The 67402-nt window shown below is 38.6% G+C and overlaps 6 protein-coding genes, 1 long non-coding RNA gene and 3 pseudogenes across 8 annotated transcripts; 5 read left to right on the forward strand and 5 right to left on the reverse strand.

Annotated features, from left to right (window-relative positions):
• Positions 1 to 13230: 13230 nt before the first annotated feature.
• Positions 13231 to 15166, forward strand: LOC133726380 (expansin-A15-like). 2 transcript variants are annotated; one of them, XM_062153911.1, is made up of 4 exons: positions 13231 to 13387; positions 13506 to 13641; positions 13870 to 14158; positions 14425 to 15166. In XM_062153911.1, exons 2-4 carry the CDS (start codon positions 13512 to 13514, stop codon positions 14732 to 14734), a joined length of 729 nt encoding a protein of 242 aa, XP_062009895.1. In that variant the 5' UTR covers positions 13231 to 13387; positions 13506 to 13511; the 3' UTR covers positions 14735 to 15166. The 2 variants fall into 2 exon arrangements, with proteins under 2 accessions (XP_062009895.1, XP_062009896.1); XM_062153912.1 differs by lacking the exon at positions 13231 to 13387 and having other exon boundaries at positions 13489 to 13641.
• Positions 15167 to 16435: 1269 nt separating this feature from the next.
• On the reverse strand, positions 16436 to 19733 carry LOC133726379 (probable disease resistance protein At5g63020; annotated as a pseudogene).
• A 1135-nt stretch (positions 19734 to 20868) lies between these two features.
• On the reverse strand, positions 20869 to 22336 carry LOC133746053 (uncharacterized). The gene is made up of 2 exons (XR_009863922.1): positions 21704 to 22336; positions 20869 to 21549 (listed from the first exon to the last, which is right to left on the reverse strand). It is a non-coding gene; the product is annotated as an uncharacterized LOC133746053 (long non-coding RNA).
• Positions 22337 to 23055: 719 nt separating this feature from the next.
• On the forward strand, positions 23056 to 25783 carry LOC133726381 (pentatricopeptide repeat-containing protein At5g39680). The gene is made up of 2 exons (XM_062153913.1): positions 23056 to 25417; positions 25516 to 25783. The coding sequence occupies exon 1, from the start codon at positions 23144 to 23146 to the stop codon at positions 25259 to 25261; it is 2118 nt and encodes a 705-aa protein (XP_062009897.1). The 5' UTR covers positions 23056 to 23143; the 3' UTR covers positions 25262 to 25417; positions 25516 to 25783.
• A 151-nt stretch (positions 25784 to 25934) lies between these two features.
• On the reverse strand, positions 25935 to 27476 carry LOC133726382 (probable calcium-binding protein CML46). The gene has a single exon (XM_062153914.1). It carries the CDS (start codon positions 26543 to 26545, stop codon positions 25970 to 25972), a length of 576 nt encoding a protein of 191 aa, XP_062009898.1. The 5' UTR covers positions 26546 to 27476; the 3' UTR covers positions 25935 to 25969.
• Positions 27477 to 33685: 6209 nt separating this feature from the next.
• On the reverse strand, positions 33686 to 36949 carry LOC133726383 (cyclic dof factor 2-like). The gene is made up of 2 exons (XM_062153915.1): positions 36583 to 36949; positions 33686 to 35414 (listed from the first exon to the last, which is right to left on the reverse strand). The coding sequence occupies exons 1-2, from the start codon at positions 36817 to 36819 to the stop codon at positions 34110 to 34112; spliced, it is 1542 nt and encodes a 513-aa protein (XP_062009899.1). The 5' UTR covers positions 36820 to 36949; the 3' UTR covers positions 33686 to 34109.
• Positions 36950 to 40084: 3135 nt separating this feature from the next.
• LOC133726384 (uncharacterized protein At5g19025) lies at positions 40085 to 41424 on the forward strand. Its single transcript, XM_062153916.1, has one exon. The coding sequence runs from the start codon at positions 40489 to 40491 to the stop codon at positions 41182 to 41184; it is 696 nt and encodes a 231-aa protein (XP_062009900.1). The 5' UTR covers positions 40085 to 40488; the 3' UTR covers positions 41185 to 41424.
• Positions 41425 to 44329: 2905 nt separating this feature from the next.
• Positions 44330 to 46551, forward strand: LOC133746059 (pentatricopeptide repeat-containing protein At5g50390, chloroplastic-like; annotated as a pseudogene).
• A 5809-nt stretch (positions 46552 to 52360) lies between these two features.
• LOC133746068 (pentatricopeptide repeat-containing protein At5g50390, chloroplastic-like) lies at positions 52361 to 54285 on the forward strand (annotated as a pseudogene).
• A 422-nt stretch (positions 54286 to 54707) lies between these two features.
• On the reverse strand, positions 54708 to 57325 carry LOC133746078 (RING-H2 finger protein ATL3-like). Its single transcript, XM_062174245.1, has 3 exons — positions 56802 to 57325; positions 56497 to 56576; positions 54708 to 56419 (listed from the first exon to the last, which is right to left on the reverse strand). Exon 3 carries the CDS (start codon positions 55665 to 55667, stop codon positions 55059 to 55061), a length of 609 nt encoding a protein of 202 aa, XP_062030229.1. The 5' UTR covers positions 55668 to 56419; positions 56497 to 56576; positions 56802 to 57325; the 3' UTR covers positions 54708 to 55058.
• Positions 57326 to 67402: the final 10077 nt, after the last annotated feature.

Here is a 67402-nt window from a genome sequence, read left to right on the forward strand (position 1 = left end):
TCAAGTGCCTATTTATACATGATATAGACATTTATACTATGACTCATATATACTACAATATGATTCATGTATACTACAACAGAAGCTTTATTTTCTCCTTATACCCAGAACTTCAGCAAGGAATGACGCAAATGAAGGACTTCTGCAATGTAGGACCCAAATGATGACAGTTCAAGCCTTCTAGGGGGCGTCTGCAACTGCAAAAGCCTGAGATGTTGTGCTGTCGCAGGGTTCAACATTTAACTTCCTAGAGTGGGCATGTGCTACCATGTGAGACAGTGATTGTGGGGACTCAAATGTAGTGCCATATGTAATGTGTATAGCCAAAGCTGACCACACTCCGTTGGTTAGCTCTGGGATTTCGACATCTCAATGTTAACCCCCCTCATGCTAGCAACTAGATTCAAACTCCACCAAATTCTAGTTCTGCACTCCTCGAGGGCTTATTGCAACCATGCATCCAAGCCTTCGGAGCGTGCTTGGTTTGACTTTATCACCTGATAATGAAGAGACTAAGATCGTGTCACTTTCACCCACTCGGTTTGGATTTCATCACGCAACCAATCACTTCAGTGTCTGGCTTAATTCAACCCTTAACCCGGCTTAAACCCTAATAGTATTATTTGATTCTTACAATGATTTTAATATAGGAGACTTGAATTCTAGCAGCATTCCCATACGTGTTGATCTTCATGTGAGGGTTTACACCTCGAGATATGCCAACATTAATCAAACCCAAGTAGCATTAATTGGGGTCTGATATTAGCATTATAGTAATATGCCTCATTGAATCTGTTTTCTGCAAAGCTCAGTGAGAAAATGTCATTAAATTAACAAAAATGGGATCTCACTGATCGATCCTTCGGTTTCATACATTACAGTTTGCTTAATCTGTTTGATATTGTTGTTTTCTCATTGAATCTCTTATGTGCCAGTAAATTAACAAGAAAGGGATCTCACTGATCTTTCGGTTCATTCATTACAGTTTGCTTAATCTGTCTAATATATATTGTTGTTTTCTCTTTATAATTTGCTTAATAGATCTTCTGTCAGTCTTTGCCATATATTGAAGCTTCTCTGTGTTCATCACCTTCGTACATCACGAGTGGTACCAATCATAAAGAGTTGTACAAGTGTTGATCGACTGCTTCTAATCAATATCTGTCCATGAACGTCATTTTCTTTTATTGCATACTTGAGGAGAAGTGGGAAGATCGAAAACGTGTTTTTATTTTGTGTCGGTAGTAGATTTTTGTTCCTGAATTAATATGGCAGATTTCTACTAATATTGTATGGTTGAAAACCCATTAATCTTGCAAATATATGAACCTAGCTAGCTAGTTTACTGTACAGCAATAGTACCAATTGACACATATTGTTCATGCAATAAGTAACAGATGCATCCAATACTTTGCATAGTTTTTTCTGTGTACATGAAAACGAAAGAGAGAGAGAGAGAGAGCACTGTAATAAACTGTATAACGTTTATCACTCGATGATTAGTTCTAATTTGGAAAGAATTTAGTTGGCGAGTCTAACATTTTTGTACATGCACATATCTAAAACGGCGGACAATACTAATTGCCGAAAGGAATTTCAAAGATACATTCAGCTGTTTTAGGCTTTTAGCCGCAGTGAATAGAATCATTTTCATTATCCATGCCAGGATCCTAAATTTTATGCCAAAACTTGCATAGTCTAGAAATGCATGTGTTCTTGATGGAGCTAGACGTGTGTAATCTTAGCAATAATACAGCAAACAATTGCATGTGTTATTTAGTTAATTAGTTACAAGTAGCTCTTAGCTTACGACATTTTCTGGGCAACACACAGTCACAGTCTGCGGACACATGGGATATGAATTAGGCTTTACGTCACATTCGAAAGGAGCAGACGTTTAATGGCTATCACATTCACTTGCCCCTCTCAAAAACGCAGATGCATGTGGAGTGTGCACAGCAAAGAATGCTTCGGAGTACGGACACATATATATGCACTATCTGCATCAAGTTACTACGTATTTGATTCATCACGCTTAGTTCTAATTATGCGCGGTTAGTCAGGCCATTGTCAGTTAGGCTCACAATTAGTTGCTTAAATTGCCAAGATGCTTAGCAAGGGCTGAAAAACCAAGTGTCTACTTACCAGAAACTCAGAAAGAGAATACTCCTAGTGCAAAAACATGCAAAAAGCTAGTAATTAAGAACAAGTCTAACCGGGAAAAGAACCGAGATTACTTTTCGATCTAGTTGTTTCAAATGGCAGTTGATCATGTTTCAGCCGAAATGCTTTGTCCAAAATGTGAATAAAACAACCTAACTCTGGCCTCTTCTTTGAGATCTAGCAATGTCTGTAAAACCATAGTTACATGCTCACAACATATGCACAACAATCATAAAAGGATTAAGGTTTACCTTCAGCAATAACAGACATGGATTCCATCTTATGCAACTGCTTAACTCGATCACTGAATGTGGTCTTCTGTTACTTACCAACTTGCTTCTCAATGGACAGAACAATATGCAATAGTCGTGGTAGTAATCAGGGACCAATTCATCTGTATATATATATGAGACTTAAACCTCAAGAAGCTTCCCATTAAAGCATTCCTTGTCGGTTTAGGTTTCACTATTAGATTCCTAATGTATCACAACTTATAGCCTTTCTTGTCGACTAAGCAATGGATTACTATCCTTAATGAATTGATACACTACTTCATTAAGTCACTAGTATTGATTTACTGTTTGTATCCATGTTAAACTAGGATTGATATTAAGCTAATCATCAATTACTTTATGATGATATGTGTGTTATGTCCATATTTGATCTTACAACCTCCCCCTTGGACTCACACATATCATGCTCGATGATTTGCACCAGAGAACATCAAAACCTACTTAACTTACTGAAGTGCGCGCTAGATAACAAACTCAAATCGAAAATCCATTCCAACATGGTCAGATCACAGTTACTTATGCAGAGCAAGAAACAGTATACATTTTAACAAAAATGCAGAGTTTCAAAACCACTAACACAAGCTTCTGCAATCCACATATGTTCAACCAGAAGTGATACAATATATGTTAATGTGTATCAACAAGTAAACATATATTAGGTCCTACTTTATGTTTCTAAAACCAGAAACTCAAGCAAATTCACTGAACACTGATGGCTTAAAAATATTGCTTGAACCTTAACATCATGCTTCACATGATTTAAGCCATCTGATAGCAAGTATAACTTTAAACACAAAATCGATAATTTTCAGAACATTCAACAAAAACTGCAGCAATAACCAGAATCTGAAAATTCCTCAAAATTTATTAATAATAAAATCTGTCATTACAAATAAGTTGTGATAAATAAAGTCAAAAGATCACAACTAAAAAATACAAGAACTCAAAAACTTTAAAAATTTAAATTGCTCCAACTGGATTAACTCTCTACTGAACCTAAGCATCTAGATTAGCTAAAATTCCAATGCTGGCTGTATGCTTCTGGAATGCTGCTACTGACAATGCCTTGGTGAAGGGGTCTGCTAGCTGTGAATTCGTGTCAATGCTCAAAACAGCTATCTCACCATGCTTAACCCTTTCTCTAACACTGTAATACTTTAAATCAATGTGTTTAGAATTATTTGACCTTTTACTGTTCTTGCTAAAGAAAACTGCTGCTTCATTATCACAATAAATCACAAGTGTGCCTGCCACAATGTGACTTAACACTTTGGTCTGCATCAAGAAATTCCTGATCCAAAGTCATTCACACACAGTTTCATATACTGCAATAAATTCAGCTTGCATGGTGGAGGTTGAAACTAGTGTTTGCTTCATGGTTTTCCAAGCAACTGCACCTCCTGCTAGCATGTACACATATCCACAAGTTGACTTCTTGGAGTCTGGATAGTTCCCTGCGAAATCAGAATCTGAAAATCCAACGAGTTTCAGATCCTCCACTTGCCTATAAACTAGCATGTGATTCTTTGTTTTCTGCAGGTACCTCAACACTTTCTTCCCAGCTACCCAATGTTCATGGCCTGGATTAGATTGGAATCTCGATAAAATCCCTACTGCAAAAGACAAGTCTGGCCTAGTGCAGACTTGTGCATACATGAGACTTCCTACAAGTCTAGCATAAGGCTTTGACTCCATATTTTCTTTCTCAACATCACTTTTGGAACTTTGCTTCTTGGTTAGTTTATCACCCTTGGACCTGGGGACTTCTCCAGCTGCACACTTCTCCATACCAAATCTCTTCAAAACTTTGGTGATATAATTCTGTTGAGACAAACCAAGTAGTCTCTGTGCTCTATCTCTTTTAATCTCAATGCCTAGTACATAGGATGCTTCTCCTAAGTCTTTCATGTCAAAATTCTTTGATAGAAAGCTCTTGGTGTCTTTAAGCAGTTTAAAATTACTGCTAGCCAAAAGTATATCATCGACATAGAGTACTAGGAAAATAAAATTGTTCCCAATTGTCTTCAAGTAAACACACTCATCAACAAGATTCTCTGTAAATCCAAAAGTAGAAATCACAGAATCAAATTTCTTGTACCACTGTCTAGAAGCTTGTTTAAGGCCATAAATTGATTTTCTTAACCTGCATACTAAGTTTTCACTTCCAGCTTGCACAAAACCTTCTGGCTGCTTCATATAAATTACTTCATCTAGTTCACCATTCAAAAAGGCTGTCTTAACATCCATTTGGTGTAGCTCCATATCAAAGTGAGCCACTAAAGCCATGATTATCCTAAACGAGTCTTTTGTAGAAACTGGAGAAAAAGTCTCAGTAAAATCAATGCCCTCCTTCTGTGTAAAACCCTTGGCAACTAATCTTGCTTTATGTCTCTCTACATTGCCATTTGCATCTCTTTTGGTTTTGAAAACCCATTTACAACCTATAGGTTTCTGATTAGGGTCAGGTTCAACTAATTCCCAAACTGCATTTTGGCTCATGGAATCAATTTCTGCTTCCATTGCTAGCTGCCATTGGTGAGATTCATTACTTTCAATAGCCTGGTTAAATGTAGTTGGATCATTGTCCTCTGCACAGTCCATTTCAATTTCTGCTTCTTGCAAATAAACAATGTAGTCACTATCTTCCCCCCCCCCCCCCCCCATAAGTTGGTTTTCTTGCTCTCTGTGATCTTCTAGGCTGAGGGTTGACAGGGACTTGATCAGTTACAGGGTCAGTTACTTGACCAGTGACAGTTACTTGGTTAGTTACTTGACCAGTGACATGGTCAGTTACTTGTCCAGTGACAGTTACTTGGTCAGTGACTTGACCAGTGACAGGTACTTGACCAGTTACATGGTCAGTTACATGACCAGGTACAGTTACTTGGTCAGTTACATGGTCAGTGACATGACCAGTTACATGACCGGTTACTTGATCAGGGACAGTTACGTGGTCAGTTACTCGACCAGTGACTCGATCAGTTACATCTTGTTCTAAAGGCAATACAACACTTATATTCTCATCCGACACAATTTCCTCAAAATCTGAGGTTAAATCCTCAAGGTTTGTATTGTGAACTTTTTCACTTAGAAACTTTACTTGATGTGTTTGATAGGAGCATAAATGCGACGAATATAGTGTGAAATCCCTTACACTTTTCTTAGTTATTTCCTTTAAAAAGTCAGTTTTAACTTTGTTTTCTTTTTAGGTAGTTCGTGGAGTGATTCAAGAGAAATAAGAGCTGAAAGGGAGCAACGAAGCCATGAAACATGAAGTACTGATGCAGAGGACCAAGTTTGATCAACCATTTGGCCGGAAATTACAAGGGAAGTCCACGGAAATCGTTGTGCAAAACAGTTGCTGCAAACCAGAAAACTGCAGTTTCAGAATCAGCTTTCTGGGAACGGTTTTGAGGAGTAATTATTGCATTCTTCCAGCTGTAACTTTGCAGAAAGGGCCAGCTAACCTTAAATACATGATGTTATACTTGAACTAGAGCTAAAGAACTGGTCAGAAACATCAACGAGGCAGCAGGAAACCAAGCACAAACTAGGCTTCCCGATAAGGCAGAAACTGTCAGCTTTTCACGAAGCTTTTTGGGAGATCTTTTCCGGCGATTTTCTTGGAGTTTTTCGAGAAGGTTATTGATCATTCTAGATTATATGATGTCATAGAACACGTGGGAGTCAAGAACCATCCAGAAACCTGTCAAGATGAAGTCGTTCCTTGTCCAAGAAGGAAGCTTCAGAGTCAGAAATTGAATCCTAGTCAAAACAGGACGGTTTTGCAGAATTCTTCTTTGGACGGATTTCCAGGGCATTTTTGGAAGGTCATTGCTGCTGAAAATATGAAGGAGAGTCCTAGAATGATTCATCAAGAATTTGGGAAGATTATTAAGCCTTGAAAATCATTTAATTGTGCACCAATCAGAGTAATCCTCAAGCAACTAGGGGAGGCTTTCAAAGCAGAATTGGAAAAGGAAACTTGGGTTGTGTATTCCACATATATAGAGGCTCTGAACACGTTGAAAATAACCATCCTACAGCGCCATCTTCTGCTCCCAAACCCTAGCACACAAGTCTCAAAAATTCCCAAGTCTTCAAGAAGAAAAACCGTGCAATTCATCTTCCACCTTCCATCAAGCTTCTGCCGTGACCTATCTTGAAGGAGTGCTTGCATCTAAGGCTGCCTAAAAGTGAATTCGTGGCTCTCATACTCTCCCTTTTACGGTTTTTATCATCTTGTAATCTAATACTCATGCTTTTATTTGTTGAATTTAAGACGATGTGTGGCTAGTTAATTTTTGTTAGGGGCAAGGTTTGAAGCCCCAATTATGTAGAACATATGTTTGTTTAAATTTAGTTTCTTGATCTTTGGTGTGGATTGGTTGTTTATCTCTGATTGATTGAAAACTTTTGCATGTGTATGTTTTATGGTCGCGAACATAGGATTTATGCATGTAATTGGAGCTAGGTTTAGAAAATAATTCACCTAATCGTCTTGTTTTCTAATCCACAAGTATGCAAGGCTTTGGACAAAAGCTGATGTCTTAAACAATTGGAAGAGCATGCTAGGTAGGCGTTCCACACTAGACTGCAACTCTATAATCAATCGTTTCCATGAGATCTTAATGCTTCAAATATGTTGACACTATATGTGTTGTTGATAGGATAGCGTTCTATACCTTGATTGCATGTTTGATAGGCTTAGCTATTGTGCGTTCACGTAGACTAAGTATTTAGGGAAACATTAATAAGGGACATGATCTGCTCCGACTTGTTTCTTGGTTGATTTCTGTTCACACCTTAGTAATTGAAACTAGGTTAACTTAACATTGTTCGAAAGTAATTGGTGGTGGATTTCCGAGTCTCTAACATATTCTCCATCTTATTTTCTAAAAACCTAAAATCAAAATTGTTTTTCTTTTATATTATCTTTTATTTTCGTTAAAAACCAAAAACCCCAAAATATTGTTCTTGTTTAGGATTGCAGAGCCCCTTTCTATCCCCTTCTGTTTCCTGCCATATTTTTCTCTCTTTTCTAGTATTTGACGTTTTTGTTTTGTTTAGTTTCAGATTTTATTTGTTTGATTTTTTTTTTTAGTTAGTTTAAATTAGTTTGTTTTTATTTTGTGTGAATAATTTGTTACCCTCAATCCCCGGCTTGAACGATCCCTGCTTACTCTATATTGCTAACGACTACATCTTGCAGGGTTAAGTTGAGCGCTTGTTTTTAGCGTATCAGTGTTTCAAAAATTCTAGGTGAATGATGAGCAGAATATAATTTATAGCCTTTAGATTTATCTGGATAACCTATAAAATAGCAACTAACTGTCTTAGGATCAAGTTTATTCAAGCTTGGATTATAAATCCTAGCTTCTGCATGACATCCCCAAACATGGCAGTGATGAAGACTAGGTTTTCTGCCACACCAAAGCTCAAAAGCAGTATTTTCTATGGCTTTGCTAGGTGTTCTGTTGCAAATATAATTTGCAGTTTTTAAAGCCTCACCCCACAGAAATTTAGGCAAACCTGTTGTACACATCATACATCTAACCATGTTCAAAAGAGTCCTATTCTTTCTCTCTGCAACACCATTCTGTTGTGGGTTATAGGGTGTTGTATATTGAGCTTTAATTCCATTGTCTTGCAAAAACAAGGCAAATGGACCCTTTTGTTGGCCGGATTCAGTGTACTTGCCATAGAACTCACCCCCTCTATCTGATCTTACTGTTTTGATTTTCTTTTCTAGTTGATTTTCTACCTCAGACTTAAAGATTTGAAAAGCTTTCAATGCTTGTGCCTTTTCTGAAAGTAGATAAACATAACTTTATCTAGAAAAATCATCAATGAATGTGATAAAATACACATTCCCACAGATAGTTTGATGCCTAAATGGTCCACATATATCAGTGTGTATGAGTTCTAATAAATTTTGGCTTCTATATGCAGTCTTCTTTCTAGTATTAGTTATTTTTCCCTTAAAGCATTCAACACAATCTGTTAGATCAGAAAAATCAAGTTCATTTAGGATGTTGTTTTTCACCAAAATTTTCAGTCTCTCTTTTGAAACATGGCCGAGTCTTCTATGCCATAAAAATGCAGATTTTTCATTTAGTTTGGTTCTTTTAACACCTGTTAAAGTGCTAGTACTGTTGGTGTTATTTTCAACAAGTAAAATTTCTTGTTGAGCCATTGAACAATTTAACTGTAAATAATCATTCATAATAACACCAGAACCAATTTGAACAGAATTTTTAGAAATAAGAATTCCATTACTATCCATAACAAGTCTACAACCAGATTTTACTAAAAGAGAAACTGAAACCAAATTCCTTCTCATGGAAGGTGCATAAAAAACATTGTCCAGAACTAATAATTTTCCTAATCCTAAATCGAGCTTTAAGGTTCCAATAGCCTTGACTGCCACTCTCATGCCGTTGCCTACACACAGGTTCACTTCATCACTTTTTGGGATTCTCCTCCTTATGAATCCCTGCAAAGAATTAGTAATATGAATAGGTGAGCCTGAATCTATCCACCAAGACTGTGGTTCAACATTTATAAGATTAATTTCTAAGGAAAAAACTGTATTAGAAAAAATCTTACCCTTTTTGGCTAACCAATTCTTATAGCCAGTGCAGTCCTTTTTCATGTGTCCTACTCTTTTGCAAAAGTAGCACTTGAACCTGAATGGCCTGTTTTCCTTGGCCACTGCAGCTGTTGAACTCTTAGTTATGGCTTTGGTAGGCTTGAGCTTGTTCTGGGGCTTTTTCCTTTTAGGCTTCTCAATGAGGTTAATGGTTGTAGCAGGTTCCTTTTCTTCCTTGATCCTAGATTCCTCATCCACACAGATGGATATAAGTTCATCTAGAGTCCAGTTTCCCTTTTGAGAGTTGTAACTGGTCCTAAGATGACTAAAACTGTTAGGCAAGGAATGTAGTGCATAATGCACTACTTGCTCATCCCTAACCCCCATTAAGAGTTCCCTTTGTCTGTCATTTATATTGATCATCTTCATAATATGCTCTCTAACTCCCCCTGAACCCATGTACTTCAAATCATGAAACTCCTTAGTCAGCCTAGCTGCTTCTGCTTTTTCACTTTCTTTAAACTTAGCACCTATGAGTTCCAGAAAATCTGATGCTAGCTCAGGCTCTTCTATACTTCCCCTGACAGTCTTAGACATAGATGTTCTGATGAGGTTCTTAGCCATTCTATTGGATCTATGCCACTTCTTGTAAAGGTCAGTATCTTTCTTGGTGCTCTTTTCATTTAACTCTTCAGGCTTATTCTCAGTAAAGCAGTAGTCTATGTTCTCATGCATTCCCATATAATTTTCCACAGAGTCTAGCCAAGCTCTATAGTTGGTTCCAGTTAACATCAAGACACTGTTCAAGTTCATGTAAGAGTTACCTAAGGAGCAAAACAAAAATTTGAGTGAGTTCTCAGTTTGTAAAGAAAATATGTTTAAGTTTTCTGTGTTTTATTTAGCTTTAAGTAACCAAAACAAGAACATACAGAAAACCTAAACAACCATACTTGCATTCATGTCAGTCCATAACAAAAACAATATTAAGCATCACTTTTGAGCAGAAACTTAATATCCTGGAGTTCTTTATCAATATGCCATGTTCAATGAAAACAAGTTATCCAAAGAAATTTATCCACATCTTTAGACAGAAAAAAAATTTCTAAGTATCCGTATTTATTTTCATCAAGCATGCATACTGCTGTTTTGTATTCTAAAACCATACTTAACCACTTCTTTGGAAGATAAAACTGAAGCATAGTTTTAAAACACAAAACACAATTTCAGTTTTGTTACTCGATCAGGTACAGTTACTTGGTCAGTTGCTTGGTCAGTTACTTGACCAGTTACACGTACCTGATCAATGTTTTCTGCCAACATCAATGAAGGATGCTTTGTGCATCATAATCACTTATGCCAACAGAAAACCACAAAACATATGAGCTCTTTTACTTTACATTCTATCCAGATTCATCATTGTAAGAAAATTAAGCTCTTGTATCTGTCAACTTTAACGTGTAAACAAAATCTGGGAGATTTCTGTTCTTCATACAATTTTACACAATCACAGATACAATACCATATCATCAATCAATTCAACATGCATATTCAAGCATAACCAAAATTGATTCGATTCCAAGAAACCACAGAACAATCAAGAAATTGTAAATTTCATCCGGTCACCATCTACTCTAACCTAACGCACGCCGGGAATGCAACTAGGGTTCTTGGGCACAATCAAAAATTCAATTATCATGCTATGAATCAAAATCAATCTCACAGAAAAACCTGTTTTTGCTTTTTCCCCAATTTGCTGCTAAAAAATCATAGCGGAAGCGTGAATTTTATAATTAACCAGATGCAGCAGTCGACTTAAGTAACTTACCTTGATCAGGTACCTGACCAGTTACCTGGTCAGTTACTTACTTGGTCAGGTACCTGATCAGTTACATGACCAGTGACTCGGTCAGTAACCTGATCAGTTACTTGACCCGTAAAGCAAAAAAACCCTTAAAAAATTTTATGTTCGTTTTGCAAAACCCTAAAACGATTTTTCATATTTGTGAGCCTATGCTCTGATACCAATTGTAAAATCATAGTTACATGCTCACAACATATGCACAACAATCATAAAAGGATTAAGGTTTACCTTCAGCAATAACAGACATGGATTCCATCTTATGCAATTGCTTAACTCGATCACTGAATGTGGTCTTCTGTTACTTACCAACTTGCTTCTCAATGGACAGAACAATATGCAATAGTCGTGGTAGTAATCAGGGACCAATTCATCTGTATATATATATGAGACTTAAACCTCAAGAAGCTTCCCATTAAAGCATTCCTTGTCGGTTTAGGTTTCACTATTAGATTCCTAATGTATCACAACTTATAGCCTTTCTTGTCGACTAAGCAATGGATTACTATCCTTAATGAATTGATACACTACTTCATTAAGTCACTAGTATTGATTTACTGTTTGTATCCATGTTAAACTAGGATTGATATTAAGCTAATCATCAATTACTTTATGATGATATGTGTTATGTCCATATTTGATCTTACAATGTCAATTGTTTTTTCAACAGTACTTTCGGTTAATGAAAGAATATCCCACTTCTTCCCTGGCTGAGTGGCTGATCGATTTGGTTTTTGACACCACGGCCCTTTGCTCTTTCTTTTTGTAATAGAGATAGTTTGAGTCTGATTTTTTTGTGTTCTCATAGATAAGGTAATGATTTACTTTGCAGGATTTTAAGAACCTCGACTTTTTATCTAAACTTTCCTCTTTGCTTTCAAAATTCTTCTTTTACATTGTTCATATTCAAGTGCCTTTTTGAAAATACTACTTTAGATTGCAGAGAGAGATTCCAATTTCCATAGCTCTTACCTAAATGTCTGCTAGCTTTTGCAAGAATCCATATCATATCTGATTCTAATAAATTCAGGGGTCAGATAAAGGGTGGTGAAGACTGAATCACATTTTAGACCCACCAGATTTCGTTCAAAGATACGCTGTTTTCACCTCTCTGGCTAACTACTGGACAAGGATCGGAGCTAGCTTTCCATTATTTATGAACTTGGAGCCTCAAATCTAAGCAGAGATGCAGACTAAAGTTCTGGTGACATAAAGGTGGAAGAGTAGAAGACAACCACATGACCGCTTAGCAAAATGGTTGTCCCCATTATCATGCATTGGACAAGGCTAACGTTACCCTATAACGGAAACAGACAATGCTATAGCCCCAAGATTTTTACATTTTTAAAAAAGCATAGTTGGGGATTGGTAAAGTCCAAACAAACGAGTAATGAAAACTTATACACGAGACGACATCTATTAATTGATGTAAAATTACTTGACCCACAGTTAACTTTTATGTCTTAATTTATTTAAAATGATTTATCGAACATCTTATCTTCATTAATACTTTCCTCGATCATTCCCATGTACTCGTTTATAAAGCTGGCAACACAGGAGTTAATGATCAGCAAGATGAAATGTAGATTTAAAGGCACCCACTCTCTGTCTCTGAGTTTGGCATGTAATAAATGAGAGTGTATCTTTCTCCAAGCCAGATATTATAATACCGTGGAACCTTATGCATGTGCTACCATCCCATCAATGTTTGGCCATGAATGACATTTATTAAAAATCTTGTTATGTAGATACTAGATACTAAATAGATGAAAACTTTGATGCCATACTTTGCAGGCAGTACAAATTGAAGATTGGAGTTGCATGATTTACAACTACAAGAACTGCTTTCCATTAATTAAGAGAAAATCCCAACAGGGAATAAACAATAAATTCTAGTATTTTCTAAAATTTACCATTATCATTGGTGTTAGCTTAAAATGACTTGTCCGTGGATTCCCTCACAATTGAAATCTTTTGAACACAGTTATTGTCCAACTTCGGAGCAAAACGTTGTTTGCAAGAGGTTTTGAGTTCGAACCATTCGTCTCCATGATATTTAGTTGAGAGTGTTAACTTGATATACATTGTTTCTTAATCTAAGTATTATATATTTCCTCTCAAGTGAGAGGTTGATATCTTCTAGTTAGTTGAGCTGGTTGAGCCAAATTTACTCTGCCATCTTCATAGACACTTTGGGGTTCATGGAAATTGCTAGATGGAAACTTGAAAATTAACCACGCGGTTTGAACCATGAAAACCGCTCAGTCCCAAAACTAAAACTATGCATGCATTGATTCCTATTTCTACAGAGAAATGAGAGTCCCAAAACCACTTAGCAGAGAGTTGCTTGGTCCCAACAGCTCAAGCTTTGTCAGGTTGTCAATTCAGGGGTGATGTTGACTGACCTCTATTTATTCTTCTTCAAAGAATGATAAAACCCCCCCTCTCCATTTCTTCACTACTGCTTGGTTCATATCTCCTGTAAATAGTTCTATCTCTCCCCTTTTTATCTTGTAGAAGAATAAATTAGATTATTTAGTACTACTTTGTACTAGCTATAATAGTGATGCTAAAAGAGTTCACAAATCTTACTATGCAGGAAAAAATGGCTTCTTTGGGGATTCTTCTAATTGGGTTTGTGTTTATGCTCTCTTCTGTTAATGGCTATTATTATGCTGGTTGGTCCAATGCTCATGCAACCTTCTATGGAGGTGGTGATGCTTCTGGGACTATGGGTATGTCTTCCACACAATGATTATAATCGAACTTTTACTTTAGTTTTGTGAGCTTAATCTACATTGTTCTTTCATTTTCCACTATTTTCCATAGTTGTCTAACATGGTATATCCGAAACTTGTTAGCTTGAGCTTGGTTTTAAGGTTAAAATGGTTTATTTTGTGTAAAGGATTGAACTTTGGTTGTATTACTGTACTCATTAGTATTTTTGGGCTTGATTTTTACAGGTGGGGCTTGTGGCTATGGAAATCTATACAGCCAAGGCTATGGGACTAACACAGCAGCTCTAAGCACTGCTTTGTTCAACAATGGCTTGACTTGTGGAGCATGTTATGAGCTCAGGTGTGTAAATGACCCACAGTGGTGCCTCCCTGGCACCATTGTGGTCACTGCCACAAACTTTTGCCCGCCGGGGGGTTGGTGCGACCCTCCGCAGCAACATTTTGATCTCTCTCAGCCCGTCTTCCTAAAGATTGCTCAGTACAGGGCCGGAGTTGTCCCTGTATCATACAGAAGGTAAAGAGATAGATCTAATGGATCAATTCTCTGTCACACAGCTAAGTTGTAATAAGATGCTTGCTAGCTAGCTGCAATAGCCATCAGATTTGGCTTACTGGTCCGTTTGGCACTGCTTCTAGAAGTGCCAAAAGTGCTTTTGGTAGCGATTGACAGATAGAAGTATTACAAGATTTCTACCTTGGACTTGTCACGTCATTTGGTAAATAAATTTAATGAACGTAACACATTTTTTAAGGCTTATTGTTTATGTGCATATTTTGCAGGGTGAGATGCAGGAGAGCAGGAGGAATAAGGTTCACAGTGAATGGACACTCATACTTCAACCTAGTGCTGGTGACCAACGTCGGTGGTGCTGGAGATGTCCAATCTGTGGCCATTAAAGGCTCGAGAACCCGGTGGCAATTGATGTCAAGAAACTGGGGCCAAAACTGGCAGAGCAATTCTTACCTCAATGGACAAAGCCTCTCTTTTCTTGTCACAACCAGCGATGGCCGCAAATTGGTTTCTTACAATGTTTCTCCTCCCAATTGGTCATTTGGTCAGACATACACAGGAAGACAGTACCGCTATTAAGTACGTACTTGATGAAAATCTCTAGCTAGCTATGTGCTTAGTATTGAAGCTACTTTTCCACTTTGTTAAGTTATATGGAGTAAGTTTGCTGAAGCTGAAGCTATAAGAAGGTTAAAACGAGAAGGGCTTGTTTTGAAGTAAGTGGCCCTTTTCCAGTTGAATTCTGGTTTTTGCAGTTCAAGGCTGTTGAAGACAGAAATAGAGAGAGATTGTGTTCATGCTTTAATTTAGGGCAGTTTGGTATTGGAATTTCACTACCTGCTGCTAATTCATGAAGTCATCACTATATTTAGAAGAGTTGTTTAGTGTTCAGTAATGCTATAGCAAAAGCCATAATTAGGCATATTTGATAATTGCTTTGTGTAATGCTACTGTAATAAACTTGGGCTGCTTATATATAATGCATGCACCTTTTTCATTGAGAAATTAAAAGGTGGAGCCTTTCCACCAATCTTGTCTTGGTTTGGGAAAGCTAAAGCTTTCAATGAAGAAGGTAATAGATGGATAACTTGTTATGTATGAATGCTTATGATTGATCTACTTCTCCAGACCCACCACTGCAAATTGAAGAACCAAGGGAGATGGTGAAATCTTAGGGTACTGTTCAGCTTTGCACTTGTAGTTATCAGAGTGATGTAGCCCTACATTCAAATAGTGGCAAACAACAAAGTACTAATCGGACACAACGTGGTGTCTCCTCCATATTGAAAATTCAACAAGGTAAAAGCTAGCAGATAGATTTGCTAGAAAACAGAAACGTAAAACTTGGTTTATACTTTATAGCAAATGTAGGAAAGCAGAGACACCGACACTAAAATCATTGGTGGAGTGAGTGCTGTGAACTAGAGATAAAGCTGATGTAGAGAATGATAATAGGCAACTTTCCTACTCGAAGTCATGAAAGAGTGTCACATCCTACATGTTCGTCAAACAAAGTTAAGAAGAAAATGGTTCGTAAAACGGCCTCGGAGTCAACACTGAGAGAAAGTGAGCTGTGATTATGCGAGAATGCGCCTAATGTGTCACATAAGAAACTTTCTGAATCCGCCATTACATCTAGTTTAGGTCATTCAGTCGAATGATATATTGGTAGGGGTCCTCTAGGACTTAATGGTGTGTGAGAGTTAAAAGGGTACCTAAGATTACAGCCAGAGCTGTGAGCCAGCTGGGTGTGCTGTTGAGTGCCAGCAAAATGCAACTTCCTATATGGCCCTTGTTTTAATGAAGTCACCACTAATAAGTCGCTTTACTTTGATTCTTGACAGTACCTAAGATATCTTGTTAGAGCATAGGAAGCAATGGGATGGTGGTGGGGAAGTTCTCATCAAGTTTTGTCCCGTAATACTTACTAAACCGTGACACAATGTTGACATGATTTGACGAATCGATGGCATTTCAACAAACGATCGAATAATCATGTTAAGTACTCGAGTCAGACTCTTTCTACTATGTCGAATCACATTATTTGTTGAATAATTGCATTTGTGCTGTTGATTTAACTTTTGGTTTGATTTTAGTCACTGCTAATCTAACGACACTCATTGCATTCAGCATATTTAACAACATAATAAAATTTTGGTGTCAAGTTGTAATTGATGGTAGTTAAATGACTCGTCATATATTTAGTTTTCAAACATATATATATATATATATATATATATATATATATATATATATATATATATATAAACTTCAATTATCCGTCAAATAGACAGTCCCATTGAAGAAAGTGAGAAGGTCGTCATGTTGGACCTTGATTTTGGGCTCAAATGCAGAGCCTATTGCCATATTTGTTTTTCAATAAAAAAAAACCCACAAAACCTATGGCCTAAACCCTAAAACTTCATTGCCAATGTCCCAAACGAACAAAAGCAACCAAATTGGGAGGCAAATTCTAGCCATGTGCAAGCTCCAAAGCAAAGCAAAGCAAATACCCGCCTCTTTTGAAGACCCATTAAGCTCTTGAAAAACGCAGCTGATACTAACAGCTGCTGCAGAATTCATGTCCATCTCATCATTTCCAACCAAACCCTCTGAAATCCTTTGACATATTATTCCACACAAACTCTCTCTCTCATCAAAATACGATCAAATTCCGAGTGCCCACCACCTGTTCGATTTTATGCCCAACAGAAAAGTGGTTTCTTGGAGTGCCATAATGGCGGTGTATTTGCATATACAATTGGCTTGCCCTGTTCAAGACTAGGGTTTCGTGCCCCGATGAGTATATTTTGCAACTGCTCCTTCTTTCTTGCTTGTTCTGACCGTGGGAAAGTTGAAGGGGGAAAAGCAGTGCCATGGCTTTGTGTTTATAATGCAGTTGTTAACATGCATTAATCCTGTTATTCACAAAAATCGTAGGGGCTATTCCACTTTAGACATGGAAAGGGCAAGGCAGTTTTGTATTCGCTCTCCAACGCTGGTAGATGATCGAGATGAAGATACATCATTTTCGCAAACAGGTTAAATTCTTTTGCGTCTCCACCCAGTTTACTCAAATTGATTATTGTCTCCATTCTAGAGCATCTCCTCACGTCAACAGATAGGAGATTTGGAACAAAACGGAGCTGTGTCAAGTCCTTGAGATTTGCACATTCTTGTACCATTATGTATTGAAGGCCAAGGAAGCAGCTCTGGATTCTCATCATTGAGTTCTGAGGATTGTTACATGCTCGTCCTCCTGCCCAATCATTGTCAACTATTATATCTTCCACATTAGGATGGATAACCCCTAATGTTAAGTTGCTCAAGATGTTTTGTCTCCACGGATGATATATCAAGAGAGCTCGAATGATTGTCATAACCCCTGAGGTGTAGAGCTCGAGTGCAGCACTTCACTAATTTGTTGCTGACCAAGTTTTGGAAACAAGAGGTACTTCTAATCTCCAGAGTCAAGTAGTCCAGCTGTTTCAAACCATGCAATTCCTCTACCATCACTTTTTCATCATCAAAATGATTCCATCCATCACAAGTACCAGAATGTACCATTCTCAGAACTTTTAGCATAAAAAAACTTGATAGTATGGTTGGTGGAAGAGAATCAAGATTCGGTGTATACTCAAAATTCAAATATGTCAGCCTCTTTAAGCACTTCAACTCAATCGGCAACTCTCTTATACCAGTGCAGCAGTGCTTCACAAATTGAGATGCTGTTGTGAAACCAAGCTTGAAACTCCTGGTGGCAGTTGGGTTAGATCATGATTTGAGATCTAAAACTAGCAGCTTAGACATAGAGGCAAAGAAGCCTGCAACAATAATCTTCAGATGATTTCCCGTGAGAAACAAAGTCAACAGATATGGAGAGTTTGGTTTTTCAACCAATTCTTTGATGTGGTTGGCCATCAATGATACCCTTTTCGAGTTCTTCCATTTTTCGGCAATTGGTGCTTCAATCAAATCAGCGCCTGCATGCACAAGAAAACTCTCATCTGCTTTCTTCGGATCACAAGCCAACCACAATGCCATGTCACGAACAACATCATGCATTTTTACACAACCTTCTTTACTCTCTTCTAGCATACATGCATTGAGAAGAGTACCTATGATATGGTAGCTCTCATCTCGTGCTTCTTCTAGATCAGTATGTTCATCTAACATATTTTCACACATCCAAAAGCATGCTAAATCATCTTTAGGTATGGGATAGTCTTCAGGAAATAAAGCACAGTACAAGAAGCATGATCTGACTTTCTCACTAGGAAAATTATCGTAACTGAATTTCAAGAGGGGGAACACCTGGTCTCCCATACCTGAATACTCGAAGCTAAATTTCTTCAATACTTCGATCGCATGATTCCATTCTTGGGGTGTCTTCTTGCAAGACATCATCCGACCAACTGTAATTAGTGCAAGCGGCAAACCACCACACTCTTTTGCGACAGCTTCAGCAAGTTTAGGAATATCTGCATGTATAAGAAGTGCGTCTTTGCCAACCTTCTCCTGAAATAAGTTCCAAGCTTTGTCCCATGGCAAACACTCCACATAAATCTTCTGTTGAGCATCCATAATACCGCACACATCCTCAGAACGAGTTGTGAAGACTAGCTTGGACTTATTGTATCGATCAGGAAATGGAACTCCGATTTTGGTTATATCGACCCGCTCCCATAGATCATCCAACAATAACACAAACTTTTTTTTGCTCAAGAAGCGTGAGATTTCTTCGGCTTTTGCATCTGGATCTTTAAGCTCCCATGTGTCTTTTGAAAAACCAATCTTTTCTCCAATTCTATCTTGAATTGCTCCGAGTCTGAGGTCCTTGGAGACTACTATCCAGATTGCAAGATCGAAATCAGTGTGTTGGAATTTGTTGTGGATTTGGGTGAGGAGGTTGGTCTTGCCGACCCCTCCCACCTTTTCATCTTCAATGTGTCTCCAAACCTTGTCAAGCATCGAATCCAACCCCACAGTTGGCTCAAGAGGTCTTTCACTGATTCGAGGTTCGGGCAATTTTTCAGCAACCTCTGGAAAAAGTCCCTTGCTCTTTAAGTCAGCGATTTCCACCAACATTTTAGCCACTTTCCTCCCATACTTGTAGCTTGACATGTAGTTCTTTGAACAACAGCCTCCACAACACAGTTTCTCTATTTGTTGAGTGCTATTGTTAACAGCTTCCTCTACTTGAGCCTCTATAGATTCCTCCACCTTTAAAATCCAGTTCTGTACTTGCGCTAACTGCTTCATGTGATGCTGCTGCTCAGCAACCTCCGCCATCCTTTAAACACTTCAATTCATTGAAGGAAGTATTCAGATGTTGAAGGTTTGTTTCGAGCTTACGAACATATGCTGCTCGTCGAAAAATTGAATCCAAGAAGCTAGAAACAGTGGCATCACATGATAAGTTGACTGTGAAGATGTTACCCATAATACTAACGCTTGCAATGGATTCTTAAGAAAAATTAAAGATGTTCCAATGCAGGGCATAGAATTGGGTAATAAGAGATGAGAGAAACTGAGAAAGTTCCTTGCTACCTACTAGCTACTCCCTCCAATAATTCAATTTGGTGTGCTAGGGAATATTTTGGTTTTCTTAACTTTAAAAATATTATAACTTAATGAAAACTGCAGTACTAGACGTGTATTTAAAAGTATTTTGGCTCATATCATTGACTATCATACGCATGAATAAAGCAAGTTACAAGTATTTTATTTTCTCCGAAAGAAACATCATTATTAAAATCCAATGCATCTACAATACAATGTGAATCTAAATATGTAAATGCCCATTGTTCCAACTAACACCATACAGGCAAAAGGACAAGCACTTACCGACAAATAGAAGAAAAGAAATCCTAGAAATGCAAGGCAAAAGAGAAAGATAAGAGAATTGGTTAGTGACTTAGGCTTAGTTTGGGATTGCTGTGCTGTGAGAAGAAGCACTTCTGAAGTTGCTGTGAGAGAAAGCACTTCCGAACTTGCTGTGAGAGGAAGCAGCTGAGGTGTTTGGTAAACTGTTTTTAAAAGTGCTGTGAGAGCGAAAAGCAATTTCTAGGTGTTTGGTAAGTTGAAGACAAAAGTGCTTTAGCTGGGTATAATTACCAAAATGGTCATACGTGCTACGGTATGCTACTAAAATACATAATTTTATCTTTTGATTATATAACCATACCAAATAAGAAATTTCCCATGTATTATCCTTGTATCTTTGCTTGGACTAAATAAAAGATTTACTTTAAACCCTTCAATATGCATATTATGTTTTACTATTACACAAAATAAGTCAAGAATATTTAGATTAATTTCCCAACCATAGTTCAACGGGAACCATTAAATTCACTTGAAATTTGCAACTAAATGCTAATTAAGTAGTGCAATTGTATTTCTTAACATCTCCATTTCTTGTCTTCCCGAACCATCTCCTTCATGTTTATTATCCTCCCTAAACAATGTCTACATTGGAAAAGGATCCTGCTAGGTAAATTGCCTCCCTGATTGCCAAGGCCTTAGCTGCCATTGGCAAAGGGGCTAACAATTGCACTGCTCTTCCAGCAAGCAAGGAAGCAATCAGAAGTTTTCTCCTCCTTACTATCAGATACCGAACAAAGCAAGGAACAAGCAATTCACAGCAAAATATGTGAAAGGGAGAAATCTGTGGTATACAGAATGCAAGTAGAGACTTGGAAGCTAAAGAAAACTTGTTATAAGGAAAAATGTGGTGAAATTCATATGATAATGAACTCATACACAAAATTTGGCAATGCTGCCTTATAAATGACTCCCTTCTCCACCATATTCTGAGCACTACAAGCTAAAACAGTTCCTCATCCTACATTGAATCACCAAAGTAAAAAGCGCACAGAGAACAATACCAATGCCTAAACGCTTTGAGTGTTACAGTCATTGCCAGAAACTTGGCGAATACCAGTGATGCATCCCAAACCATAGTTCCTAGATGCTTTGAATTAGGATCCTGCGGAAGATGGTACGAACTTGCTACAGTCAGGGAAGAAACTATTACAATATATAGGATTAAAGAAAAACTATAATGGCTAACTCATGCAACTGATACAGGATGCCTACTTAGCCTAGTAGGTATGCTGTAGTTTATTATTAGCCATGGTAATGCAATAAACATGTACAGGTAGATTGGTAAACAGATCAAATGAATAAGTATTTTAGGTCCATTCTACCACCACCATATACTGAATCATACATATCTCTCTACTTTGCCAATATTAGAAGAATCTACTTTACGAGCACTAACTTCATCACTTCTGATTCTAAAATCTTTCCTAACGTAAATACTAATAACCCAGAAACAAGCAAACAATCCCAAAACTTCCAAATCCATTATAAATGTGCTAGGCGAGTTCAACCTGCAACAGCACATACAAACAGTTTCAATAAAACAATCTTTATACAAAGGAAAGCTCTTCGTAACCCAAAATGCATAAAAAATAAATGAAATAGAATTGGAGAGAGAAAACCAGTTTGGAAGTCGAAGTGATGAAAAGGAAGGAGCTTAATTACCTGAAACTGAAATGGGCGACCTTTCAAGAGTTTGCAGTGTTCACTCTCTGCCAAACTCTACATATAATTGGAGTGACTGCATAACTAAAGAGGTTTAAACCTTTATACTTCATATCCCAAACTAAAGAGGTTTAAACCTATATACTTCATATCCCAAATTGGAGTGCCGCAGCCGCTTCAGTGTCTGCAGGAGACTCCGGTGCCGCCGTTTTTGTGCAAAGACATTTGATTTGGTGGACGACCCGTCGCTGGATTTGATCATATCGTGGGGTTCTACTGGAAGAAGCTTCGTGGTTTGGGACCCTGTGGAGTTTGCGAGGCTTATCTTGCCCCGGAATTTCAAGCACAACAATTTGCAGAGAGAGAAGGAGGAGAAGTTCGATGAGCAACAGATGTTGCAATGTAGTTTTGACGGCAAAGAGGGGATGAAGATCAAAGCTGAACCCTATTTGTTTCAATGTAATTTTCCGGAAAGGAGGAGGACAAAATTGGTAGTTTAACAAATTTCATTAAGTTTCTACTGTTGCTCCGTGTTTTTCCCCGAAGCAGCTCCAAAAGCAACCAATTGGTAGCTTCTCAAAATCAGCTGTGGGGAGAAGCTAGTTGGACCTAAAGCTGCTTTTGAAAATTTTACCAAACACTCTAGAGTAGACCCAAAAGCAGAAGCAGTTCTAAAAGCAGGTCAGGAATCAATGCCAAACTAAGCCTAAGGCTTAGTTTGGCATTGTAAGAAGTTCCTAAAGAAAAAGTTACAAATTATACCTACAATAGAGGCAACAGTCAGGAAAAAAAAAAAAAGGGAAACGAACTAGTGAAAATGGATTTTACGAACTTTTCTAAACTTTTTTCTTCTGCTAGAGAAACAACTTCATTAAACAAACAAACAAGAAGATTACATGGAGAGTGCACCATTGTCACCCTTACAAATTAGACCAAAAAGTACTAAAAATAATGAAAACAAACAACAAACAAGCCCCAAGACAATAGCACTCCCAAATCCAAAATCCAAAATCCACAATGCAGAACATTCATCGCACAAGTACAGAAACGATCCATAAATACTAAAAACAAGCATCCAAAATACATCGTAGAGACCCAAAATATTGAGCCATCAAGAATTTAACACTATGTGTTAAGTTTAGTATCGTAACTTTTATTTTTTGTAATAATAGGAAAATGTTTGGTACTAGAGTATCTCCACATGCATTTATTTGAGGTTTTGGACAAAATTTAGGGGGAAATCAAAAAAAGCCACTAGGAGATATTAAACTAAGTATTTAATAAAATTTACAATTTTATTTATTTTATGATTTTTTTACTAATAAATTTGCCTAAATGCGTGACAATGCTTAACGTATGTGACAAAATACCTTGAACCTCTTAAAGCCCAAACGTAAAGCTCAGAAAGAAACACTTCTAGCCTCCCCCACGAGGAGGTCAATGCCCACCGTAAAGCTGTTTCGAAACTCTCACCTGCCCTTTGTTTTCAAACCAAAGCAAATACCCGCCTCTTTTTTAGAAGACCCAATTAAGCTTCTGAAAAACTCAGCTGATACAAAGAACCTAAGACTTGGCAAAGCAATTCATGCCCATCTCATCATTTCCAACCAAACCTCTGAATCCCTTGACATATTCCACACCAACTCTCTCATCAACTTGTACTCAAAATGTGATCAAATCTCAAGTGCCCACCACCTGTTTGATTCTATGCCCCACAGAAATGTGGTTTCTTGGAGTACCTTAATGGCTGGGTACTTGCATAAAGGGTGTGCCTTTGAAGTTCTTGGCTTGTTCAAGACTATGGTTTCGGAGGAAAATCTGTCCCCGAATGAGTATGTTTTCGCAACTGTTGTTTCTTCTTGTTCGGACAGTGGGAGAGTTGAAGAGGGAAAGCAGTGTCATGGGTATGTGTTGAAGGCTGGATTGCAGTGTCATCAGTATGTTAAGAATGCACTCGTGCAGATGTATTCGAGTTGTTCAGAGATGGAAGGGGCTATGAGGGTTTTGAACACTGTGCCGGGTTATGACATTTTTTCGTGTAATTCGGTTTTAAATGGGCTATTGGAACATGGGCATGTAAGGGAAGCAATGGAGATTTTGGGTATGATGGTAGGTGAGTGCATGGCTTGGGATAGTGTTACATATGTCACCATTTTTGGCCTTTGTGCTCAGCTTAAGGATTTGAGACTGGGTCTGCAAGTGCACAGCAGAATGATGAAGGCTGATATAGAGTGTGATGTGTTCCTTAGTAGTGCAATCATTGATATGTATGGGAAATGTGGCAAGGTTTGGAATGCAGTTAAAATTTTTGATGGCTTGCAAACGCGGAACATAGTCTCATGGACTGCAGTCATGGCCGCTTATTTCCAAAATGGGTACTTTGAGGAAGCATTAGGTGTATTGTCAAAAATGGAACTTGAAGATGTTCGTCCAAATGAATATAGTTTTGCGGTCTTGCTTAACTCATGTGCAGGGTTGTCTGCTCTAAGACATGGAGATCTATTACATGCTAGAGTTGAGAAGTCAGGTTTCAAATACCATGTCATTGTTGGGAATGCTTTGATCAACATGTATTCTAAGTGCGGAAACATTCAAGCAGCAAATGAAGTGTTCATGGATATGACTCATCGAGATTCTGTGACCTGGAATGCAATGATATCTGGGTTTTCCCATCATGGGCTCGGTAAGGAAGCACTAGACGTGTTTCATGATATGTTGGCAGCAGGAGCGTGTCCTAACCACATTACCTTCGTTGGTGTTCTCTTGGCTTGTGCTCATATGGGCTTGGTGCAGGAAGGGTTCTACTATTTGAACCAGCTAATGAAACAGTTTGGCATTGAACCTGAAGTGGAGCACCATACCTGTGTTGTGGGGCTCCTTAGCAGATCTGGACAACTAGATGAAGCTGAGAGATATATGAGGACTACTGCAGTCAAGTGGGACATTGTTGCCTGGAGAACCTTGCTCAATGCTTGTCATGTACATAGAAGTTACGGCTTAGGTAAGCGAGTAGCAGAGGTTCTTCTCCAAATGGATCCTAATGATATGGGAACATATATACTATTGTCAAATATGTATGCCAAGGCCAGGAGGTGGGATGGAGTTGTGAATATCCGGAAATTGACGAGGGATAGAAACATCAAGAAAGAGCCTGGAGTGAGCTGGATAGAGATAAGAAATACGACCCATATCTTTTCTTCTGATGATAACACACACCCAGAGTCTAGTCAGATACATGAAAAGGTTAGGGAATTGTTGATCAAGATTAAACCATTGGGATATGTGCCAGACATTGCTGCGGTGCTACATGATGTGGAGGATGAGCAGAAAGAAGATTACCTTAGTTATCACAGCGAGAAGCTAGCAATAGCATATGGACTCATGAAAACACCTTCAGAAGCGCACATTCGTGTCATTAAGAACCTCAGGATATGTGATGATTGCCATGTTGCTGTGAAACTTATTTCAAAGGTCACAAACAGGGTGATAATTGTTAGAGATACCAACAGATTCCATCAATTTCAAGACGGGAGGTGCTCTTGTGCAGATTATTGGTGACAATGATGAGACCTATCAACATGTGAATTACCGGAGAAGGAACTTGCATCTTACGGGTCATAGAGGTTACTCCATATAAGCTTCTATGAGTGTGGGGTGTGTGGCTGCTCCTAGCCTACTGAACTTGGAGACTTGCTATGCAGAAGTTCACGACATGTAAGTTAAGTGGTTTCTAGAGTAATGACTTGTAAGCTCATACTCCTATTTCCATTTAATTGATAGGAAAAGATTTTGATTGAGTTTCTACCTTCCAGGTTATGACTTTTGGCAGGGTTAGTCACCTGACGAATCCAAGGCAAAGTGAAGGAAGTTTCAGATTATAGAGTGAGGCTCAAGTTATTTCACTATACCAACTACCAGTCATTATCGGAGGTTACTACTCTGCCTATGTAAGCTGGTTCCAAACTTCTACAGAATATATGATTTCTGTTTCAGACTCTAGTCCGGTCCTATCAAGAATACATCGACGAAAGATCCTGTAAAAATTCTTTACGAATTCATATAGATAGCTCTCTGTTTTATTCGTATATATTGAAATGTGATGAATAGGGCATATTCTTTTGCTCTTTTGTGCTTACGAATTCGTCATCAACCAAAATAACTACAATGATAATGTTTAGTACAATTAATTATTTAATTATGACATATTAAGACAAGTTAGAAGACAGGAGTATGCGGGAATGATAATTGTTCCTTTAAAAAAATAGTTTAGCAAAAGCTAGCCTCCATAAATTTTACAAATTCAAAGAACTCTATCCTTCCATCTCTGTTTTCATCAAATGTCTCGATCATTTTCTGGCAGTCTTCTAGCTTTGAACCTTCCTTCAAGCCCAATATACAGAGAACTCTCTGCAACTCTCTTGCATCGATAAACCCATCCTTGTTCTCATCAAACACATCAAAAGCTTGTTTGACTTCCTCCAAGCTCGGCTCATTCTCATCAAACAGCCCTGAAAGCTCAGCAGAACAGAATGATTCAGGTAGTTCCTCCCCTTCTGAACTGCAAAAAATTCCCAAGTTTCCCATCACCATGTTCACATCTTCTCTGCTCAAGCTACCATCATCCTTCTTTTCACATAGCTTTGGCAGCTGGCTCAACTCCGAATCCAAGTTCTTCTCATCCCGAACCTTTGAGTTATCACAGGTATACTGGAATAGGAGAAAAGACTGAAATCTAAAAAAGAGCTCCTGAATTCTACGTAACCAGTTAGCAATCGATTGTAACAAGATTGTACCAATCAAAACAAGAAATGGTGAAGAGGATGTTGATGATGTCTTCTCCATTGTAATAGATGCTGGTCGTCGATATTAATGCTAGTCGAAAAACAAGTTCAGATTCTCAAGTCTATGCAAAGCACAAAAGCAGGAAATGATGAGAGAAGGATTTAAGTTTACATCAACGATTTGAGTTATGAATAGATAAGGTGCATGGTGTCTTATATAGACCAAGATTTGAGTCTTGCATTTGAAGACACCATTTTGGTCAAGCCCCATAATATGGGGGAAGATGCTGTGTGCCATCGCGGGTCTTTGGTGGAAAAGTATATGAAGAACTGGTCACCTAATAAGCACTTGTGTTATACATTTTGGAATGTTGACAGGAAGTTCCAGTGTTAAGAATTTGAGAGAGATTTGAGGTGGTGGGTCATGCAGGCCTAGCCTGCTTGGTTTGGCTTGGCTCTGCCTCTTTGTCTTATGTGGGATGGTGCTAGGAATACTCAGGCCGATTGACTAAGTTAATGGAATGGGAAATAGTGAAAGTTTCTGGGAAGTTAGATTTGATTTTCAGGGCGGCTGTTCCTTTTCTATTGCTTGTGCAGGCATTGTTTATTATGGTGTGCGCATTTTCCTACTTATTTTATGGTTTTTACGTTTGAGTTAACTGTCTTTGTCTGTGACAAGTTAGCAAAGCACCATATGGACGTTAACAAAGTCAATTATAGACGCCTGCTAAGGAAATTGTCATCGAGTCTCCTGGAATCTGAAGTGTGTAGCCTTTCCACACAAGTCATTGATTCAGACGTGCGAGAAGGGAAGCCATGGTCTGGGGTCTTGAGCGGTCCTCTGCGTATAATTGGTGGCAAGCCTACCCTAACCGCACTTTCAGAGAGCACGTTCACTAATTTTAGTCTAAATTTTTAATTTTATTGAACTTATGTTAAAATGAGCCGGTGTGCAAATTATGACTTATAATAATAATTACAGGAAGTGAAATTCACATTTTTTATTTTACAATCCACACTCTATGTTTTTATTTTTAGTAACTTAAATTTTATTTTTAGTAACTTAAAATTTGTTTTTTGTTTTTTTGTTTTTTTTATAAAAATTCTAACTAAAAGAATGAAAGAAATAGAATAGATTGCAGATTATGAAGTGTGAATTTAATTCTCCATAATTAATAACTTTAGGATCAATTCCGACCATTAACGGTACAATACACTATTTTCATACGTGAACCATTCCCATGGTCAGAAGATGGTTGGCAATGTTACTCATGTAATCCTAAAATTCTTCTAAAAGCACACCATTACCAATCTTAATCGAAATTCTAATTTCGTGTTAAAATGAGCAGGTGTGCAAATCATGACTTCGAAGCTTAGTAACTTGTTACGAGTCAATTTCTCTCGTTTTGGGCCGTTGACTGTAAAACAAAATTTTACATAAGCAAGCTTTTGGACAAAATTAAAGATGTGGACTAAAATTGACACTTTAGAATTGAGATGATTTATGACTTTTCAGCCTAGATGATATGGGCTATTAGGCTGTGTACAAAAAATGGACCATTAACTAAATTGTCTAATCTGGACACAAACTGGGCTTCAGCTTGACACTGATACCATTCATATTAAGAAGATTATTGTGCGAAACTTCATGAGTGAACCAAATCCTGAATGGATGTCTTTGTATTGCTCAGATGTTAAGACATTTTCTTGGAGAAATCATCTCCACAAACTTACCCTGATATGAACAACTATGAACACCCAATGCTTTTCAAATTCTATTTATTTGCAAGTAATGTCGAATCCAACCAGTTAATGAATTAAATTGGGCTCGCCAGCAATCACTTTTCGAAATTACAGTCGGAGAACCATGACAGGATCATCACAACATGACCTTGCCCTAATGCCAGTGCAAAAGGGGCATGATCGCGGAACCTCAGACAGTATCTACTGTGCAGGCTGCAGCTAGCATAAACTGCAATGTGAAGATCCAAGTGACCTACTAAGTGAAATATATAATAACTGTAGATAAGCTATTGCACATCTGCACTTGGCTTGTTGGCTATGGCATTGTCTCCTATATCCAACAGGTCAGGTGTTCGATGGGCATATCGGGCGGTCAGTCAAATCCTTTGGACTAGGTATTCTAAAATACCTCTTTTCTATTTTTGTTTTTCACTCCTAATTCTTCCATGTATCCAATACTGGGTTGAATTCTGGGATCACACCTCAAAGTAAAGTCAAATGGTACCTCATGGGATAAAGTCAAATATTTTTATATTGGCTATCACTATCACACTTAACATTCAATTCCATGCTTCTCATTGTTATCAGATTAGATTAGTGTCAAATCTAATCCAAAGCAAATAGATTGCATAGCTATCATCGAAAAAAAAACAAGATTGCATAGTTGATATAATCAAGCCTTGTGTAATTTCTGAAATATCAGTGTCATAATCACACCTCCAATAAAAAGAACATCGAAAATAAACATTCAGAGCTGAACAAAGCCAAACATATTAATGTTGGCAGATTGGGAACTATGAATTGAACTAAGATTTTATAATAATCATGAACTACACTGAAACAAAAAAATTTAAACAAAAATACCTTCATGGTGATCATCACATGAGTTTATTTCTAGCAACAAATTGTTGATAATGATGATCTTAGTTGGGCTGAGGAGGAGGGGTGAAGAGGTACCCTGTTCTTGGGTTCACATTTGGCTCTGGATCTGGATAGTCCATCACTTCATACACCTTCCTTACACTCGGATCAATTTCCTGGTGAACAAGCACAAAATTGTTCATTTGCCCAAAACACCAAACTAAATACCAAAAGAAAAATAAAAATATAGGGAACAAGATAATCAAACCTCTGTTTGGAATGAAGAGTCCTCATGCTGATCACCTCTCTCAATCAAGTTTCTCCCAAATCCTAAACAAAGTGTTATGCCACCAATCAAAATTGGTTCTTTGAACTGGAAAAACATGAAACTGGTGCAATAACTGGTAAGTGTTAGTAATACCTTGAGAGAAAAAGAGAGCCAGAAAGCATGAAACTGTGAGAACTCTGAGAAACCAAGGCCGACCCATCATTTCTGGCACTGTTCTGAGAAATGGGTAGCTCTCAGAATTGTGAAAATCTTCTGGGTTTTGATGGAATTCGTGAACTGAGAGAGGTAGAGAGAAAAAGTTCTCGACTTTCGAACTAACCGCCTTAAAGTTTTCAGATCTGACAAAAACTCCAAGAGGCTCTCAAGTACACAAAAGATGTAACAGAATCCTGCTGTAAAGAGATAAAAGTGTAAAGATGTTTGATTTTTTCAAGGATTCTATTTGTACTCAACCTGTCTTTCCACTACAGAGTACAGATCAATTATAGGGTTTCAGCTTTCAGAAAAATAATAGAAGAAAGATGAGATTATATAAGGAATAGAAATAGGGTAACGCCTAATTTCGATGATTGTGATAAGAGGGTATTTAATATCCCCCATCTGCTACCTATATTTCTAAATTTTGGGAAAATAACATTAAAATATAATAATATAGGCAATGCATGGTTACTCATTTTGATGCAAGCTAATGCCAGATGGATGAAGATCGATAACGGCACTAGTTAACTCGGAGCCTCGGAGGTGTGCTCAAAGAAATAAGTTAATAACTTTATTCTAAAAAAAACAAAAAAAGTTATTAACTTTAAAGCTCGAAAATCTCAAAAATTTCATATTATTAAGCTCCGAAACATTAAGTTTCATAACCGAAAATTTAACCATAAACTTCTCGAAACTTAGCACTACTAGTTCTCGGTAAAGTTGATATCAATGAGACAGGAAACAATAGCAATGAATAAGTTCCTAGCAACCTGGAAAATATTTTGGGATTACTACCACAATCTTTTTTTAAGTCCAAATAAACCCGTCATTTTCATGATAGGTATTATCTCAAATCAATAGACTAATTAAACTTTGGTGAATCCCAGACACCTGAGAGTTGACTTCTTTTTTCATGGAAGTTGACTTCATTTTTTGGTCATTGTTAATTTGATGTCGGTGGGGGAAACATCGCAATCAAGCTAGATGAAATAAAATTAGTACCTAATTAGTAAAGCAGAAAGTGATTTTTGGATTCTGGATGATAATGACACTCCCTACCCCAGCCCATCCCTGATGTAAGTGAGATTTGAACCCGTGATCTCCACATTGTTAGTTAGGCTAGCTAACCAACAGGCCACGGCTCATCGACAAATGAAGCAGAAAGTGATTAATCTTATTAGACGCTTAGAATGTCTAGCAACTAATCAAAAATTTTAAAGAGAATAAAAATCACTAATTGCACTTATATATAGTGACTGCATGTGGATTAAGATCATCAATCTCTTCCAGTTCGTGCACGCACGTTCGATTAATTAATCCCCCAAGTGCCTTAATGTTCTTTGTGTTTCTCTTTGTTTAAACAAGCTTTTACCATGGATTGTATATAATCCTAATGCAAATCAACTATACTAATCAAACTTTGTGCACATAATAAACAAGGCTTCACGATTGGCTTTTCCCATTAAAGACCCAGCTTTGTGTTTCTTGCTTTTCAGGCAAAGTGAAGCTTCCCATTTCGATCCCCCCATGAATCTGCTTCATGCTATTTGTTTATTCCTGGTTCATTTGCCTTGTTTTATTCATTTTCATTTTTATAATGCATATGGCGATGCACCTGATGCCCCTTTAGTAAAGAACTGATTAGGAAAATGAAGAATGAAACCCTTTATTTTCTAGCTCATCATATTTGAGCTAAATGGGTAGCCATATATGGCCTGGTACTTATAAACTAGAATTTTTCTTTTCAGTACCATATAAAATATAAAGCTGTCTGTTAGTTCATACTACTAATCAATATTTTTCTGGTTTACTAATTCATAGAAGGTCATTCAATATTCAAGGGAGGAGAGGACAAGCAAATTAAGAGGTAGAAGTCCTTCTGAATCAATTAACAGTAATTAGTTCAGGATTAACTTACTGTTTACACCTTAATGACTTGGAAAGAACCAGGCATGATGAGTTGACTTTGTAAGTCCCAATCCCAATGGTTTGTAGCTCTAATCTGTAAACAAAACAATGTATTATAATTAATGTGAAAGTGTGCCAAAACAGAAACTGGTTTACTAATTATTATATAGAGAGCCTTTCAGGTCTCCTGCTTAACTAGTAGTTGCTTTATCTTAAGAACCAGGAAATATGGAATCCTAATTAATAGCTAGAAGCTTCTTTAACATTTGGCTAACCCATTTTAGACAAACATGAGTAAAGGTAAGAGGAAGATCAAGTCATTACTAGTATTACTCTAACACACAGGAGAATCCATTTGTACCAAAACAAGATAGGGCTATCCTCTAAAATTTTTAAGAGAAATGAACTTGAATGTGTATCAAACTAACATTCGATAATTTTAGCTGTGATGTTTAATTGATATCAGAAAATTATACTAGCCACTAGAAGGAAGTGGCTATTATTTGTTCCCCTATAGCACTTGCATATATGATGAATTTTGACCCCATAACAATAACTCTTCATAATTTGAAATATCATTTTATGAACTCCTTACAGATTCAAGTTCATTTCTCTTAAAATTTTTAAGAGGATGGGCTATCCATTTGTACCAAAACAAGATAGGGCTATCCTCTTAAATTGTTAACTTATAGATTTTAACCTTTTATTTTCCGTTTTCACATTGAGAATAAACATATAGTTTTATGTTTAATATTAGTACATTAATAAATAAAGTCTAAGTAACAACTTAAAAGAAATAGAGATTTAGTGAGACATTAATAGTTAAGATGATGTCATGTAACATAGAGCATTAATACATTAAGTACATTGTACGAGTATTAATATAAAAGTGTGTCCTTTTTTATTTTATATTTTATGAGTTTTGTCGACTACCTGTTCACAATGAACAAGTACATATCTTTTTATTTTATTTTAGATTTTTACCAATAAGTCATTCATCCAAATGATAATGTCTATTTTTATATATATACAAACTTTTAGGGCTCATTGGGTTGAGGATCATGTGCCGAGACTTAATCCACCTTAACCTAGAACGGTAAGTTAGATTAAGAAACAAAGAACATTGAAGGAGAACCACATTCATTGGGTTTGATTAAAGACTTAACTTTGAATCAAAATCATGCAATTCAGATATATAGCTAGGTAGATAACTGTTGAGAGGCCAGAATTTAACAATGCATGTCTTCAATAAACTCCACCTCTTTATGTAGATTATAATCATTATATTGCCTTAAATTGACCCTCAACTACAACCTAGAAAACCTTTATACAATCAATAGACCACAAACTTGTAAAATGACAATGAAAATTCGAAAGAGAGAGGAAGCGCAAAATGGTTCAACAGCACCACATGCAATCGGGTCCCCAAGCCAAAACCATCCCAAGCCATCCAAGCATTTGTGGTCAACCTTTCACCAAAATAACCAAAAAGTATCCTACACTTTTATGTCTCTTTCATTCTTGGCCTAAAACCTCTTTACTCTTTACAGTCACATACGTGTTAGTTTGATTTCGACAATTATATAAACGTCAATTCCTTTTTTTCAATGTATCTAGATAAATGTCAATTCCTTAACAATATGGTTTGCAGGTTATTCATGAACTCAGTTTTCCTTTCCCAGCATGCATAAGTTGTGGTATGTAGAATAAAAAAAGTGAAACTTTCTTTTGCATTTGAAAAGATCTTCTTTTGAGTTGGGTGCATGCTTCAATCTTCTCAGAGAGAAAGCAAATAGTAAATGGAAAAAGACGGGAAGGAGGAAAGAGGAAAGGGGACAGGGGAAACTTTAAAGATCAACTTTCCAGCTTTTAGTGCTCTGGTTTTGGTTTGAATTTCCATCTAATGGAGAAAGGGAACATGTACTTTCCCTGGTCTTGATTCAATTCATAGCCATCAGATTTGGTGTCCCTCCAGTCTTTTTCAACCTCTAAATTTTAGCCAACAACTGGATCCATCCCTAGCAGCCTCTTTCTCTTTCACACTCAAAGTGGATATATGTAAATCTTTAAGCTTTTAGTTTTCCTTTCAATTGTATTCAAGCCGAGATAAATGCCATACCAGGCTCGGCAGAACTCATTGAAAGATTCTGAAAATTCCACCATTATGCTACCAAATAGTGGATTTCGCTCTAACTAGAAACATAAATAAACAGGAAGTCTCATTTAAAATCCCCAAATTATTTAAGTACATTTGGGATTTTGCTACACAAACCCGATCTGTTCTAGTTCTAGTTCTCGCTATTACTTTTACAGGTAAATATATGTACACGAACTCAGCAATCCATCTAACTGAAAACAAATTGCAAATGTTCATTATAGCACTCAGAGGGAAAAATCAGTGGCTATTTCAGCTAAAGTAAGATGGCTCACAGCTCCAAGACACACGGCTGGGGAATCCTCCTACCCTCCTCCCACCATTGACAGCTTCAGCATTTGGATGGGTTTCCCAGGTGTAGAGAGGTGGTGTCATTTTTTGAGGAGCAGTTGAACATCGCTGAATTGTCTGCGCCACTTGAAACAAAGACAACTGCTAATCTTGAGCTCCTAAATCCTAAACTTACCATATTCATGAGCTCTCTTGGAATTTAAGTGACCTAGATAATGCAGCTGGATTGGCTTGTAAGACCGGAGAGGCTTCTGCTATGTGATTCTTTTCATCACCCTTTGACCGGAAGGCCTTAAAGAGTCCCCCACTGCTAATCGAATCAGCTTTATCATTCTTAATCCCCAATGTTGCCCATATAGAGCTTCTTGCTGCTTCTCCTGGGTCATCAATCCTCAATGTTTTCGGAATCCAAAGGCATCTCTCGGCATTCTTTTCTTTTGTTGTCTCCTCTTCCTCAGAGCTGGTTTGTTTCAGAGGGTTCTCATCCCTCGAATGTTTCCCCAAAGTCGGAGAGTTAGAACCAGAACTTGGAGCAGTTTGGTTTGGAGATGATGGCTGAGGAAGCCAAGGCATGTTCCAAGTGCCTTGTACAGCACAACCCCAATAAGCAGCTGCAGGGTAAAAGGGCATAGGATACCCTGGAGGGCAGAAAGCAGGTGGACTGACTGGAGAGCTCCATTGAGCAGGGTTCCACGGGTAAGGCCAAGGAGCACCAGGAAAGCATGGTATTTGAGGCGGGAAGCCAGGATAATTCTGCATAACTTGCTCTTGTGGCCCGGGTTTGGATGTCTCATCCTTTGAATTTGAATCTGTGACCGTAGATCTATTCGAATGATCATCTCCATTTACTCCGCCCCCATAAGAAGCTGGAACAATTAATCCTTCTGGTTTGTGAAATCCATTGGGAGTACGGTTCTGTACGTTCTTATCAGCAAGCTGAAGAACAGAGGTCATTGACTCGCAAAGGGGCGTGTCTGAGCAAAATGTCAGGACAGTGCCATTAGATTGTACTGAAGGATGGTGGGCTCCATTTAGAACATCAGGTCGAGCATTCGGGAGAGCTTCAGAGACAGTTATGTGGCGATACTGAGAAGGGGTATTCTTATTCTTACGACGACCAGCACCCACTGGCACATTTCTCATAGTCCCACCAGCTGTCCAATATCTCTGGCAGTTTTTGCAGAAGTGCCGGGGTTGGTTGACATTGTAGTTGTTGTAGTAACAGAACTTGGTGTCCATGCTATTACAGCGGGGGCATGGAATAATTTTGTCTGGCTTCTTCAGGGTCTTTTCTTGTGAATTACTTGTCTCGCTCTGTTCTTCTTCGGCCTTGAAAGTTTTGAGTGCAGCAGTCTCCTTGTCAACGGGTGCTTTAGGACTTTCACCTATTCTTGATGCTGCGTCTGGATTCATCAACTCTTCAGAAGGTAAAGGTAGGACTTCATCTCCCTCTTTATTCTGAATTGCTTTTTCTCCCAATGTGTCCTGATGAGAAATTCAATCGACCAATGAGTTTCCAATTATTGTTCCTAAAATATAAACTTCCCACAATTCCATTCACCCTTTCTTATCATTAAAACAAAAACAAATAGTCTGAAACTAAACTAACAGCTGCTCACATACTAAACTGAATGATCCACTAGAGTCCAGGTTTCATAGCTATGTTAAATCCAAATTCCAATGCTCACAAAATAACACAGATTTCCTAGAATCTGCCTTGCCAAATGGCAAGTTCAACGTTCTTCATTTTGAACTTTTTGCCTTTGTTCCAAACCATATTCAGTCAATTTTGAGATAAGGAGTCAAGGACATCTTTAGGAAAGAGTTGATATTCCTAGTTCTACCGATACTTATCAATAATGTGAAGTAACTAAAACCAATATCTTGTAAACCACTCGTGTTTAGAACTACACACTTTTAGCTATGACTTCAGGATGAGTGGAAAGAAATAGCACAAAAGAATACAGGGAGGACTCAACAAGTAAACATCGTAGCAATCTGTGTAGCCTGCAGTTCAAGAATTTGAAGCGACTATGCAGAAACAGATAGTGAAATAGCACTAGATATTCATCATCATCCGAGTATTAGGATAAGTTTTCAGAGAATGCAGGGCTAAATCTAGAGATGATTAACACAAGTCAAAGATCAGTCCAAAAGTACAATGGTAACAGGGTAGGATTAGAAAACTGATCAACTTGTTGGAATAGCTAACATAACCCAACTCCAAACTATCCAAATCCGAAAGGAAATCCACTCATAAAAGCTCAACAAACTTTCCTGGGAATGAAATAGCAAATTTTTCAAACGAAGTACAAAAGCTGCTTGCTTGAAAGTTGAATCATCAGTAGCAAAGCAAAGCAAAACAGAAAGAAACAAATTTGGTTGAATCATCATCAACATAAACCCCTGAAATTTCCTCACAAGCAATAAAAAATCAATACCTAATATAAAACTTAGATTCTCAAAAGAACAAGAACCCGTATCAAACACCCAAAAAAACCCAAATCAAATCCTCCAAAAAACACATCCAAAGATGCAATCTTTATAAACAAAAAACCACCCAGAGCTGAAATCAATCCCACAAAATCAATCAAAACCCAGAAACCAAGCCCAACACCCATTTCTCGAAAAAAAAAACCCAAAAAGCTCATACCTTATTGACCTCTTTCTCTTCTTCACCGTCTTTATTATCATTGACTCCTCCTCCAGGCGGCGAGGACGAGTTGGACGAAGACGAAACACGGTCAGCATCCGAACCCGGATCCGGAGCCGCGACGACTTCCTCCTCCGCCGCCGCCGCGACGGTGGATTCTCTCAGCAACGGCGGGACCTCCGGCAGCGGAATCGTCTTCCCGAAAAGCTTGATCGCCGGGTCCCTCCCCTCCGACATTTTCGCTGCTACTAAAAAAACTCCTCTCCCTTTTTCTCCTCCTCCTCCTCCTTTTTATTCTTTTTGACAACAACAAAATCAAAATTCTCAGAGAGAGAAAAAGAGATCTGACACGTTGCTTTTTCTCCCTCTTTGATTGAAAGCTGTGGTTTTTTTTTTTTGAAAGAGGAGGTGGTGGTGGTGTGACACGTCATGGGGGGGGGAGGGAGATTGTGAGCCACAAGTTGTGCTTGTGGCCTTGGAAAGTTCCTTTTTGCCTCCCCCGGTCGGGGCATTTTAGACTTTTAGTCACTTCAAGGATTTTGGGACCCTTTTTCCACATTATAATCCTAGTCAGCGTCTTTACCCTTTTACGTTCAGGATAGCCGAAGATAGCGCCAGTTCCTCGGCTGCTACATCATAGCTCGCGTCACTCGATCTATCGAAAAATTTAGAGTAATTTGGTTTTGAATAAATCTAAAAATGTAAAGGCGAAATCTATGAAAAATGATATTTATGAATATATTGGTTGTCTCGGTTATTCTCGTATCGAGTCATGATACTGTTATTTTAAGCTTTATATGTGTAAAGCGTTTGAATTTTTATTGTGTACGCATAACATGTCGTACAAAAACACGCATAAAACAATGGACGTGAAGATGTTATTAGGTAAATATTCATAGCCAAGTTATTTAACTTACGTGTCGAAATTGAATTCGTAATAGAATGCGGTACAAATCTACCTATCTAAGCAATGCTTTATAGGTACACGTAGGCCAAGTTGTTATAGAGAAAATAAATTGTGCAATGTGTAAGGAATCATCTGACATTGAGTCACCACCCAGAAAAAATCAATAGTGAACAAGTGATACAATAGTGGGATCAATCGTTTCGTACTGATAAGTCGTACACTTTAGTGATTCTATAAGTTTTTAGCTTTAGGTTAAAATATATACTCCTCTGCATATAAATTTATATTTGTTGTATATTTCTTCAGAGGATAACCTATGAATCTATGATAATAAAATGTTTGGTCTTAAGTTTTAACAAACGAAAAAAACTAAGATAAAAACATAAGCGTGGAAAAACAGGTTTTAATGGTGTATTAGAAAATAAAATAAAGTACTCTAGACGGGGAAAATTAGATGAAAAATCGCCACGTCAAACGTAGGGGGTCCCACCTGGAAAAGTAAAGTGAAAAAGTCACCTTTTACACGCCACACATGAATGCTCGGCACTAATTGAGCACACGTGTCCCGCGCTGATGTAGAATCTTCATCACCGGCCGTGCTTCTTTTTCCCCTCCCAGCGCTCGTAGGATGACACGTGTGCGGCAAAAAAGTAGGAGTATATCTTTTTCCTTTCTCTGGTGTTGCCCGTAGCCGTTTGATTAGATAGGGTCGCTAATAAAGAATTAACGGAAAGTACCCTGATTTTATTTGATGAAATAGTTAGTCAAGCATTATTTTATATACAAAAGCCCAAAACACCAGAGAAGCCCATAATAGTATATTAAACTCATGAAGCCCAATTAATGGATCAGATATTGAGGTTCCATCCATGAGATATATATTAGCTCGAATTACACAAATAGAAAATAGCCCATTTTATACATAATGAATAGTGATTTAATAGTACAGACAGTAGTTGGAGTCGGAGGCTCTCCTAGGGTTCTCTCCTCTCTGGAGAAGAGATTGAGTTGGAATATGACATATCTGCTTGCTTAGTGAGTATAAAAGAAGGAAAACTTTATGATTCATGAGCTTCTTGGCTTATACCAACACAATCGTAACATCTCCTTGGCTAAATTCGACGTGTATTTTTATCGCTGTTATGGATCGATCATTTGTGCTCTCCAGATAGTTAAGTGCTATTGTGCCAGGATTTAGGGTCAAAATTTCATGTTATTATATTTAAACTTTAGGTGAAACTATATATTGAATATGCAGTGCTTTTAGTTTTATTTCACAACCGCACTTATTTCTGAAATGCGTCAAACGCTACTTTTTTTAGAAACACGACATTTCCATACCAAATCTGAAATTCATATCTATACAATCATCGTGTTCACGCTAGCACTTTCACTTGTTTCCTATCGCATCATCTATCGTTATGCACCATTACGTTTGACTTGATTGGTGCCATGACTTGAGCACTAGAGAAAAATTTTAAGGCCAACACGGCTCGTCGATTGATTTGGTTGAAAAAATATGGCAATAACTTATATTGTGGTTCATGAAAACCTCAGATATTTTTTGGCCATTTATATTTCACCACATGTAAGATTGCCTAACGCGTAAAATGCTATCAAGTCAAAATTCCTCATCTCATTGTTGTTTCTTCTTGTTTGCTTGTTTGACATGATAATTTCCATAGAAATAAGGCACCACCAAGTAGCTAGGTCTTCTTGAGTAGACAATTAAATCACTATCTTAATTGTTTGATCAAATTGAGCAAACCCCACTAAATGGGTTAATTCCATTTCATATTACGTAAGCATGTATAATATTTTTAGATGACCAGACAGAGACTTTTATTTATTAAATTATTAGTGGAACAGAAATTAATATGTTCATGTACGTATAAATGGAATAAAAGCAACGTGATCTCATAGTTTATGAGGATGTATCAAATTTGTACATTATAAATTCACAGGACTTTTATTTCTTTATTAGCGCAACATAATTTGTGGTATTCATTTGTAGTTCACATATGTCAAGCATGTGTCTCACAAATCTAGGTCATGTGCTCAAATATAATCCACTTTATTCAGGTGCGAACGGTGACAACATTTTAAATGCGTATCTGAGCATATTCATGAGTTACATATTGATCGTATCTACTTATATCTAATCTGACTAAAATAGAATCACCTGATTTGATGACAACATTTTCTATATGCATATCAATGAGTTACGTTTTCTATATATAACTCAACAAGTTATTAATTGACTCACGTAACTTGTTTGGTAATAAATTTTTTCCACCATCATATATTTCATAAAAGATGAAATCTCAAACAACCTTTTTCCGCCATAATGGAAAGTTTTCCACCCTGGTCATGCTTGTGTCACAATTTGACCAAAGTAGTAACCAAGAGGTAAGAACTTCCATTTTATATTTTGTTTAAAAGAGTCAATTTTTCCAATTGAAGAAAGTGGGCAAAAGCCCATAAAATACCCCACAAAATCAAGCAACACATCATGAAGCCCATCATAGAAAAAGAGCCCACGCAATGATCTAACGTGTCGCTTGGAGTTCCCATAGCGTGTGTAAACAAACCGACGAAGGCATCATCATCATCATCATATAGAGAAGGCAGTGTTGTTTAGTTCATGGACAAATGCGACTTCATGACTCCTTCCTTGTCTTCTCCTCTTCTTCTTCCTCTGCTCTTCTCCCAAGCCGGCCTCGCCTTCTTCCCACCCATTTCATCTTAATCCAATCGGATTGATCGATCAAGTTTCTCAATTTGATTCGTCTGTTTGAACTTTTGGTATTGATTTCGATTTGTTTCCGCACCGACGGAGGTCCGATCCTCAGTTGCGATTGAAATTTCTTGTCTTTTTAGAGTTTTGGCGAGGTGGGTCGATCTGATTTAGGTGGGGTGGGGGGTGGGGGGGGGTTTGATCTGAGTTTTGCTGATTGGATTCGGTTGAACAAAAAAAAAATTCTGGGTTTCAATCTGAAATGGTATATTTCCATAGCTCAATCTCGGTCTGCAACTCCGTTGACCAGAACGCTCCCATGTCTGATTCGATGAGCTTAATCGACCCGGGTGTTAAATCCAAACAAACCAATCATGTACAGAGGAGCAGAAGGATGCCCAATTCTGCTAATTGCTCCAAAACCCAGGCCTGCGATCGATCTCGATCGGCTGTGATTGATGTAGTCTTGTTCATTGCTGTGATTGGCGCTTGTGGGTTTTTGATGTTTCCGTATGCGAAAATCATCTCCGTCAAGACGATCGAAATCGCTGGGATTGTTATGTACGTGATGAGGGAGGAGGTTTCTCATGCTCCTTTGGTGTATGGGTCAATGGGGCTCAGCATTTTGTGTGCCGCATTGGCTGCTTGGGCTCTGTTGGCCTGCACCAGTAGGAAATGTGGGAATCCCGATTGCAAAGGGCTGCGAAAAGCCGCCGAGTTTGACATTCAGCTGGAGACAGAGGAGTGTGTGAAGAATTCGGCTGCGTTAGGTAAGGATGGAGTCAAGAAGGGGCTGTTTGAATTGCCGAGGGATCACCACCGGGAACTGGAGGCTGAGCTTAAGAAGATGGCACCGCTGAATGGGCGAGCAGTGCTCGTGTTTCGAGCAAGGTGTGGGTGTTCTGTTGGGAGATTGGAAGTTCCGGGGCCTCGGAAGATCAAAAAGATCAAGAAGTAGGAATAAATGGTTGATACGAAACCATAGGGAGCTAAGTTATGAACACAGGAGTAGCCATAATTGCAGAGAAGAGTTGTCCTACTGTTCACAGTCTTTCTGCGCAATGTTGTCTTTAAATAAGCTAGCTCATGGAATAAGTTGTAAGGATTATATACCCTTGGTTTATAGTGGGGAATATATGACAATCCCTTATTTGATTTCCTTTTCCTTTATGATTATATAAGTTTTTCTTTTGTTGAATATGGATTGTTCTCCACTGCTGCTGTTATTCGCTTCCTTTTCTATTTTATAGGTTATGATTCTTCTCTGAGGTGAGTATAGCTTCAATCATTTCTCCATATCCTGTGCACAGAAAGCTACTTGTTCTGTCCTGACCTTGACAGAGAGATGGATACTTGAATATCTGTTTCTTTGATATGAGCATTTCTTTTAGTGGTTCAGTTGTGGAGTTAGTGATCTGGGATAGTGATTAACATGCCAATGATTCCCTATATCTGTTTTTGTTGAAGCTTACATCTTGCTTGGCTTTGTAAACTTATAAAAGCAGGAAACTTTTTCATTCTTGCTGATGACAGTAATCTGGGCACCTGGCTTTTACATAAAGAAGCTTTCCCAGTTTGATAAGTGGGAACTGATGAGGCAAACTCAAATTTGATTCCAAAAGGAACAAACATGGGATCGGGACTGGTATGATATGCTTTGTCTACTCATATTTGCACCACACTGCATTGTTTTACTTATCTTGCTTGATCCAAGTAATTTAATTTGGTTCAGATTAGCTAACTGATATGATATGATAATACAAATTTCCTAGATTACACCGGAAGGTACTAATGCTCAAATGTTTCGAATAAGATTGACTTTATATAAAGCAACCAATCTTACAGTTAAGCTAGTATTATGTAGAGAATAATGAACTCAACTTACTAACTAAATGGCAAGTTTAGGAATTTAGCGAGTGTTTCCCATGTAGTTTTATCCAGATCCCATGGAAGAGTTTTAGATGGTGCTAGGAAGAGTGTTAACGTCTCCAAGTAATGACACTATGTTTCTGTTCTTAATTTCCGGGCAGTCATTAGATGCATACTAGAATTCCAGTGATCGACATTGTGACCCTATTCTGAGCTTTTCGCTTGAATACATTTCTATGATTTATTATGCTAGTGATAAGGGACTGGATTCTCTGTCATCTCCCTGGTTTTCAAAAGCAAGATTGAGCCTTTTCATTTTCTACTCTTGCGATTATTCATCTCCTTGTAGTGATAAGGAGTTTCATCTTTGAAAACCCTCCCATGCAATCGTTTGGTTATCACATTTCGTTCGGACGAAGGTTTTTCTTGTTCCTCTTCTGGTTCACTTCACCTGCACATATGGTTGGTTGGTTTGATGTGTTTATGGAGGTAAAATTTCATTAGTCCAAAAGTATGTGTTCAAATGATTACATATTTAGAATGTAGAGGTTAACAATATCTTCTCTGGATTCTAGATGTACTTATTCTACCTAAAAAATCTTACAGTTCAAAAATCAGAACACTTGTAGGTAGAGTACTTTTGAACCTTGCTTTCTATTAAGGCTGCCTTTTTATATGTTGACGCATCTCCCTTTAATCTTGAATTAACTTATGGATGGCATGGTTGGTAGGATTAGAATAAGCCCTTTTAGAGCGTCTGCGCTGCTTACAAGCTGAGATCTGGCATTGGTATGGTTAGTATGATACATCTTTGGGGACTTGGATTTGCTTATTGTATTTTGTGTTACTCGTGGCCCTTTATTTAGTGGATGGTTCATGTTGACGTGGGGAACTATCCATGCTTTGATCAATTGGGATGTTAGTTGTAGTTGTACAACACATCTGGAATTGATCGAATCAGTGAAGGTCCGGCCATCTTCTTTAGTTTCTGCTTCACTTTAGTTTCTTTCACTTTCCACGAGCAAAATATTGCAATTACATGAATGTTTTATAATTTTCATTTAGTATGGTGGGGTCAAAGCTTAATAGGAACAAAAGAGAAGCAAGCATGGATGGCCGTGATCCAAGAAATGGGCCAAATGGCAATAACATCAATAGCAAAAAGTGTAAAATAGGGTAGGGGGAAAGACACCAGGAAGTCCAACATTCAACTCAAATCCAAGTTCATGCCTTAAAGAATTGAGAGGAAAATCATCACAATGACTAATTCTAACCCCTCCAACAGAATTCAACGAATCACGAAAATAATTTGGAGTTGAATTCAACGAATCACGAATTTGTGACTTCCCAACTCAAATTTTAATGAGAGACAATTAAAGAGTCGGTAATCGTCAAATTTTAATGAATTTGGTTATTGTCTTCGAATTAAAGAAATGGTGGCATGTTTGTTGTCAAGCTTAAATGCTTCAAGAAATTTGAAAGCTAATGTTTTATTTCCGTCATAATCTACAATAACTATTGCTTTTATATTTGATTAAGATTGACATTAGCGTACGTATCATAAATTAATTTTATTTTTGCCTTAAAATTTTTCTTGAAAGATACTAATGTATTTATTTCTGTGAAACGAAGAACAATTTGCACCGATAATGCAAGTGAACTAGCAGATCCAACAGATCTTAACCGTTGAAATTTATAGACAGTTTTACTTAATAAAAAAAATGTACTTAATGTAATCCTCCAATCTTGTTGGTGCAAATGCACGTCGGTACACTGAATACTCAACTATTTCATCATGCTTTTAGGTGAGTCAACATGCACCATGAGTTAATTTCTGGTACTGTTCATGTGCATGAGGACCTTGGTTCATACTAGAATTTTGGGAGTTTCATAGTCCTTGTTCTTTTGGTCAAAACACTTTGGTTCGGTTTGGATCTAACCTAATACAAAAATATTGCCAAAATTAGTAGGTACCGCCACCAATCTGATTAGCCTGCGCAAATATTTCAGAAACTACTACCAGTTCCTAAACAAAAATTTGGACTGACCCACCACCTAATCGACTTCTTCTCCGGCGGAAATCCCAATGCTGATTCTCACCCATAACCCAACAACCTCTTCCAACCCCACACTTCCCTTTACACCGTGACCATAATTCCCCCTCCATCTCACGACATCGTTTCAACCCCTCCTCGTAAACTCCCAAAACCAGACATAGACACAAGACCAAGGTACCATCTTTTCTCAGCTCAACTGTTTGATCCGACAGCCATGGAGTTTCCTCTGTTAAGGTACCAAAGCCTAGCGTTGGACCAGATTCAATGTAGCATTAGCTTCCCTTTGTCATTCTCAGATTCCAAGTTTTCCAAGCAGAGATTTTTGTTTTCTGGCTACTCTTTTTCCCTAAATAGACCAAAATGGAGGAGCCCATTTTCCCAAATTAGGTGTTGTTCATACGTGGAGCAACAGCTGAAGCCCCGGCCCAGGCCCATACCTGCTAAAATTGAGGTTGAGGAGGAACCAAAGGTCGCACCTTTGGAACCAGAAGAGGCCCAGATTGCAGTACCCAGTTCTGGGATTTGTAGTCAGATTGAGAAGTTGGTTTTGTATAAGAGGTATAGGGAAGCACTTGAAATGTTTTGAGTTTTTGGAATCTAGAGGTGGGTATGAAGTGGGTAGTAGTACTTATAATGCTTTAGTGAGTGCTTGTATTAGCTTGAAATCAATTAGAGGAGTGAAGAGGGTGTTTGGTTATATGATTGGTAATGAGTTTGAGTTGAATCAATATATGAGGAACCGGGTTTTGCTTATGCATGTGAAATGTGGGATGATGATTGATTCATGCCACCTGTTTGAGGAAATGCCTGAGAGAAATTTGGTTTCGTGGAACACGATAATTGGGGGTCTTGTGGATTGTGGAGAGTTCATGAAGGTGTTTGGGTTGTTTTTGGATATGTGGGAGGAGTTTTCTTACGGGGAGTCGAGGATATTTGCCGTAATGATTCGGGCTTCGGCTGGTTTGGGACTCATTTTTGCAGGGAGACAGTTTCATTCGTGTTGTGTGAAGATGGGTGTGGTAGCTGATATTTTTGTGTCTTATGCGTTGATTGATATGTATAGCAAGTGTGGGAGCATTGATGATGCTCACTGTGTTTTTAATGAGATGCCGAAGAAGACAACTGTAGGATGGAATACGATCATAGCTAGTTATGCACTTCATGGTTACAACGAGGAGTGTTTGAGTATGTACTATGATATGCGTGATTCTGGTATGTCGATGGACCATTTTACGTTTTCCATGATCATAAGAACATGTGCAAGGTTGGCCTCGTTGGAACATGCTAAGCAAGCTCATGCAGGTATTTTTCATTATAGTTTTGGGTTGGACATAGTGGCAAACACATTGCTGGTGGACTTCTATAGCAAATTGGAAGGATAGAAGATGCTTGTCATGTTTTTGATCAGATGCCTAACAACGTCATATCTTGGAATGCCTTGATTGTTGGATATGGTAACCGCGGTTGGGGTGATGAGGCTGTTGAGATGTTTGAGAAGACGCTTCAGGAAGGAATGATACCCAACCATGTTACCTTTCTTGCTATCTTTGTCTGCTTGCCGTCATTCAGGTTTATCAGAACGTGGATGGGAGGTTTTTGAATCAATGAGCAGGGACTACAAGATTAAGCCCTCGGCTATGCATTATGCTTGTATGATTGAATTGCTAGGACAAGAGGGGAATTTAGATGAAACCTTTGCACTAATAAGAACTGCTTCCATTACGCCTACAACAAACACGTAGGCTGCTCTACTGACAGCTTGTGGAATCCATGAAAATTTAGAGCTTCGCAAATTTGCAGCCGAAGACCTCTATAGGATGGAGACTGAGAAACTAAGTAATTATCTTGTGCTCCTAAATATATACAACAGTTGTGGAAAGTTGAATGAAGCTGCTGCTATTGTTCAAACTCTAAGAAGAAAGGGTTTGAGAATGCTTGCGACATGCAGTTGGATTGAAATTTAAGAAACAGGTACATATTTTTTATTCTGGAGATGAAAGACATGCCCAAACAAGAGAGATTTACGCGATAGTGGACGACTTAAAGATTGGGAGACATGGTTACATCCCTGACGAGAAGCATCTACTTCCTGATGTGGATGAACACGAGCGTGTCTCAGACTCTCAGCTTACCACAATGAAAAACTGGCTATAGATTATGGATTGATCAGTACGTCAGATGGGACACCACTACAAATTGTGCAAGGCCATCGCATTTGAGGAGACTGTCATTCCGCAATCAAGGTAATAGCTAAGGTGACTGAATGAGAAATTGTCGTGAGGGACGCCAGCAGATTCAACCACTTCAAGAATGGGAGTTGTTCTTTTGGTGATGGCCAAGTTACTTTACTCGTACTGGTATACTATTTATTGTAAAGATACCAATAAGGTCAAGTAATAGTAAGACTGTAAGAGTTGTGTTACTAGAAAGAATACGGTGCTCTGAACCTGAATATATATATATATATATATATATATACAAATCCTATCCAGAGCGGAGCTCCGCTTTGAAAATTAACGTGTGAAGTTCGAGTTTTTGGTCACTTTTCGGTCGCACATCCACATCTCGACCGTTCTGTTTTTAGGTAATAGTGTATAGATCATCTCTGCAAATTTTCAGCCAAAATGATGATCGTTAAGGCATTGATAACTGCCTTAAAGCTAGTACAGTTCAGGTTGACAGATTCAGTCCGTCCATTGGTTTAAGCGAGTTAGATACCTTAACGATCATCAATTTGGCTGAAAATTTGCAGAGATGATCTATACACTAGTACCTAAAAACTGAACGGTCGAGATGTGGATGTGCGACCGAAAAGTGACCAAAAACTCGAACTTCACACGTTAATTTTAAAAGCGGAGCTCCGCTCTGGATAGGATCTGTATATATATATATATATATATATACAGATTTTATCCAAAGCGGAGCTCTGCTTTGAAATTAACCTGTGAAGTTCGAGTTTTCGGTCGCATATCCACATCTCGACCGTTCATTTTTTAGGTACTACTGTATAGATCATCTCTGCAAATTTTCAGCTAAATTGATGATTGTTAAGGTATCTAACTTGCTTAAACCAATGGACAGACTGAATCTGTCAACCTGAACTGTACTAGCTTTAAAGCAGTTATCAATACCTTAACGATCATCAATTTGGCTGAAAATTTGCAGAGATGATATATATACTAGTACCTAAAAACTGAACGATCGTTAAAGCATTGATAACTGCTTTAAAGCTAGTACAGTTCAGGTTGACAGATTTAGTCTGTCCATTGGTTTAAGCAAGTTAGATACCTTAACAATCATCAATTTAGCTGAAAATTTGCAGAGATGATCTATACAGTAGTACCTAAAAAATGAACGGTCGAGATGTGGATATGCGACTGAAAACTCGAACTTCACAGGTTAATTTCAAAGCGGAGCTCCGTTCTGGATAAAATCTTTATATATATATATATATATATATATATATATATATATATATATATTTTTTTTTTTTTTTTTCAAGAGTCGTAGTTCCAACTTCCAAATGAGTCCTCAAACCTAAAAGAAAAAAAATAAAAAAAGGAAAAAAAAAAATCCAAGACACATTACCTGTTGTTCTTCCAAAAAGATTTTTTCCCCCTCTTTTCCGCTTATGCTATGATTTCCTAAAAACAACAAAGAACTGCTATACTAGAATCGCTAGATACAAGGTTCCATGCTCAGAGAGCTTGATAACAGGGTTGCATGGCATCAAGATAATGAAGTTGCAGCCGACTTCGTTATAGGAGAATTGTAAAAATTGGAGCTAGTGTGTGTTTGAAGTTAATATACTATATTAATCATAATCACTATCAAGGATTCAAGAATCAAGACTGTCATAGTGGACTGATTGTCATGATTCTTTTTTATCTCAAATTGTTTTAGGTATCGTTGGACTCTGAATTGCAAATATAAAGTTATAAACTATCAGCCTTAACAACTAGTGGGTTGAGCTTGTCAGAAGAAAGTAACTTAGGAAACATTCGTTCTTTACTTTAAAAAATCAAGCCAATCACTCTTTGGCTTGGAAAAGTATTTTGGATTCTAGAGATCTTATCTTAGAGGGTATGAGATGGATTGTTGGAGATGGTTAGGATATTATGTTTTGGACATTTAATTGGGTTTTTCCTTTTCCTCTTATTAACCTTGTTGATACAAATGTTAGATATTGTGTTGATTTGAATGAGAAAGTGTGTGACTATATTCAGAATGGTTGTTGGAATGTTCCTAAACTTGGACTTGTTTTAGATTAGAATACTATTAGTACTATTCTTAGTATTCCTATTCCTTTTAGTGATTTTAAGGATGAGTTTGTTTGGGGCCCTGCTGCCAATGGACAATTTTCTATAAAATCTGCTACTTGGATGCAATGTAGTGATATTCAACCTCACTTGAATGCCAAGATTATGAATGTTATTTGGAAATTAAATATCCCTCCCAAGGAAAAAATCTTTGCTTGCCTGCTTGTGAGGGGTAGATTGAAAACTAAAGTAAGAATTGCTCGTTTTAATAACAGCTTTGATACCAACTGTGATCTATGCCATTTCGGTTTGGAAGATATTAACCATTTATTTTGCTCTTGCCCCTTTACCGCAAGAGTTTGGAATTTGTCTACACTCACTGTTGACTCCAATCTTCCTTTCAATTTTAACAATATCTCTGACTGGTTTCATCAAATTTTTAACGTTTCGAAAAATCTCACCTTTCAAAAAAAAAAAAAACTAACAAGAGAAGAAGGTAAATCTGTCATCGAAAAAGAGAAGACGGCAAATCACAGAAATCTTTTGTCTATAAGCAAAGCGCAAACCTTAACTAGTCTTGTAGAACCAAAAAGGCCCAAAGGGCTAACTATTTTTCATTATTTATAAATTAAGAAGGACCTTTTCAAAAAAAAAATTAAGAAGGACATTATTGTAATCCTCACTTACCTAAAGTTCACTTTAAAGCCCATCCCACTCTTCAGTCCTTTCTTCCGAGGAAGAAGGCGCCGTTTAGCCCTAAGAATCCGTTGATTTCGGAGGAAATGGAGTAAGCTTCCTTTGATTTCACTTTGTTTTTTTCATTGAGAAACGATCTTCACTCTTGAGTGAATTCATTTAGGAGAATTATTGAAATTGAGTGATGTGTTGATTTTGCAGAGCTGCAAGAGTAAATGCGCTCTTTGTTGGGGGAGACTAGCTCTTCACCAAGGACGGCGAGGATGGGGCGAGCCTCACCCTGCACGTCGTGCCCGGTGTGGAGGTCACTGGTCAAGTGGAGGCTGACTTAGAGTTGGCCTGGAAGAGGATCAAGGAGGGAAAGAAGAGAGATGCAATAACGCTTCTGATTGTTGACTTGGACAGCCTCTTCTAACTGAGTCGTGACAAGACTGAGATTTCAAAGGTAATGTGTTTTCTTTTCTGTGTTAGCGATTGAGATTATATATTGATCGCAGTGTTTTGGGGTTTTGATGTCGTTGATTTCCAATTTGTTTATTACTTCTGGTTAGAATTGATATTGAATAGCTATTGTTACCTTAACATTGTGATAAAATTAATGCTTTCCTGCTCCATCCACGAATGTTCACTAAAGTGCGTTCGCGAGATGGGTGCGTTCGCGAAATAAGTTCACCGCGAATGTTCGCTAAAAGTGCGTTCGCTAGATGACGTCATTGTGAGGAAAAGTAAGAAGCGAGTTCACTGAGAAGTAACGTTCGCGAATAACAGTTCGCTGAATAACTAAGTCTAGTCGCTAAAGGTTGAGTCCGTTCGCTATTGCGAAACATGCTGTGGTGAAAGTCTTAGCTGTGGTGAAAGATATTTTACTGCGCGCAACTTGCATTACTGTTTGCTCCACTCAAATTAAGCTAGATATTTTGTATCTAAAGTACTTTTAATCTAGTTTAATATGCTTTCATATTAGATATTTTGTAGGTTAATCTTGTACCCTATATAAGGGAAGTATTGGTTGATGTAAAAGGGTGAACAAGTTCAGAAACTCAAGTACACAAGTCTGCTGGGTTAAGTTGATATGTTCTTGCTTTATTTGCTACTGCAAATTAATCAAATCAACAAGTTATAATTTTCGATTATATTTTGTTCAAATACAAAGTAGAAGCAATCAAAGTTATATATATATATTCAACATGGTATCAGAGCTCTGTTAATTAATATCAACTGGGTCGTATCAACTGTTGCATCAAAAAAAAAAAAAATCAAACACAAGGTACTGATCTAATATGGCTAGTTCAAGCAACTCATCAGAAATCAGAGTTCCAATCTTCAGTGGAGAGAATTTCGACTTCTGGATGATCAAGATTAGAACCATGTTCATCTCACATGAACTATGGAGTTATGTGGGTGAAGGCTATACAGTTCCAGAAATTGAAAATATGTCTAATGCTTAGAGAGTGGAGCTGAAGACAAACATAAAGAAAGGTGCAAAAGCTCTAGGAATACTACAAAACTCAGTCTTAGACGAGATCTTTCCAAGAATATCAAATGAAGAAACAACGAAAGCAACTTGGGATGTTCTGCTGCTTGAGTTCAAAGGCTTAGAAAAGGTTAGAGCTGTTAAACTTCAATCTTTGAGAAGAGATTTTAAGTAAACTAGAATGAATGAAACTGAGCTGCTAAATGATTACAGTACTAGACTGACTGATATAGTAAACCAGATGAAAACCTATGGTGAACCTGTTACAGAGAAGAGGGTAGACCAGAAGATCCTTATGAGTCTAAATAGAAAATATGATCGATGCTATAAGCTGTATTATAGAGGAGACTAGGGATATGGAAACTCTTGGTGTTCAAGATGTGATGGGGACACTTAAGGCTTTTGATCAGAGGTTAATGAGCCATGATGAACCATCTAAGAAAGCTTTTCAAACACTGAGTCTTAGCTCAAATCAGAAAAATGATGAGCCATCTAGTTCTAATTCAGAAAAGGGAAAACAAAAGATGAAGAAGAACTGGAAAAATAAAGGCAAGAAGTACTGGGAAGACAAATCAGATCAGTTAGTGAAGAAAAATAATGAAAGAAGTAGCAGTTCAAGTTATTCAATGTGTTCTATTTGCTCAAAAATGCACAATGGTGAATGTTGGTTTAAAGGAAAACCAAAGTGTACAAATTGTAACAGGTTTGGTCATGTCAACAAGGATTGCAACTACAAAGGCAGTCAATAAGCAAACTGCATTGAAGAACAGTATGATACCAACATGTTAGTGAGTGAGTGAGAATGTGTGGTTTGTTGATAGTGCTTGCAGTAACCATATGACTGCGAATGCTAATCTTCTGTATGATATTGACTACAACAACATCACTTAAGTGAAGATGGGAAATGGAATGTTGGTTGACACAAAAGGCAAAGGAAGTATTGCGGTGGAAACCAAAAATAGAAAAATGTTCATCAGAGATGTTATGTTAGTTCCAGATCTTGATTCGAATCTGCTAAGTGTTGGTCAACTCATTGAGCACTCATATCACCTACACTTTGGTGACAACACTTGCAAGATCTTCGAGAGAGGGAGCAGCAAGAAGCTGATGGTAGAAGTTTATTGAGATGAAGAGGAACATAAGTTTTCCTTTGACTCTCAAATATGCAACAGAGAGTGCAAGAAAAATGGAGCTACAGGATGATCCTTGGCTCTGGCATCGAAGACTTGGACATTTGAATTTTCAAAGTCTCAAGCAACTGCATCAAATGAAATGGTACAGGGATTGCCAAAAATTAAAGAAGTTACTGATGTATGTGAAGGATGTGCACTGGGAAAGCAGCACATTATCTCATTTCCAAAAGGGAAAGCATTGAGAGCCAAAGTTCCACTTGAGTTAGTTCATTCTGATGTGTGTGGTCCAATGAAGACCATAACAGAAGCTGGAAACAGATACTTTCTGACGTTCATTGATGATTATTCAAGAATGACCTGGGTTTATTTCCTACGGCAGAAGTCTGATGTGTTCTTAGTATTCAAGAAGTTTCAAGCAATGGTTGAGAGACAATCTGATCTCAATATCAAAGTGCTACGATCAGACAAAGGAGGCGAATATACATCAAATGAGTTTGAAAATTTCTATGCAGACATTGGTTTGGAAAGACAACTTACAGTAAGCTATACACAGCAACAAAACGGGGTAGCTGAAAGGAAAAACAAAACAATTGTGGAAATGGCAAAATCAATGTTACATGACAAGAAGATGCCTCAAGAATTTTGGGCATAAGCTGTCAACACTGCAATGTATTTGATGAACATGCATCCAACAACAGCAGTGCCTAGAGGTCGGTATGAAATGGGTGGTAGTACTTATGATGCTTTAGTGAGTGCTTGTATTAGCTTGAAATCAATTAGAGGAGTGAAGAGGGTGTTTGGTTATATGATTGGTAATGGGTTTGAGTTGGATCAGTATATGAGGAACATGGTTTTGCTTATGCATGTGAAATGTGGGATGATGATTGATGCACGCCACCTGTTTGAGCAAATGCCTAAGAGAAATTCGGTTTCGTGGAACACAATAATTGGGGGTCTTGGGGATTGTGGAGAGTTCATGGAGGCGTTCGGGTTGTTTTTGGATATGTGGGAGGAGTTTTCTGATGGGGAGTCGAGGATATTTGCCACAATGATTCGGGCTTTGGCTGGGTTGGGACTCATTTCCGCAGGGAGACAGTTTCATTCGTGTTGTGTGAAGATGGGTGTGGCGGTTGATATTTTTGTGTCTTGTGCGTTGATTGATATGTATAGCAAGTGTGGGAGCATTGATGATGCTCACTGTGTTTTTGATGAGATGCCGGGGAAGACAATTGTAGGATGGAATACCATTATAGCGGGTTATGCACTTCATGGTTATAGTGAGGAGGCTTTGAGTATGTACTATGATATGCGTGATTCTGGTGTGCCGATGGACCATTTTACGTTTTCCATGATCATAAGAACATGTGCAAGGTTGGCGTCGTTAGAACATGCAAAGCAAGCACATGCAGGTCTAGTTCGTCATGGTTTTGGGTTGGATAAAGTGGCAAACACATCGCTCGTGGACTTCTATAGCAAATGGGGGAGGATAGAAGATGCTCATCATGTTTTTGATCAGATGCCTAACAAGAATGTCATATCTTGGAATGCCTTGATTGCTGGATATGGTAACCATGGTCGGGGTGATGAGGTTGTTGAGATGTTTGAGAAGATGCTTCAGGAAGGAATTAATGGTACCCAACCATGTTACCTTTCTTGCTGTCTTGTCTGCTTGCAGTCGTTCAGGTTTATCAGAACTTGGATGGGAGATTTTTGAATCAATGAGCAGGGATTACAAGATTAAGCCACGTGCTATGCATTATGCTTGTATGATTGAATTGCTAGGACAAGAGGGCAATTTAGATGAAGTGTTTGCACTAATAAGAACTGCTCCCTTAAAGCCTACAGCAAACATGTGGGCTGCTCTGCTGACAGCTTGTCGAATCCATGAGAATTTAGAGCTTGGCAAAATTGCAGCCGAAGAGCTCTATGGGATGGAGCCTGAGAAGCTAAGTAATTATGTTGTGCTCCTAAATATATACAACAGTTGTGGAAAGTTAAAGGAAGTTGCTGCTGTTGTTCAGACTCTAAGAAGAAAGGGTTTGAGAATGCTTCCGGCATGCAGTTGGATTGAAATTAAGAAACAAGTACATATTTTTCATTCCAGAGATGAAAGGCATGCCCAAACAAGAGAGATTTACGAGAAAGTGGACGAATTGATGGTCAAGATTAGGAGACGTGGTTATATCCCTGACAAGAAGCCTCTACTTCCTGATGTGGATGAACACGAGTGCATCTCATCAGCTTACCACAGTGAGAAACTGGCTATAGCTTACGGATTGATCAGTAAGTCAGATGGGACGCCACTGCAAATTGTGCAAGGCCATCGCATTTGCGGAGACTGCCATTCCGCAATCAAGTTAATAGCTAAGGTGACTGAACGGGAAATTGTAGTGAGGGACGCCAGCAGATTCCACCACTTCAAGAATGGGAGTTGTTCTTGTGGGAATTACTGGTGATGGCTAAGTTACTTTACTTGTAGCGTTATACTATTTATTGTAAACATACAATAAGGTCAATTAATAACAGGAGTTGTTTTACTGGAAAGAATAGGGTGCTCTGAACCTGATTTTTTTTTTTTCCCAAGATTTATAGTTCCAACTTCCAAATGAGTACTGTTACCTGTTGTTCTTCCAAAATTTTTTTTTTCCTCTTTTCCGCTAATGCTATGAGTTCCTAAAAACAACAAAGAACTGCTAGACTAGAATCACTAGATACAAGCTTCCACGCTCAGAGAGCTTGAAAACTGGGTTGGATGGCATTATGATAATGAAGTTGCAGCCGACTGTTATAGGAGAACTGTAGGAATTGAAGCTAGTGTGTGTTTGAAATTACTATACTATATTAATCATACTCTTTTATCAACTATCAAGGATTCAAGACTGTCATTCTTTGTCATGATTCTTTTTTATCCCAACTTGTGTACTTATCATTAGACTCTGAATTGCAAATATAAAGTAATAAATTTACAAGAGAAACGGTAAATCATATTGGACTTTATATCCTTCTGAAGTAAGATCACTATCAACATGCATGATGAAAATATGATATAAATCCTTTTCTATATGCAAATTAACCTTAACTTGTAATACGTCGAACCAAAAAGGCCCAAAGGGCATCATCAAAATACATTGAAGTCCTACAATTGAAGCTAAAAGAATGAACTGCGCCTGCTGATATATACACTCTGCCTAACAAATCAAAACAGCAGAGCTCCACTTTTGTGCTCTTGGAAACAAGATGTAGATAGAGAGGTTGGATTGCGTGGTAACGAAGTCAATTACTTGCCAAAAATGAAGAAAAAAGTTGAACATTTCCTATCTCAAGACAATCAAACACATTGATTGTCATTGAGAATTTTGAGTTTCGGTGTCGTCTTGTCCGTACCAGTCATCGTCAGACGACGAAAACACCAAGCTCTCAATGTATGCATCCTCTTCTTGGTCCAATCCCATATCAAAGTCATCATCATTTCCCAGACTCATAGGATCAAGACCATCGTCATGATGATATGTCACGAGTATAGGAATATAGTCCCTTATATGTTCCTCTACTAAACCCACTAATACATCTTCAGCGTTATCAACATTTCCAAGACCTATAGGATCAACACCATTTTCATGATCTGGTATGAGTATGGGGATGATATCATCTGTCTCATCATCATCCTCCATTAGTAGGTCATGAATGCTAACATAAGGACCATCATCATCATGATCATCTTCGTACTCCTGAACAAGTATGGAGATGAGGTCCGGCACAACAGCGAATCTCTGGCACAGTGGGCAGCAAGCATTCTTTACCAGCCAAGCGTTGATACAGTGAGCGTGAAACATGTGCTTGCACTTAGGCATCTCCTTGACACGGTTCACTTCCTGCAATTCTTCCCAGCATATGTTGCAGATCTCCGACGTCGCTTGCTTCTTTATATTCACCGGTGGCTGGCCGTCGGCCATGGAAATCGGCAGTTCCAAGTAGGTGTCTTGAAAATGTATTGGGGGCCTGAGCGTAGGTTGATGAATGAATGCATAAGGAAAGGCTTGGAAGGGAGTCCTCCTTTTAAGGGGAAATTAAGGTCTCCCTATCCCTAAAGGAAAAGGAATTGCCCAGCATTTCCCGCCAAAATTTAAAAAGTACTAATCCTAAAAAGAATGGGAATTACCCAGCAACATTCCCGCCAATTGTACTTGGGTTCCAAGGAAAAAAAGTCGGTTACAACTTACAAGCCAATTTCAATATCGTAGTCTTGGTGCTGATATTAGCCATATATCAGCACCTACGCTTTCCTACGCTTTCCTAGGTCATCCGGCGGAAATGTGAGCTTTTGCATATCTGCTGCATTACAAATTGGAGTCTTGGACACTTGGGTCTAACTCTTCATAGAGTACATAGATGGGTAGTATAAAACCCATATAAACAGATTCATCAGATAACAATTTGCACATTAACTAATCTAGTTTCACTGAATCCTAACAAACCCTGAACCGTACCTTCCTAACATCAGCACATCAGAAAATAACAATGCCAATATTATAATGTCCAGCATCAGAACTACAGAGGATGCTTCCAACAAGCATAAATGTCAAGAGTTTAACAAAGATGGCGGAAAAGGAGTCGCTGACAAAAGTTCAAGGACACCCCTAGCCTTGCTAATAACATCTCGGTTCTTACTCCTTTTGGTTGTCAAGACTGTCATGCAACGCTCAGTCTGACCAAATTCCGATACACACGACAATGTTATATGGGCATCAAAACACAAACAATAGGAGCAAAATTCGTACATACCAGATTCAGTGGGCATGAAATGTCATACTCTTCCAACGCCGATTCCACTATAGCTAGGCAAGCTTCTTGCAACTTTGTTACTGAAAAAAAAAAAAAAATAATTATGGGCAGACTCTAATCTTCTCATTCTTTGAAATAACAATTAAAATTCTGAATCACAAATTAAGTAAACATAGACACAGTGGAACAAAAACAAAACTACTGTGGACGTAAGATGGTAAATATGTTTAGCGTGAAACAAGATGGGAAGATTTTGCTCCAGTAACACTGTAACAGTAAACAGAGGAAGCTTAAGAGGGAGGTACCTGGTATATCATCGGGGACTGAATAGAACGATGTGACTTCATGTTCGTTGTCCATCTCAGTGCGCACCACGACTCCGTTTTCGCTGCCGGAAACCTAGAATATATACTACGTACATAATTCTTTTTTGAAATGAAATATTGCAGAGTTTGATTATAGAGAGAGATGAGGAGATTAATTTGGTTTGGGCTGTTTTAGGTATGCTTTTTGTTTGGTCCTATTTCTATTGTTTGGAACTTAATTTGTTCCGGGTGAAAATTAGACCTTTGATTACTGCCTTTTAAAACATTCTAAAACTAGAAACTTAGGGGGCCTTGTCTGCGTAATATCAAAGCTTAGGGGTTTGGTCTGCGTAAAATCAAAGCTTAGGGGTTTGGTCTGCGTAAAATCAAAGCTATGCAGTTACGCAACTCAACCAAAGCCAAGTTTATGATCACCGGAATTCCGTCTCTCTTTTTCCGGTCATCATGATCATGACTGGGTTCACAAGTTTCCTTCAAGTTCATCGATCACCTGATCGCCACGGCGATCATCGATCAGGACATGGGTGAATGGTCACAAGGAAGACAATGACAACTAAAAACAAGGAGGAGATGATCCAAGTCGCTTTTTCAAAGGGGTAAAGAGGGCAAACAGAGGAGATTACTGGGCAAATAGCTAGATTCAAATAAATCAACCATGCACACAACCAACCTGTAATCCAACAAAAAACAATGAAAACATTAGCAAAATATGCATATACCAATCGCCAAAGTCTACGACTGAGATTGCTGCCACTCAGAAACGGCCTCCTGCAAAGAGGGCAGGATTCACTTCTGAGCAGCCAAGACTCGATACAAGGCGAGTGAAACCGATGCTTACAAGGCATCTCCCTCACCTTGGAAATCAAGTCTTCCAAGCAAATAGTGCAATGATCGTCATATTCCGTCATCCCTTCTTCTGTGACGGAAGAGATTGATTGGGACATGATGACCATATTGAGATTATTAGTAGTAAAATTAGATATGCTTAATGTTGCTTACTAGTAGTACTGAAGGGTAACTGCTTTGCTTAAAAGAGAGAGAGTGAGAGAGAGAGAAAGAGCTAGATAGACAGTAGAAGAGAATGAGATCTGAGGTTGATGACCGAGTGCCGACTACATGCGATTATATAGACCCACGGTGGCGTTCATATTACGGTTCTATAATTATTGATTATACACACGGTATGTACACTGATCGACACATACAATTAAATTATAATTCGATCAATCAATTGTTTCCCTCGTTAAAAATGAAAAATTAAACAAATTCAAAGTTCAAACACATACCCAGTTCTGGGATTTGTACCCAGATGAAGGCGTTGGTTTTGTATAACACTATTATAAATCAAAATAGTACTTTTTGATAAACCCTAATGTTCAATCCATATCCCTAAAATCCAAAAAATCCGTGATATCAATCCAATGTTCGCTCATGCCATTCGTCTCTTCTTCCAAGTCAACGGGCATGGTGAACCTGCAAAGTGGGCAGGAAGCACGCCTGTACAGCCAGTTTTCAATACAGTGCAAGTGAAACCTGTGCTTACAAGACATCTCTTTGGCTTCAGCGCAGACTTTGAAGCTTTCCAAGCATATACTACACTCCATTCCTTCCTCGGTGACTATCACTCTCGGCATGTCTTCTATGGATGCCTTTGATGCCCCCACCGCCACGGTAGGCTGATCAGCGAATACAAAATCAATTAAAGCAAGTAATTGTTGCCTTGATACACTGACGTCAATGGCTGGTGTAGGTAAGGCGAGTACGGGAGTTTCCCCTATCATTTGATCACTAGTACGTGGGTTGGAAAAGTCAGACATGTTTGCCTTTTTATTTTCTTGGTTACTAGCTAATTCGAAATTACAATTAATAAAAAATCGAGTTTGAGAACAATATATACAGAAACCCAAATTCTTTAAGTCCTAATTCGTCAAGGAAAAGAGTTTCTCGCTCTCCAAGACCATTAAGGATAAGACGAACTCAAAATCCAATCAACAAACGTTTTTTTTATTAACAGTACGGTTGGTATATGTTAACAGAATGGGTTTTTTTGTACTGGGGATGATTAATGTCTTTCTCGACATGTAGATCTATACATAGCCCCTTGACTTTTTCTATGTATGTAAATTTATCTCTTAACTTTTCAATTTTGATAAATTGCACTATAATATTTCCAATTTTTGTCGATTTACCCCCTACCGTCAATTTGTTGTTAATTTTTTTGTAACTTCGACAGTTTCATTAATCAAGGCTTGAGGGCAGCCGCACCGGCCCTTCTTCAAAAAAAAATAAAAAAAAAATAATAATAATAATAAAACCCCACTCATATGCCTATCACGTGAAAGTATTTTCATAATTTACACCACAACATGATAATTTTGGAGTTTACATCATCGATATAATCTTTAGAGATGTGTCCAGTAACTTATTAAGAGTAAAAATACCAAAATGCATTGACATGTGAGTTGAGCTTGACGTCAAATTTGGACGAAATTGCAGAAAACTTCATCACAAATTGACGATTGGGGCTAAATTGAAAAAAAATTGGAAAAATGATGGTGCAATTGATCAAAATTGAAAAGTCAGGGGGTAAATTAACAAACATGAAAAAGTCGGTCTAATTTGTCATGTACATATTATAAATCGGTTAACTAAATATATTATTGGACAATAAGAACAATCCGGCAATCATAATGAATGCAATTACTAGTATTCAAAATTTTTACACAATAGTATTCAAAATTACTAGTTTTTTTTTTCAATTAAAACAAGAGCCTGGAAGAGCAAAGAGCTCTCCCACCCCAAATTTATTGAAATAAAGATAATATACAATCTAATAGGGTGGCATAAAAGCCAAACCCTAGGAGAACAAAGTGAATGATATCAAGTTTAAACAATACAACTAGCACAAAGAGAAAGAACAAATCAATGAAAACGAAAGTTAAATATCTAGTCGACATTGGTCATGAATGAAATGAGGAGGCTTGTCCCACCAAGCACCTGATTACCTTCCCTGAAAATATGAGAAGATCGAAAGTTCATTTGAGATATGCAATGCAAACAATTATCCCATGCCACTCGTAAATGCCATGGAACAAGATGAGGATCTTGGAGAAAATTAAGCACAAGTGTCAATTACCTCAAGCAGGGCCGGTCCTGAGATTTCAGAGGCCTAGAGCGATAATTATAACGAGGCTTACTAATTGTGTATCCATTAAAACACTAGGACAATTTTGGTGCCACAGAAAAAGTAAAATAAGTTTGATAACTTGAAAATGACTATTAAGTACTGAATATAAAGTTCATTTTTGTTGAGTTTTAGTTTCCTTGTTTGTTGTAAGGCCTATATCCTCCAATTTGGTATTTTCAAAAAAACAGCGGCAAAAATTGAGAGAGGAAAGAGAAAAAAAAAATAGCTAGAGGAAAAGGAAAAATAGGAAAGAAGGAGAGATCATAGAAGGGGAAGAAAGAAAATCTTTCCAAATAAAGGCCACTAAATGGGAGATGGAAAAAGGAGAGAGAAAAAAAAGAAAAAAAGAAATAAACATAATTGATAGGAGAGTGGGGGTAGTGAATTAAACCCACAACCAAGATTCTATCAGCCACGTTGACAATATTTCTATCAGCCACGTTGACAATTCTGCTGAGCATGATATTTGTTATGAGTGAACCTATATATCTACTCAATCAATTATAATATCGGAGGCCTCCAAAACTTGGAGGCCTTGTGCGGCTGTACCAATTGAACTACCCCAGGGCCGGCCCTGACCTCAAGCCAAATATGCTTCCATTCCTTAACCCAATCCAGCTCAATAGCCTGAATAACTGCCATGACCTCCGCATTAACAATAGAACAGTTAAACTTTGCTGAATGTTATGTTACATTACATAGAATTATTAATGGATGTTTTTGAATATTTCTTTCTACATAGGAAACACCCACTCAACAGGTTGAACCTCCAATACATCAATGTTAAATACAAGTTGCATGCTATTATTATTATTATTATTTTTTTTTTAGAATAAGAATCCTTTATTGAAAATAACCAAGATTACATATATGGGAATGACCGGTGGTGTACAAGAACTCCCCACTTTCCTCCCTAAAAACCAAACTAGTTACGGGTCCGTCATCCAGAATGACATCCATGAGCCAAAAAAGCCCAACCCCTAACCACCTATTTCGCCCAACCTCACAGGCTACAGATAACCCTGAGAAACTCGATAACACCCCATAGACAACCGCCAAAGAAACTAGCGCCCTCTTTCACACCGCGTCCCAATGAAACCAGACCACGTGCAAGGATCGCTTGTTAGCACATTGACCATAAGATAAAACCGAAATTACACCAACTCGTCCCCAGGAAAGACACCACATCCATGGCACATCAATTTGACCCAACGTACCCTAGCTCAAACGAGTAGGGACCAACTATTGACCAAAGTAAACTAACCAACAACCAAAGTAAACTAACAAGCAACCTAACTAAAACCAAGACTTTAACCAAAAGGAAAAAGTCGCCGCCACAGTACTCCTCTCCCTTGTCATCAGATGGCCCACCGGCATGCCACCACCGCAGCCCCATGTCTTCAATCTCCCCAAGTCGAAGGTGCCTGCTGAACCATACAGCAAACCACAGCAAATCTATCACCAAGAAAGCAATGAAAGACTCACCGTGCCTTGCCTCTGCCATGCCCACCACCTTGAAAATCCAGATTCACCACAGCTGCCATCTCCGTCTAGCGACCCTCCGTAGATTAGAAGTCAGCGCCATACGATCCATGGTATACCGCCGCCATGATCTGGCCTCTGACCACTTACTCCACGTCGACCACCACCCATCCGACCTCCACACAGACGATGCCATATGAGAAAAACGAAGAAAAGTACCAAACCTCGACCAGCCAAGCGAAGAGCAGAGGAGGACCCCTGAGATCCCAAAATCCCGTCCGGCAACACCCGTCACTCGTCGATGAAGCAGGGAGCCACGGCCGACGCGGGGGCGCCGCCGGACAGGCTGATAACTTTTGTTAACTCTCTCCAACCCTAATTCTGTCCTCTCAGTTGCATGCTATTACGATCATCAGCTTGGTAATCGCTATTCCAGCCGTTGGCCTGATATCTTCCTCTAGTATTGGCATAGTGGACCTGCAAAGCGGGCATGAATCATGCCGGAGAAGCCAGGTTTCGATACAAGCCGAGTGAAACCTGTGCTTACAGTTAGGCATCTCATTGGCTTCACAGCCCACCTTCAAGACTTCCAAGCAGATACTGCACTCCGATGGCCCTGCCTCTGACGTCACTTCCACTTTCGCCATGGCGTCTATGGAGGCCTTGGATGCCGGCAGCACTAGCGGCCATCGTTTGTTGTTCCGGCCTATGTTAGCACGTTCGAGTTCAAATTGAACATTGATGCGTACTGCAGGGAAGACTGTGGTGGGCGGGCCAGAAGGAACAAGATTTTGGTGGGACATGTATGTACGCAAGTCTTATTATAGCTTTGCTTAATTGATGATACTTAATTCTACTTGCAGTGTAGGAGAAGAAAGAGGTCGATCGGGGTTTGAGGAATGTGCATGGTCTATGTATAAGAGATAAGTCGGGTGGTCTAGTACGTCCATGATGGATTCCCGAGCCTTTTCGACTTGGAAGAAGACATGATTAGTGACTAATCCATATTATGGTCAATTTATATTTATATAATAATTAATCTTTTTATGCCTGGAATATAAAACTACATATGACCTAAACCCTAAACATGCTCATGAGCGATGCCTTCTTCCCATTCGCTTGGAAAGAAGCATGCCAAAATTGGAGTTGGTGTTATTGCAGAACCGGGTGGCAGTGTAAGAGACGGAGATGCTATAGACTACTCCAACAAGCCAACAAGTATGGGAAATTCTAGTGTAGTGGTGGGTATCTCATACCCACATTTACAAAAGTGAGAACAAATTTTGTTGTCAAAGTTGTAATTTGAGTCCTACTTTGTGTAATCTTAGTTCTAATAATGGTAATTACACCTCTTATGACATTTTACAAGTTTTTGAACAAATTCGTTGTCAATATTGTAATCTTAGTTCTAATAATAGTAATTACACCTCTTACGACATTTTTACAAGCTTTTGAACAAATTTGTTGTCAATGTTGTAATTTTTGTTTAACTATATGTAAATAGTGTAAATGAATATGGTAACTTTTGTTCTCAATGTTGTAATTTTGGTTCAAATACTTGTAAATTTTTGTTCAAATAGTTGTAAATGAGGGTATCTCATACCCACCAGTACACTAGCTTGTCTCAACAAGTATGGCGTTCCACTTGTTTTCACTAATGTGAGGCACTCATGGCATTAATAAAAGGATTAGTTTTGGTCCTTGCTCTTTTTACTTTCATCCCAGCACCTTTGCTCAGAGCTCAGAATCTAGTTTTCGTTGGATCACTAGGTTTGATTTCCACTCATGGAGACTTAAGAACGATGTATTTCGGATACGATAGATTTTGTCTCTGTTTTCAGTAAAAAAAAAAGAAAAAAAAAGTGATCTATGAAGAATTTATGAACTAGTGGGTATAATTTTTTTTTCATAAACTAGTCTGGGTAAATGAGCTTTTATTCTAGCAGCGTATTTACTATCCAACACAACTAATCAGTAAACAGTCGTAATATAAAAACTAACTGATCGATGCTTAATATTAATCAGCGGAAGAAAAAATCAATAGAAGAAAGCACAATAAAAATAGTCAAACCCCCGTTAAAAAATGATGATCAAAATTGAGTTTGAGACCCAAAGTTGCCGGGGCCCCCACACAAACATTATCTTGTCTAATCTTCTAGGTCTTCGAGCATGTCTTCATGATCAACAACGACATCGCCAATACCATTACAGGCACAGTAAACATCAACGGCAGGAAGTAGGTGCTCTTGTCCAGCCGCTTTTCAATAAAGGGCAACTGAAACCAACGCTCACAAGGCATCTCCTTGGCTTCCGCAACAACCTTCAAGCAGTTACCGCGCTCCGCTCCTGCCGGAGGGACACGGGATAGCTTGCCAGAACTAAAACAAAATTGGTCGACAGATTCTGATTGGGGCATGCATGTACTGTACGCTTGGGGTGTTGCTTGAGAGTCAAGGAAACTGAATTCTTTGGAGGAGGAAGAGCCTGAGATCTCTGATTGGGTAGACATGAGCTCGTCGTAGGCTAGGGATGCTGCTCCTAAATCAAGATTGGCTACTGCGCTTAGGAAATCTAGTATTTGATTATTCTCTGTCCTCTGTTGGTCCAAGAAATAGCCAGATGAGGACATTTGATCATCATATGCTTGGCAACTAGACATGGTTTCGTTTTCTAGCTACCTGCCACCAAAACCCTAATTCATGAAGATGCGAGCTAGATGTGCCATTTTATAGTCATATCTATACTATTGTAAACCCTAAATTACCTAAATCTTATAATTTTATTGGTCATTAAAATACGATCATCTTCCTAATAAGGCCGTAAGTTTTTTTTTTTTTTTTTTTTTTTTTTTTTTTTTTTTATGAGAATGATTATTATGTTTGTTCTTAATTTTGTATAGCTGAGTAAATTTTGGATAGTGAGATTTTTAACCGCATTTTTTTTTCCTTCTTTTTTTGATCAAATCTAGCCAAAGATTTTAGGAAGAAGTTGACAGAGGAAAAAAAAAAAAAAAAGGGATAAACTCAATGCATTGTGCATGTTATTATTATTAAGCCAGCAACTATTCAATCGATCAGTACATATCACCGTCTCTTCATCAGCATCTCCTAATTAAGGTATTTCATTAATCAATATTAAAACTAAACATGAAACCTATCTCCGACTGAATCGTCATCGATCATCATAGACAGTCCTAGCTTGTTTCCCATTCACCTCCGATATCTTCAATTTCAAGTTAGCATGCACCATTAAGAATAGACCTAATATCATCATCATCATCATTATCATCATCACTGTTTTCTTCCTCTTCTGACTCTGTGGGCAGAGAGTTCATCCACTTTTTGATACAGGCCCTGTGGAACAAGTGCTTGCAAGGCATTTCCTTGGCTTCGTCACCGACCTTCAAGCCATCAAGCAAATATATATTGCATTCTTTTCCTTCCTCATATGCCGCTGTTTGAGCCCAAAAGTAATTTTGGCAATATCCTTTAGTGGATCTAGCACAGCGGGCCGATACCTGCGGCCCAAAAATAAGCCTACTAGGGTTTGGGTTACAGCTTCGCCCATTCCGGAATCCATGAGGAAAACGAAACCTTATTGGAGTCAGGTAGCAGAGATTGACTAGGAAACTTCAATCAATAATCCTTCTACAACAAGGAGCTGTCGAAACCCTAGGTATATATACCAGGTTTCAAGGACGAATTAAGGACCTCTCTCATATCAATCAATCCTAGCGATTACAAAGCCTCCCCGGAGCAAACCTTCAACCTTGTTGAAACCCGGTGACCGTGCGCCAGTCCTAGTCTCTCCAAGAGCCGACTGTCAGCATCACCAAACCAACCGGCGACCGTACTTCCAGTCCCAGTCTCCCCAGGAGCCGACTGCGAGCGCAACCGCCACCGTTACTACCAGCGAAGCAAGGGTGACGCCCTCGCAACCCAACGAAGCTAAAGTCACGCTTTAGCGCAACCCGTGCTTTCTCCAAACTTCCCAGTGATTGCTCTGCTTAGTCTACAATACTAAGTATCGATTCGGTGACGCGAAGAGATCACATCCAAAGTCCTTATCCGTAAGGCAAAAGTCCTTTTCCGAAAGGCTAGAGAAGAACCCTGTGACGAGGTTGGTGCTCTCCTCGTCCACAGCGCTTGAAGAAGAAGTCAGGTCAAGGGACTACCCCAACGACTGCACCCCGCGGTGCTGGCACGCCTGCGCAATCACTCGCTCAAAAGAGACAGTTTGCAAGCCAACTGGTTTTGGAGCCAAACATTTTGGCACGCCCAGTGGGACCTATTTAGTGTCTCTTCGTGAACATTAGCCATTGGGAAGTTAAGCGAAAACCCTTACCAAAAGGTTTACGCCAACTGCCCAAAGCATAAGACCTCCAGTTACAAACCACATCCTCGCGCGGATTGTCGTGGTCTTTCAGAACAACAAGTGACTCAAAGATTCGCTCTTCATTCCCATTTAGCCGACATGTCGACTGAACAAGGAGGGAATCGCCCGACCACTGCTGAGGGTCAAACTGTCACCAACAACCAGGCCAACGAGCCGGCTGACACTGTCGCTGCCTCCAACACAGCGACAAGTAGAGAAAGAGAGGCTTTCGTTCCGAAGCCTATCCCAGAGGGAGCCTCCTCCGAGGTCGTATTCGCGATTATCCTGGAAAACATTGAAAACCATAGCAAGAAAATAGCTACTGATCTTGCAAAGGATAACGCAAGGGCCGACCAGGTCACACGCGAAATAAACCAGCGTATTTCCCGACAAGCGGAGGAGACTAAGAAGCAAATCTCACAGACTGAGAATGCTTTGATGGCTCATGCTTCAGGTATCGCAGAAGAGCAAAACCAGCGCCAGAAAGGAATAATGGAGGCTATTGCGAACCATACGAAGCAGACAATGGCTGATATGGCTGGTCTCCGTAAAGATGGAGAGACCCTCGCAACCGAGGTTTCCATGCAAAGGGCCGAGTTGAACCAGGCTAAGGAGGTATTGAACCAGACTTTGGGCGATCCCAATGCTATCCTTGGTTCTCTTGGCCAACCATCCGGTTCGGGCAAATACGTCCCACCGAATCAGCGGGAGAGGGTTAGCAGCAATACAGCTATACCTTCCGCAACTGTTGCTGCCACGCCGTCGAAAAACAAAGAACAAGCGCTTGTTATCGGCGGTAGCAAAGAGAAGGGTACTGCCTCAGGTGGGCAGACTACCAGGCAGAAGCACCAGGCCTCAAAGGGTGCTGGAACCTCGTCCGATTCTACGTTCGTTCAATACGACAGCGACGGGGCAGAGAACGTATATCAAGAGTTGCCAGGAAGCTACTACGGGATTGACCAGGCTGGCAACCCGGTTAGGATAACAGCTCTGGCAAAGGAGATGCCCATGCCGGCCGTGACTCTACAGCAGCCGGTTACAACTCGCGTTGTACAGGTAGGAGAAAGAGCAACAACAAATACCATCCAAGCCATACCATTGCAGGCTGCTGCTCGCCAGAATGTGGCGATACCTCCTCCTCCTGGTCCTGACTACGTGAGACGTGATGAGGTGGAAGAGATGATCCGGTTGGCCAATCCTAGGGCCCAGATGGATGGGGTCTATGAGGGACCTTTCCCACCGCACATAATGCTCGCGCCTTTCCCCAGGGGTTATAAAAACATCATATTTGCTACTTTTTCAGGGGAGGATACCGAGAATGCGGCAACTCATCTGGCCAGGTTCAGGGTACAATGCGGCCAGTACCAGAATGATGACATCCTCAAGTGCAGGATCTTTGGCACTTCTCTATCAGGGGCTGCCTTTAGGTGGTTCTCCAAACTGCGACCAGGAACTGTGGCAGATTGGCCTGCAATGGAAAAGCTCTTCCGAGAGACTTTTGGGGCCACAGAACCTGAGGTAGACTTGGCTTCTCTCA

Source organism: Rosa rugosa, chromosome 1 (genome assembly GCF_958449725.1).
Source record: "Rosa rugosa chromosome 1, drRosRugo1.1, whole genome shotgun sequence".
Lineage (NCBI taxonomy): Eukaryota > Viridiplantae > Streptophyta > Magnoliopsida > Rosales > Rosaceae > Rosa > Rosa rugosa.

What these genes read in the sequence shown, in the direction of transcription:
- LOC133746078 (XM_062174245.1), bottom strand. Translation starts at nt 55,667, where the DNA reads ATGGCCGACGGCCAGCCACCGGTGAATATAAAGAAGCAAGCGACGTCG.
- LOC133726382 (XM_062153914.1), bottom strand. Translation starts at nt 26,545, where the DNA reads ATGGAGAAGACATCATCAACATCCTCTTCACCATTTCTTGTTTTGATT.
- LOC133726381 (XM_062153913.1), top strand. Translation starts at nt 23,144, where the DNA reads ATGCCCACCGTAAAGCTGTTTCGAAACTCTCACCTGCCCTTTGTTTTC.
- LOC133726380 (XM_062153912.1), top strand. Translation starts at nt 13,500, where the DNA reads ATGCAGGAAAAAATGGCTTCTTTGGGGATTCTTCTAATTGGGTTTGTG. An exon ending in TGATGCTTCTGGGACTATGG is followed by an intron (nt 13,642 to 13,869) that starts GTATGTCTTCCA and finishes TGATTTTTACAG; the next exon opens with GTGGGGCTTGTGGCTATGGA. An exon ending in GTCCCTGTATCATACAGAAG is followed by an intron (nt 14,159 to 14,424) that starts GTAAAGAGATAG and finishes CATATTTTGCAG; the next exon opens with GGTGAGATGCAGGAGAGCAG.
- LOC133726383 (XM_062153915.1), bottom strand. Translation starts at nt 36,819, where the DNA reads ATGTCGGAGGGGAGGGACCCGGCGATCAAGCTTTTCGGGAAGACGATT. An exon ending in AAGAGAAAGAGGTCAATAAG is followed by an intron (nt 35,415 to 36,582) that starts GTATGAGCTTTT and finishes ATTTCTCATCAG; the next exon opens with GACACATTGGGAGAAAAAGC.
- LOC133726384 (XM_062153916.1), top strand. Translation starts at nt 40,489, where the DNA reads ATGGTATATTTCCATAGCTCAATCTCGGTCTGCAACTCCGTTGACCAG.